The sequence below is a fragment of the Neopsephotus bourkii genome, unplaced genomic scaffold (assembly GCF_033783945.1).
Source record: "Neopsephotus bourkii isolate Nb327-2 ecotype Australia unplaced genomic scaffold, CSIRO-AGI_Nbou_v1 NB_1767, whole genome shotgun sequence".
NCBI lineage: Eukaryota > Metazoa > Chordata > Aves > Psittaciformes > Psittacidae > Neopsephotus > Neopsephotus bourkii.
Window position 1 is genome coordinate 10,831,161 of NW_026902241.1, and position 65,586 is coordinate 10,896,746.

The window sequence follows — 65,586 nt, forward strand, 5'->3', positions numbered from 1 at the left end:
TACTACTCTCTTACTAGTACCCCTTTATTGTGTGTCTTGTGCCAAAGAATATTAATTATTGTAAGCTACAGTGAAGCCCATCCCTACCTCCGCTTGAGCCTACTAAAATGAACAGTGAAGTTGAACTTTGCCAGCAACTATTAGGAAAAGGGCCAAGAACAGCCTAACAGGAAAGATACTGAGGATTTTTTGTTTGTTTTTCTGCTAAACCATGTTTTCGTAATTATGAATACTTTGTTGAAATTGCTTACAAAAGGAAGTGCACATAAAACGGTCCATACAATTAAACTAACTACATATTACAGTTGAAAGTATATAAGGCTGGTCTCACTCTGTTGCACTCACACAGGGAAAAACCTCTTCTTCAAAAGGAACTTGGCTTGAGAAGGCATATCTGGAGACAAATCGTAGTTAGCTTCAGGCCCATGTGCCATATTGTCTGGTTTATGACTGCCCCAAATGGCCTAAAAACAAAGGACATTCACACTGAACAAAAGCAATAGCTGAAAGAAAGAGGAATTTGAAAACTGTCATTTCCAAATCCCTTCTACTCAAAAGCTGGTTGAACTCCGATCAAGAACCCTGAACAATGCAGCAATTACTTTATGCTCCTAAAACTATATTCTAGTAGGCTGGGGAGAAATAGGACTACTTTATTTTGCTCAGAATCACATGAACACTGCTTTAATCATCCCCCACTTGCTCCTGCTGCCTCTCCCCAAGCTTAGGTTTGTAAAATCCTGAATCACTAAACTGAGGTCACTTGCCAGGGCAGCTTTCTCTTGCTTTCCAGGATGAATGATTCTGAGGTATCAAGAACATTTTTCCAGTGTGGGAAAATACAACTTCGTCCTCTAAGTAAGTTGCAGCAGGACCACTTCAAACTGCTGCACTTCAAATAATGTTTTATGATTTCCATTTAAATGGTTTTCTCTTGGAAATGGCAATTAAACAGAAGCAAACTGCTCCTGAATCCCATCACAATGAGGCATACGGAGTGTTACATGCATACCTCGCTGTGAAAGGAAAATGTCATCCTAGAGCGAGCAGGCTCAGTATTGGGTTTATAAAGCAACCATTTTATGATTCAGGGTTAAGAAACTTGGGGTTAACTGAAGGAAAATTAAACTTGTCCTTGACTGATACAGCTAACTAAACTTTTAGAAGCACATATGCAATATTTATGTCCTATCAAGCACTTTCACTTTCCATAGTAACAAGCCCTCTCTCCTGTACACAAAATGGATTCGATGCATAAACAATAGGGCTGAAAACATGCAAAATCAAACCTAGGTCTACTTTAATACAAACCTAGTTTTTAAGGCTGATTCTGACCTTGTACAGTCCCTTATATAAGCAACAGTGTGCTGCCATTTGGCTGAGATCAAAATAAAGCCTCCCATCTCCGCAATAAACAGTACTGCAAAGCACATTATAGTGGGAAACTGGTAAAGTATGTATGACTGGTTTTACCCACACTGTGTAATTGCTTTGAAGCCTGTAACAGCAACTAACTATTGCCATCTTAAGGTGGTCCTTACTATTGCTGCAGATGAAGCTAAGCTAGCTGATGCTGCTACTGCACACGCTTCTCATTACCCACACTGTCACTTGCAAGTTCTTGAATAAGACAGTTAGAAGTGCTTGCTCCAAGATTACTCAAGTCCTGCAGCACAGTTCTCCTTTGAAAACACACATCATTATATTTAATATTAAGAAAAGATACTGCAAGATACACATTTTCTCCCTTCTTCCTCTCTTACATGAAATTGTATTAGAGACATCTGATCCCTGGCCAAGTATATCTGCCAAACCCAGATCTCTGCTTCTAGTGATGCCGCCTAAGTGGTACTGTTGCATTTGTTCTGCCTAGCTCTACCTCTACAGCCTACCTGCCTAGACAGTTTTGTAACCAGACAGTGCTCAAAGTGATTCATAAACTATTAATTTATAGTTTATAATAATTTATAGATACATAAACTATTAATTTAAACTATAAATTTATTAATTAACATCTCATGGTGTGAGATGACTACTGGCCTGATTTATACATAGGAAGTACAGGTACAGCACTGAGTTGCAGACAGTCAGGGGATTCCTACCTTCCACCCCTTGGCAATGACAGTCATGAAGTAACTTGGTGGATTTAAAAAAACCCTCCTTTTTCTGCCTTTTATTGTAAGACACATTTGACATCTGTAATTTAAAAATGTGTTTTAACACTATTGAACAAGCCAACTAACTTCTAGCCGAGCAGCCCCTGAACTTTTTGGTACTCACACATCTTCTGCCAATTCAAGCAATTCCCAACTGAGTATGAACTGTGATGATGCTACAAGGGCAGGCCATAACTGGGAAGTTAAAAAACAAATTGATGACCAAACCTTCCTATATCACTGGTTCCAAACCCATTCACAGAGTGAACGAATGCAGTGCTACCTGCTTCTGTAGAAGAAATCTGCTACTTTCAGTCCAATGGGCCTGTGAAAAACCTTCCATCCCCTGCTGGTCCTTCCGCCAGATGGACTCTGCAGGGAAATGGGAAACTGAAAAGGGTACAAAGTGGCCATCTCATCCACTGCAAGTGCCCCAACAGGACAGCAGCACTGACACACAGCAGCAGGAAAACTTGCATTCCCCATACCTGCTGCTGTATCTCTTCTGAGAGTGAAAATGAGACCTAACACTTTAATCACCTTGTATTTCTCCCAAAACATCTTACAGCAGAAAGCCTAGATGCCTCAAACTGGAACGAGTAACTCCTAAAATCTGTTGGACATGCATTTGTTTTGGATGTAAATGTTACCCTTAAATATAAAGGCATCCGAAATTCTTTTTTGTGTATGTTTTTTTTTAACTGAATCACTGCAACTCTCCTACACATTTGGCATCCTGTAAGAACATCAAGTTAATTCAAGTACAAATTAGATAGTTCCCTTTGTTTGTTGCCATTCTCTTCGCAGTTTAGATCTTGCATACTGCAAAGAGATAGAGCCCAAAGGCAGGCATGTCAATTTGTTACATTCAAGTGCTTTTCTTTACCACTTAAACAGTATTTAGTTTCAGTAGACTTCACCAACTTTGCAAGAGGTTGTAACAAGCTGTTATGAAACACTTGAGTAATTCAACATAAATATGGAATCAAACAAGCTGAGATCAAAGTGCTTTAACTGAATTTTATAGAAGTGAAAGAACACACATTTCATTTGTACTTTAGGTAGACCATAGCTTTCTGTTCTTACAATTATTGCAATGTGCAGTTTGCTCAGTACAGAAGTGCACATAGCTGCATAGTCATTTATACAACTAAACTTGTCTATTTAAGATGACTTTTACAATTACCTGAACACGTCTGGAAGTTCTGACTTGTGTGACCAAGTGAATTCAGCCCCACTACTCACTGTCCCAATACCCAGAGATGAGGTGTTCCCTCTTTACTCTGCCCAACAGTGGCACCCAGTGGTCAAGTGTTTTTATGAACATTTTGGGAAACGGCTGCTTTTCCAAGTTCCCACTCACTGGATTTCCTAAACACAGCTAGAATCAGTTTAAATGCACTAGCTGTTTTATTACTAAGGTTCAAACTACTACCGACTATTTAAACTGTGCAGAAAACCTAGCACTGCCGGTGAAGAGCAGCCAGAGCTAGGAAAAATGCACAGCACCTGAAACAATGCGCAGAAGGCAGCCAGCCATGCCTCAAACCAAAGCCAAGGTTACTATAGTCAAACGTAACAGCAGAATTGTTCTTTTAAAAACCAAATATACCACCTCAAACAATAAGATATTTTATACATCCTGATACAGCTCTGCTTTTCTAAAGGTCCCAGTACTCAAGAGAATTTCCAGAGCACATCAGACAAAATCCACACTTCATACAATTTCCCAAGAATTAAAAGCAGTAGTAACGCTAACAAACCCCCAGATATTAGAGGCATTCAGAAGTCCCTATACTAAATTATTTTCCATCAGTAGCCAGAAAAATGCAATGCTCCAGATTTTTGGGCATTAACCAACAGAAATATGTAGAGGTGAGCCAGGACTAAATTCTGGAAGACTCCATTTAACGTTCTTCCCTCTTGCACAGAGAACTTGGTTTCAGGCAATCATAGTCTCTGCAAGTACAGGGAGGTCAAATGTCAGGATAGCATGTCAGGAAGGTAAAGGAGAAGATAAGAAAAGCAAGTTACAAAGCGCAAAGAAGGCAGCACAAATAGAACAATGCTTTTCTCACTAAACCAAGGCTGAACCAAAAGCATTATCAGGAAAGTCTGTGAACCTAAATTTCAGTAAATTAAACTCTACCATATTGTAGCATAAGGGATTGTGAGAAGGGGATTAAACTGAGACTGGGATTAGATCTATCAACAGATGAAGATGAGATGAACAAAACTGACTTGTAACTCTTAGGCACTTCCTTATCACGAACTCCTCTGGTTTCTAAAACCACTATCCCTTCTAACAAAGAAAATATTCACCATTACAGCAGTCAAGCTTCTTGAAAAAATTTATTAAGACAGATGTCTCCATAATACAGGTAAATAGTACATCATAGATTACATGCTTATAAGCAAGATGAATTAGTCTTTTCGTAATTGGACAATTTCCTCTTTAATTCCATCTTTTGTGACAATGCAGATCTTAAGCGCATCCCCAGTGTACACATCTCTCTCAGCAGCAGAAATAAAGACATCTTTAACCAGCTGCAAAGCCTTTTCCAGGGTCAGGGGTAGATGTTCCACATTTTGCATGTTCTTGAAGCCAATCTAAGAAAAGATGAAAATGTGTTTTAAGGGAAGTATCTAGCATGAAAGCTGCTTCACTCTCCACTAGACTGAGCAGATTTAGACAACTTCAAAAGTAGAAATGGTTGATCTGTTTTAGAAACCCAAAGTTGGTAAAAGTATTCCTCAACACAGTTCACAGCTGCATGATCAGCATCAGAACTTTGCCACTCCTGATACTCTTACAAAAGTAACTAGAGGCAGATTCAGTACACAGCCAGTATTGCTCCTCCCGCCCATTCAGCATCTACAAGATCACAATGAACATTCAGAACTCAACCCATCTAATTCTTCAGACACTGCTCACTGGGTTAGCAGTATCAGAACTGCACCCAAGCCTTTTATCTGGTCATTGACAGCTGGGAACATTTCTTAAAAGCAAATATTCATCAACATACCTAAGTTCAAAAATAACAGACTGGGTGATAACCAGTCCTATTAAACTGCATATTCTAGCTGACAAACTCAAGTGTCCAGCTTAAGCACCAGAACAGGAAAAGAAGGGTAAGAGTCACTTACTTTGCCTCAAACTTGTTAAGTAAGAAAAAGTCACTATGACAACTTTAATTCCACAGAAGATACCTTATTTTTCTCAGTCAATAAAATTCAAAACTAATTCAAAGCTCAGAATCTGGAGTTCTTTAAATAGTAACAATAAATAATAATAATCATCATCATCATCATCCTTTCTCAGCTAATAAGAACTATAAGAACACTAAAGTTGTGTTGGTATCAGGCTCAACTGACCAAGTACCAACACCAATGTCAGCAAGTAAAATTAGTAAAACAAGCTTTGGTATTTCTCTCACTTAACAATTACCAGCTGCAATTAACTATTAAAATATTCTTCAAGTATTTTAGACAAAACTTTCTATCATCAGTTTTATGTAAGAACATTCTTAGATAACAGTGTCCAAGTTGTACAAAACTTAAGACTTCTAAATAAGTGTATGTTAAGTGGCAAAAATCTGTTCTATACACCTATGAATTCTATCTTCATAATTTAGTATTATTTCATGCTAAGTAACAGGCCTACTGACGCTGTCAGATAGGAAAAAAACAAAACAACTAAATCAAACACCACCACCCCCCCAAAATACCAACAAACAACAAAAACCCAAACAAACAAAAACCAAACAAACAAAAAAAAAACCCCAACAAACAAAAAAAACAACAAACAAAAAAACCCCACACAAACAGAAAAAAAACTGAACAGCTTATATGGGAAGCATAAATCCCCAATTAAAATATTTATCCCCAATTAAAATATTTACCTGTATGTTAAACACGCAGCCCACTGTTTGCAACCTATTAGAAACCTGAACAGATTCTAAAGCAGAACTTTGATTTCTGCTGAGAAGGTGAAGCCCCAAAATTTATAAATGTATTGAGATTAACAGGTCCTACCTGCAATACGTTTAAAGCTTTTCCCAAAAGTAGTATTCCCCAGAATTAAAGCTATATTTGAGTGTCACAACTGTTTACTGAAATAATGAAAGGGGTGGGTGAAAGAGAACTGTTTTACCTGGTTATCAAGCAAGGGTTGCAGCATTGCACTTGCTGATCCAGCTGCTTTGAAAGAATCTCTCTCATATGAGCCCACTGGATCAAAGCTATATACTGCTCCCTTCCCTGGAAAAAAAAATTTAATCACAATCCAGACATGTTATCCATAAGCAGTTTCTGGAGTACCGCAGATCTCATCAACCTTTAACCAAACAACACTACAGTATATGTCCAGACTGCTTTCTATAGCAGGCTCACTATGGTTTTGGCCTGGTACTATATGCAAGGTTATTTTCAATATTTAAATCACAGCCATGCTCTAACAGATGTTTTCTACAGTACTTACCACAGAAAACGTGCTGAATAATCAAAGCAGGTGAATATGCTAGAGCACAGTGCTGCACAAAGGGCTCTGCTGGTTCTAAACCGAACACAGAGGCAGTTTAGCCATCTATACTATTTAGCCATTTAACTATACACGTCTTGAATTACCTTCAGAGAGCACGCTCGGATGGCTCTGCACTGCCTTCCCAGAACCCGGGATGATGCTTTGGTCTCTTATACACTCACCTCTGGAGTCAGGCCAAGTTGTGCAACGTTTATTAGCTTGTGCTGACATGAGAGATGCAGACGCACTGCAGCTCTGAAGCATCAGGGTTTGACGAGGACATGCTAGTCAAAATACAGCACCTGGCCAAGCTCAGCTTTTCTATTCAGATGAGCTGCACCCTATTTAATAAACTGGCCGGTGCACTTGGCAGCACAGCACAGGTGGCTGAACAGCCCTGAGAAAGCTAGCAGAGATCCAGGACGTAACACTAAATCAAAACAGTTCTTCTAGACCCAAATTAAGCTCATGCATGCAAATCTGCACTCTGATTCTTATCAATTGCTACAACACCCTCATGATCTGAAATTTACCATTATGCAGTACAGACTAATCCCTTTCCAGACTCTACGTATCATAGACATGTCTTAGCAAGACTGGGAAAGCAGTGCAACTTAGCAGTAACAACAAACTGTGGGGAATGGCAGAAATTGTGCAAACAAGACCACCTCTGAGCTCCTGCTCAAATACAGAGACCAGAGTATTTTAGCAATTCAACCAAATCATTGGCCAAGAGCCCAGTAAGTCCCACGAGATTTGTATGTTAAACTATAGCTTCCAGGTAAAAGTCATGATTTCATTAAAGGTTAGTTAACATTTAAAGATATCTTCATAGAAACACATCTCTGGAGTAACTCTTCGTATTTAGTAGCTTCTACCACACTCAGAGGCATTAGTAAGATATATACAATTTTACCACTAGCATCTCCTTTGAAGACATAAATAAGAAATCCAGAAGCTGCTATACTGTTCCAGTCTACAGTAAAGTATGAGAGATTAACAAACTTCAATTGTTATCAAATAGTAACGGTTCTTAGACTTTCAGACCTTCAGAAAGGGAAGATCCAGTTAGTAGCAGAAAATAGGTAACAAGTCACATGCATAACTTGGATTTGACCCAACAGGCACACAAACTTTGTTATTCCATCAGTACACCACCCAAGATGTAAAAGGGCAGCTATTCACCCACAGGAATTTAGCCCCTCTTTCTTGTTTTGTAATTAAAGTCCTACCTTCTTCATCAAGTCCACCAATTATGTTGTAAACATAGTAAGGGAAGAAACGCCGAGAATACAGAATTGTAGACAGCATTGCTGCAATAGCTCCAGTAGTCATGGTCTTGTTATTGGAATGCTTGTACATCTGCAAGTGGGATGGCATGTTCAAGAAGAAAGTCAAACACGAAATCAAAATCACATTTCTGCAACCTCACTACAGAAAAGCCTTATGCTAAGCAAGATTATTAACTAGCATGACTGAAAACACACCGGCCTTCTTACAAGCCCCAGCTTAACATTAACCTTTCTCCAAAGTTTTGCAAAGAATATATGTTGCCTCATTAACACTTTCCTCTCCATGTCTCCCAGTCTTTCAATTTGTGATGTTACAGTTGGGAAGAACAGAGCATCTACTTCCCCTGCTTGACCTTTCACCAGCAACACAGTTGTTGATACAGACACTTGAAGAAAACCAGCAAAACCTGTATTTTAAAACATACCACACTACTGGTCTCAAATGTGTTAACAATGTAAATTCTAAAAGCAGTAAGACAGATAGCTACCTTTAATCTTGCTTCAATGATCTTAGTGAGGGTAAGGCAGTCGCCATGGAAACCAGTGCATCCAATGACCGTTTTGTCTGTTCTGTAAAAGGTAAAATTTTGTTGTGATTTTAGATTTAGTGTGAACCACGCCACTTACTTACACAGCAGATTGCTATGAATACACCAAACGTACTTTCAGGTTCTCTAATACTATCAAAAGCAGTTGTCTAAAATGTAGTAGTAACAAATATTTTGTTTATGAAAGGTAACTGCAACCTACATCTCAGACAGGTGTCATTAAGTGCAGGACTTCACTGATGTCTGTGGATGCTCTAGGTGTTTTTTTGTGACACCAAACAGAAGTTACCTGATTGCGGCTGCATTACCGGTCAACTCACTGATCAGTTTCCAAATGTTTCATTAATGCTATCTACACAAGTGCATGTTTGAAATTTAATTTCCAGTAAATTGGGGAGAGTCTACAAACACTCACACACACTTACAGTTTAAACTGAAATGTTCTCTCAGCCTGTCACTAGAATTACACAAGGCCAACATGTGCAGTATACAGACTGTACTGCGCTAAAGTCCATCCGGACAGAATCAGAGGCAAACATATAGTAAGGAATTAGCCAGGAGAAACATAAGTTCACATGATCTTGTATCATCAATAAAAACCAAAGCACAACCATAATCAAAAAATATTTACACAGCTGATGGCAGCCTAGGTAAGCACCTGCTACAGTCAAAAGAATGTAAACAATATTATTTTTAACTATGCAGATGCTATCTAGGTGGGTTGAGATAAACACAGAATGAACATAAGAAGTTCAACAATGGAACTACCGACAGGTTTACCTCTCCTAAAACAAACACCTCTTCAAAGTGCCAGATGGTTGACTAGAGACACAGCACAGCTGGCAGCAGTGGGCACATTTGTGTACCAACACCAGCTGCCCTGATGAAGCAGAATAAGTTACCACAGGATGAAGTTTTGCTATAGTTAAGACAAAGGTACTTCTGTTTAACCAGAGCAGATAGATAAATAGATAAATAAATACCAAACAAACAAGAAACCTAATAAGCTTATGTGCTTAGCATCATGTTAAATACCCTGTATCATGCTAAAAATACAGTCTTATCAACTAACTTCAACAGCATGAAACAAGAAATCTGGCTGTATTTACAACATCACATCACATCTTGCATTACATCAAGAGTCCCCATAACTCCAAAATCAATTTTCTACCATTTTTTCCCTGAAAATTCTGCTTAAAGAAAGCAACAGATCATTCCAGGCAGGTGACATGCTCAACACTACAGCTCTTTCTCCATGTTTCAATTCTTACAAGATGTGGACTTACAGCCTGTAGCATTTTGGACTGTCCCGGCAGTGAATTGAATAACCTTCACTCAATCGTGTGTCAGAAGCAACTATAGAAAAGTCTTCTCCAGCAATCGCCAGCACAGTCCTTGAAGAAGAATATTCATATAATCATGACTTTCAGCACAAGCATTTTCTTAGGCACCAGAGGAATACACTATATAGTAGTTCCATACAGACTCACATTTTGTCATACATCTTATATTCCTTGCTATGTTTCCCACTAAGCACATCCCCACACATGACTCAAGACTGGAGAAAAAAGATACTAGACACTGAAGAAAATACATGTATGTGATTCTCTACTTGAACTAAATACTGTATGGAAACTTAATAAAAGTTTTCTATACAATGCAAGAAACAGACTGTATGGACTAGTAATTTTAGATGCTTGCTAGTGAAAGATTCACCCTTCTAAAACAGTTTGCCTCTCCAAGCAAAAACACTCCAATCAAGTAGTGAACATTAATATCATTACACTTATCATCACTTTTTAAATCTGATGTTATTTATTTCCAAATAATTCGTTTTGTTATTTCCACATGCGTGCCACCATTAAGTAACAAACAGATGCCCTAAAGAACAATTAGGTATTAAAAAAAAGAAATTAAAAAAATCTAAGTAACACTATCCTGGCCAGATCCTGTCACCAACTCACTGCAAGTGCCTGTAAAACATCACCTACCTCTAACAGTTACAAGGTAGCTTTCAACCCAGTTGCAGGTTTAAAGGCTGGTAATACCACCAGTGCATGTGCTTCCTGAGCCACTTACAACCTACCCTATGGGGAACGCAAGGTGCTTATTTTAGCCCACAGAAGTTCAGGAAGCCATAGGGCCAAGCAAAAACGTGCCAAAGAGCTTCAAGAACTCGCGGGACGCTCCGCCCTGGGCAAGAGCGAGACCAGCTCTCCTAGGCACTACCTCTCCTTCTCTACCAAGAGGCACTCGTAAGGGTGAGACAAAAGGCGCAGGAGAGAAGCAAGAGCAAAACAAGGAAGACCAGGTCTACTGCCACCCTCCTCAGGGCCCCTTCCCCCGGGAAAAAGGTGCCCCAGCCCGCCTCGCCCCCCGCCTGCGGCTCCTCACCCTCCGTTAAAGGTGTAGGGCGAAAAGCGATGCTGCACGGGCGCGCCGAGCTCGTAAGCCCTCTCAGGTCTGAAGTCCTCATAACCAGCAGTAGACAACATCCCGGCGACGCCTCTCGCTGCTGTCTCACGGCAAAATGGCGGCACCGGAAGCGGAAGTGGTGACAGACCGCTCTAGGTTGGCAGTGGCGGCCACCTCTCGTCTGCTCTGGAGGACAAGCAGAGGGGGCAAGGGGCTCCCTGCTGGCGGGCGGGTTAAGGGTGCTGCCTGGCCGGCTCCCACACAGCCTCTCCCGGATGGGGTTACCGCCTGGTCCAGTGTCAGCCCTCTTCTTTCGAGTGCCTGGTCACGCAGGTGACAACAGTTGTGGTGAGGTGTTCAAGGAGCCTCGTGTGTTTGGGCAGATGAGGAGCAGTGTGGCTCCTGCGCTGGAATAGGGGAGCGCCTTGAGAAACACTGTGGAGAGCAAGGGTCAGAAACCACAGGAGGTCCGTGAGGAGGCCTAGGGCGCGGTGCCAGGCACCATGACACCGATGGAAACAAGCAGGATGGGGTTAGAAGCTCCAAATGGTGCCAAGGGAGCAGAGAGAGATGCGTGCGGTCCTCCTCTGGAGGAGAAGCGTGTCTCCCTGCCCGGGAGGAAGAGTTGCTGCTGCTGAAGTCTCCATGGGAGCAGTGCACAGCGAGCAGTGGCGCCGCAAGGTGCGCGACTGCGGTAGACAGCAAGGGGCAGCGATATGTACAGCTAGAAAACAGGGCATACCCTTCCAGCGCAGGAACCCGTGGCCAGGCCTGACACTGGGGAAGCGAGTGGGTACGACAGCCCAGCCCTGTCCTGCCCTGCCCTGCCAGGCCAAGGAAAGGCGCTAGCCAACCCCGCTTCCCCATCCCTAGCACATGCCCCCCCTCGCCCTCACTGAAGATGGCGGCGGGGAAGGCGGTGGTGGCGCGCGGAGGAAGTGACGCGCTCGAGGCGCGCCGACGGCAGTTTGTGTCCCGCGGGCGCTGTGCGGTGGCGGCAGGGTGGCGCCGGGAGCGGCAGGTACTAGACCGCACCGCGCCCGCCTCTCCCGGGGCCGCTGCTCGTCCCGCTGGCCGCGATAGAAGGCGACGGGTGCCAGGGCCACTGGGCTGGGCCTGGAGGGTGGGGGCCGCTGCGCCGGGCCGGGCTTGCTCTGCATCTCCCCGCCGGCCTGCGCCTCGGCCCTCCCCGCCGGCCTGCGGCGCGAGGGGCGGCGCGGGAAGCGGTGAGGGAGCTGCTCCCGCTCGCGGGACTCCGGCGCGTCTCGGGGTCAGCGGCGGCCGTTGGTAACGGGGGCTGGGTGGCCGCGGGCGGCTGCGCAACTGCAACGGTCACCGGTGCCCCGTGTGAGGGTGGGCGGGCAGGCCGGGGGGTCGTGGCGGTGTCGCGGCTCTGCTGGCGGGGGTCTGCACGCTGCTGGGGCCGGTGTGAGGGCGGGCGGGGACCTGGACGGCGCAGAGAGGCGGGAGGGGTGACCTCACCCCGAAACTGGCTCTTGCCGAGCGCTGCTGGGTGTTAAGGGAGGGCTCCTGGAAGCGGGCTCGGAGGTAGGGCCGGGCCTTCTCCGGGGTCTCTTGCCCCTGGACTCCGTTCCCTTGACAAACACGTTCCCCAGATCTTGTAGTGGATCTGTGAGCAAGCCGCGGTTAGATGGTTACAAGATGGACCTTTTTGTAGGTAGTGTCCTGGCTGCAGGTTCTGGCATGCCTGGTATCTAGACTTATTACTAAACAGCCGGGTTGTCGAGGAGTTTATTTTAACAGGGTGATGTTCAGGCTTCTATTTGCTCCTGCTCTAGGTTATAAAAGCTGGATGCTCTGTTTGGTACCTTTGGTGAGGGTAAAGATGATAATATTATGATGGGGTAGAAAGCATGGTTTTCAGCTGCAGTATATTAATGTAGTTCTGAGCTCTCATACCTCACCAGAAAAGGAGAAAGTATAAATAGGCTTTCTTCAAATTTTGAGGTAGTCTGTCTCTGGCCTAATAATGACCTTGACTATTTCTGGGCAATAGGTCTAGTTAAGAAAACTGTAAATTGATGGAAAAATATTTGATTTCAAGGTGTAGCGTTTAAATTGTCCACTTGTGTTGTTTATTTCCGTAACACAGCAACAGAGGTACAGTTAAAAAGTGATAAAAAATCATGTGTGCATTTCACTTGCCTGAAATTGGCTTTCACATGTTTTTTTCTTCATAAAGTGCATGTCATTATTGTTTGAAAGCTGTTAGTGCTTTATTTTATGGAAGTGGATGGAAGAGGGTTTCCTGGTTTGGATTTGATCAGTGATGCTTTTCCTATGGAAGAAAACGTATTTTTGTTTTGTAAGCCTGAGCCTTAAAATTCCTAGGAAGAGACTTCCAAGCAATGTGTCAGCTTGTTGGTTCATAGTCAGGGGAATTAAAGTCTAAAAAAAATCAGTGCTTTTCTGGCTAAAGCAAATCTTGGACAAGAACGGGCATTAACAGCTTGAGTTGTTTGTGGAGGAGGGTTCAGTTAGACAGAGGCCTGCTCATGTGTCAGGGATTTCAGCAGAAGCACACTGCAAAGGTGCTATAGAATGTGCCCAAAAAATGTTATATTTATGGATCGTGCTTGTGTGTGTGCATGTGTAAATGTTTTTATATGTATTTGTACGTGGGTGTCTCTTTTGTAACTCAGCAGCTGATAGTTTCTTTGTGTTTAGTCATTATTCTCAAAATACTACTTTTTCTCTTTTCAGGCTTTAATTGGTATCCTAGACTCATAACACACGTTTCTCTGGAGCTGATGTCTTCCTAACATTTTCGGCTTGGCCTAAAAAGCTACTTTGCTGGAATGTTTTAAAAAGCTAAAAACCCTCTAGGATTTGAAGTTAATTTAAACTAATTGAAGAAGATACTTCTGGCCATACCAAAGAATAACTGGAATAATGGATCAGAACAACAGCTTACCACCCTATGCTCAAGGCTTAGCCTCCCCTCAGGTAAAAACAAATGATTTAATACATAACTATCTGAATTTCTTTGTGAAAGCGTTTTCTGTTTCTTGCATGTAATTTCACATTTTTTGCTTGCACATCTGAAAAGTTGTACCAGGTATTGAATAATAGTAGTATAAAGCAGAATTTTGAACCCATCAATTTGTATGTCCAGAGGTGTAAGTAACATGAGATATATAGGGTTCTTTTAAGTTGAAACATGACTGCCAAGTTGGAAAGAATAATTTAATTTTGGTGGTTGTCCTTTAAATTAACATACGTAATGGAGTGACACTGTGGTATGAATGCATTTGGTAGGATGGGCACAGTCTTTGTTGAAACAACCCTGAGTTAAATTGTGGGTCAGAGTTGAGGCATGCTTGCAAGGTAGTGTGAGAAGCATGTTGCATCACTAGCTTGAGATAAACAGTGCTAGAACTGACAGATCCCTAGAAATAATATGTTATTCTATAAAAGAACTGCATTTCAAGAACTTTCTGGTTTTAACTAGTTACTACTACATGCCTCAGGTTTGATGTGAGTAACTTGTGTTGGTTTATTTTTAGATTCCTCCTGAAAACTTTTTTTTTCTTAAAACCAACATGATGTCAACAGGATCTGTTGTTTTCTTTTTTGTGCTTTCTTCTGTAGGGTGCAATGACTCCAGGACTTCCAATTTTTAGCCCGATGATGCCATATGGCACAGGACTGACACCACAGCCTGTCCAGAGCACCAATAGTCTGTCTATTCTAGAGGAACAGCAGCGGCAGCAGCAGCAACAGCAACAGGCAGCACAGCAATCTACATCACAGCAAGCAACACAGGGAGCATCTGGTCAAACTCCTCAGCTCTTCCACTCACAGACTCTTACCACAGCCCCTTTGCCAGGAACCACACCTCTGTACCCTTCTCCAATGACTCCAATGACTCCAATAACTCCTGCAACACCAGCATCTGAGAGCTCTGGAATAGTGCCACAACTACAGTGAGTGCCCTGTGTGTTAGTGCAGCATGTTCTTTCTCAGATAGCCCTTTAAAGGCTTGAGACCAAAGCCATGTCAGGAATTGGGTGCTGCATCTCGGTGGGAAGAGATGTCCTGAGAATTTATGTGGCTCCTCTAGCAATATGAGTAATTTTTTGCTTTTCTTTTAGCTTAGCTTTATTACTAAACCACTTAGTAATATAAACCGTTTCTTAGAGATTTGTCAACATGCATCTTTTAAGCATACCAGTGGAGGATGTTGCCTGTGTCTTCATTTAGCACAATTGTAGCTTTCAACTCCTCTATGCACTTTAGGAGTTCATTATGCTTTAGCTATGAAGTAGTCTGGGTTGATAATCTGGTATGTCAAAATATGCGTATTTGGAAACATTCTCATTTGTACTTTACTGGATACTCGCAACATGTTCACAAAAAAGCAAATAGCTCCACTTCACTGTGCATAGAACTTTGTTAGTGAGATACTAAAGCAGAAGACAGGAACTGTCACAGCTGAAAGTAATTGGAAGGGTAGAGGGGAAGAAATTAGTTGCTAGTCTAGGAGCTAGAGCTGAATTGTACTTAATAGTCTATGTCCCCTTTTCTAGTCCATGGCTATAGCTGAATTTGTAATGAGAGGGGAAAAAGCTAGAACTAATTCTGGGTTTAAGTATGAAAGTACTTCCACTGGACTTCAGTTTAAAGAGACTTTTACAGCCATTTATGCAAGGCCCATAGAGAAGTGGTTGATAACATGAATTTGTCACTGAAAGAATAGTTCGTCATGTTTATTTTTTCCCCGTTAAGGACCTTTATATCTTAGGGTTTTCACAGAAAAGAAGTTTCCAGTTAAAGTTTGCATCTAGGAGATTCTGTTAAACTTTCTAGAGACCTCCTACCCTATTGCGTAGCAATGGGCGTACTTCCCAGGTTGTTACCACTTAGTCATACAACTCTTCTTCCCATACCAAGGAAAGTTCCAGACTGTACTATTGCTACCTTACCTTCTCCTGTCTCCAGCCACTTCCCTGATTGTGATAGGGGCCCTTAACATCAAAAATTCTTCCTGCTAAACTCAAACAGAGATTTTTCTCATGAGACTTTTTTCATAATAGCTGGCAGATCAGGAGGAATCAGCAGTCATGCTTTAGGAGCTACTGCCCTACAAAAGAAGGTTCCTGAGCCAAAACACTGTTCAGTGCTGCTGTCAGTAGGAAGGATGTCTTTCAGACTCACTTGGAGAAACAAATAAAAAATATATATCTATCTGTAAGAATCAAGCTTGGTTAAAAATGAAGAAGACACATTGATTCTTTACTGTATTTTTAATGTATTTCTCTGAACTGTCTTCAGGAATATTGTGTCCACAGTGAATCTTGGTTGCAAACTTGACCTAAAAACTATTGCTCTTCGTGCCCGAAATGCTGAATATAATCCCAAGGTAAGAGAAAGGTATTTGAGTTTATCTTATAAAACCAATGTCAAAGGTACAGGTTGTGGGTGTACTTTGCGGTAATAGACGGAAGAACCTTCCTGCTGTAGGTGCATTTTTGTACTATAGTAAAAAAGAAATCTTTCATAGACTTACAATATTCTGTCAAATTGTAAAAAGCATTTTAATACTGGTGTGGCTGTGTGTTACACCACGTTGTAATTTGGTAGATTTAGACAGAACACAGCACACATTTAGGAAGAACCTAACCAACAGTGTCATACACTGGCCAAATTGCTTGTTGAGCTGGCCTCTGCTGCTGTTCATACGGACATGTTTGTTTTGTGATGCTCAGAAGATTCCTTTTTCGTATTACTGTGAAATGTCTGATGATGAAGTCTTTTTTCCTATCTCCCAGCAAGGAGAAAGGAAGGAAGAATTCAGCTCCTGGGCTCCTGTCAGGGCCACGGTTGTGACTTCTTCCACTGGGCTGCTCCCCTGGAATTCCTGTGGTCCCAGCACGCTCACTCATTTTTTACAGTCTCGCTTCCCCTCTGAGTTCTGTGCCTTTGTGTTTTCCCCCATACTCATGGCACCTCCTTACTTCTGATGGCTAGGTTTGGTGGAACAGCAAAATTCAGTTGTTGGGGTTCTTTTGTTTGTTTGCTGACTACTAAGTTGCCTGCTGATTCTAAAAAGGAGTTTGTTAAACAGAGGGCTTCTTCTGTCTTGGAAAACTGAGCAACAGTAGAGGACCTGGAGTGTTGATTCGTGAAAATTAAGTCAGTTTTTATTTTGGGTGGCTCCTCTTTGCAACCACCACTATTTCTAATAAAAGTTTAGATGTTGTGTATGGAATTGAATTGACTTCTTGGGAAGGCTTCGGTTTTCCTCAGCTGTGGGTGGATGGCTTTGTTTCAGTATTTTGGATTTTTCTGCAGTTTATCTAAACTGCTCTGGAAGATTAAAGTATACGAGCAGGCATATATGATAAATAACGGTTACTGTAAGTTTGTGTCAGCAGTGCTGTTGGATAATTTCATGTAAGATATTAGCACAGCAAAAAATCTGAACATGCCACGGTAATTTAAGGTAGGGGTAGGTGGCTATAAAACTTGTAGGCTAGAATAACCAATACAAAATGCTGTTTTCCACAGCAGAGAGACAGAAGGGTTATGTAACATGCTCTTGACATTCAGTCAGTACATTAATCTATCAGAGAAGATACAGCTTAGCTATATTATTTCAGCCATATTTTGACAAATGTGCTGGTGGGTAACCCACACTACCGCCTTGGTTGTGTCAGCAGAACAGCTTATGGGGCTGCATGGTGAGCTGGTCCAAGTTAAATATAACAGACAAACAGGGGTGTGTCCACATCAGTTTCCAGTATCTCTTGCTTCAAAGAGTTTAAGAATGTTTGGAAATGCAGGCAGAGATGTTACAGCACTTGGAATAAACAGCTAGAGCTGCTGTGTTCTACTGTGGTGTCTGAGGTGGCTTCTGTTTACACAGAACTTTGATCTCCAGCTGTTCTGTTTGCTGGTATTTCACACTGTCTGTTTTTTTAAGACACAGAAACAAAATAGATCATAAAATATTTGCAGATAGTCTTCCATTCTGCTTATAACAGATCTGGTTTCAGGAGATGTGAAGGAAGTTTTGGTTTAAGATTATCTCTATTGGTCTGTTGCAAATGTTAACATTATTTATATACCTTAATGAGAGATGAGCTTAGTAAAATAGGAATGCAATAGTAAATATTCTTCGTGTCTGACTCTACCTCTCATGTGTTTGAAGCTACTTATGATTTAAGCATTTCAAGTAAATTTTGAGTGATACATAAGTATGTTTGAACTTAGTATTTCTTGGCAATGCAGTGTAACATGCTGCTTAGATTATGCAAATTTAGTTTTAATGTAATGATCACATCAGTGTATCACTAATAGTCTCAACACTCGCATTTCAGCGTTTTGCTGCTGTTATTATGAGAATAAGAGAGCCACGTACTACTGCACTTATATTCAGCTCTGGAAAAATGGTTTGCACAGGAGCAAAAAGGTATGTTTAGGTATTACAAGTAAACTAATTTAGGCCGTCTTTTCTCTTGTACCATGGTGCTTTAGAAATACTATCATTTGTATAAGTACTTGTATATATACAACAAAGTTGTGCAGGTATGACTGAGCTTGCTTCCTAGCTATTTCAAATAGACTCATACACATTGCCACACAAAATGTCCTTTCATGGCTGAAAGGGCTTCATGAAGGGGGAAATGGTAGTTCCATATCTGAAGCTCTTTCATACAGTCTGATGAACTGGTTTGTGGAGGTTGTTGCATTCACTTCTTTGGTTTTGTAGTTATCAATTTTTTTTCTAATTTAAAAACTGCAGTGATTCTGCAGTGGAACTGCATCAGCTGTAGGGCTGGTGGCAGAAGAGTGATTTTTGTATTTGAATTGTTTAATTCATCACAGACCAACAGCTCCCAAGTCTCTGCTCTATGTAGTCTGATCTCTTAACATTATCATTGAAGCGTAAGAATTGAAAACTAAACATAAGCTTAACTCCAGTGGGTGGAACAGAAATACTGCTCTGAAGAAATCCGTTAGGAATCCAGAAGCAATAAGCTAATGAGCAGAGATGAATGAATAGAGCTGTACAGGAAACACTTTCTCTGCTTGGTGATACTTGAAATTCAAGTTGTCTTATTCTGTGTTAGAAACGACTATATCCCAAGCTGTTTACAAAACTGAAGCAAACTGAGTTCTGCAATAACTCGCTGTGTTAAACCCATATTTGAAAGCCTGGGCCAAATGAAGAGGAGTGTTTTGGCAGTTCACAGATATTTCTGGAAACGCACATTTTCTCGCAGTAGTGGTTCAAAGTTGTTCTACTTTGAATATTTAAGTAACAGTTTTCACATCCCATTATAAGACTGGATCAATATTTTAAGAGTGTGAAATGTGTGGATTTATAATGCTGTTTTCTGCCTCAATGAACATTGACTGTCTGGACCCTAATATGAAAATCAGCATGCAAACCAGTGCCAGTTGTTAATTTTGGATGTAAAAATTTTGCATGTGACGCTCCCCTCCCCCTCAACACAGATTGTTTTTTTTCCCAGTTACATATGTGTGGTTTAATGGTATTTGCTTTGAGTAATACTTAACTGAGGAAATAATATGGTTATCCTTTTCTCACTTCAGTGAGGAGCAATCCAGATTGGCAGCAAGGAAGTATGCAAGAGTTGTTCAGAAACTGGGTTTTCCTGCAAAATTTTTGGATTTTAAGATTCAGAACATGGTGGGTAGCTGTGATGTGAAATTCCCCATCAGATTAGAAGGACTGGTACTCACACACCAGCAGTTCAGCAGGTAAAAAAACAAAGGCTTATGTTTCATTCTTGTTGCATATTGACTGTCTTAGAGAGTGGCACCTGCTCAGATTATTCCTTTGCACCAGAGGGAAACCTGCATCTTTGTTCCTGTCACTGCTCTGCCTCAGGTTTAACTGAGGTTGCCCAGTAGGAACTCATCAGCATGATCCCTGCTGTGTTCTCCCAGGTTTCAGTGAAGTCCGCATCTGCTCTGCCCATTCCTGCAGATGAAAGACTGGAACATGTGTGTGCAAGCATGTTTGAACACTGTCACTCTTTTCTCTTACAGCTACGAGCCAGAATTGTTTCCTGGCTTAATCTACAGGATGATCAAGCCAAGAATTGTTCTGCTTATTTTTGTTTCTGGAAAAGTGGTTTTAACTGGTAAGTGAAGACATTATCTTACTCCAGTAGATGAGACTGTATTACAGAGAACACACAATGATACCAAGAGATATACAGGTTATTTCCTTTTGAGGTGACAGTACTGAGAAAGAACAGGTAGTACAGCACTCTGTGGATGAGAACGCACAAACCAGAAGACACATTTGGCTAAATTCATATAAGCAGCGATCATAAATCCTAATTAAGCATTCAAGTGCCCAAAAAACTGTAAGAGTGCAGGTAGTGTTTCTGGCAAATCTGAAAGTCCATTTCTCTGGGTTGGATGTTAATGACTGCACTCAGTGTTCTTTGACAGCTTGGCTGGAGGCTGCTGCCATTCTCCTTTGATATGGCAGCCAAAGAAGGAAAGATAGCCATGCTGTAGGACCACCTCAACCACTCCACCTACACCCTTCCTTTCCCCCTCATACTGAATCTCATGATGGAGGAAGAAAACCCACAAGACTCTCAGGAAAAAGCATCTCCCTGCAGTGTGGCCAGTGGCAGGCCTCTGCAGTGGTCTTCACGGCCAGATCTTGCTTCCCCAGGTTTCACACTCTCAAAAAAAAGTTCCACCAGTGGAGTCTTTTTGCAGCAATGTCCTGTGGGCTGCACTTTGTAGTTGGGTCTCTTGTGGAAGTTGTGCATGGAAGAATCCCATCTGCAAGTGTAGGATGCCCACAAAGATGCTAATGAAAGTTTTGCCATTTATCAGCATAAACAGTGAGGAGGATGGTATAACATGCTCTATATGAAATGTGTGTTAAAAACAAAGATCTAGTAAAAACAGGGATTTATGGATATGCATCAGTTTTATATAGTTGTGTACAAATAAACATTCTAAAAGCTAAAATTATTTGGTGAAAGGTACAGCCTAACTTGGTTCCCCCTCTCTTTCTAGGTGCTAAAGTACGAGCAGAAATCTATGAAGCATTTGAAAACATCTATCCTATTTTAAAGGGATTCAGAAAGACAACGTAACAGTTTCTGCATCTTTCGGAGAAATCAGGGGTATATTTTACAAGGTATTGTGTATGGCACAGCAGTAACAAGAGATGGACTTCCACTGAAGCTGCAACACCAGGACTTGGACTATTTCCCAGTTAGTGCCTACTTTCCCTGATGCTCAAGGGGAACTGTATTCTTGATTATGTCTACTGAGTTACTGTGAGTTGCTTTACTGGGCTGTTCCTGGAGCAGTCCCTCCAAGTTTATTTATATTCTAGCTTTTAAATAGTTTTAATGCCAGTTCTATTAATAGGAAATCCATAAGTTGGTTTAAAGACAAATACGACTGTGTCACTCAGCGTGTAAACCACTTAAATTGCCATGTATATATGTTCTAACTTCCTTCCATAAACCATGGTTTTTATAATTTTAAGAACTTAAGCTTTTAAATTTCTTCCAATTTTAAATTTCTTTGGTGCCAGACACATTCCCTTTTTCCAGTATTAAGCAAGACAGAATAAATTTATTGATGAAAATGGCTCACTGTACATATTATATAATATATACCTTCCTTCTCTTTCCTCCTTCAGCTCCACGTGTACAATAAACCCTGTTTATATAACTATGGGAACTGTCTTAATGAGTTTAAAAATTACCCAGCTGGTAGAATGAAATACATGGAAAACTCTTTTTGGGGATTTTTTTATTTAATTTAACCTGGATCTTTCACTAGCACATACGCTACTCCAAGTGACCTGTCATTTTGAGAGACTTCACAATGCTCTGGCTTGCTTACCAGCAGTCACATCCTTGGCAAGGTCTAGCTTGAATATTTCTCGTATGCTAAAGCAAGAGATGACTGGTTGAAGAAGTGTGTCTTCTAGTATGTGTTGCCTTATCTTCAACACATGGGATTTATGCAAGTCTTAAACAGCTACGCTTGACTGAATTGAACAAAAATCTCTGCTTGGCTTCCAGAATTTCTTTAAAATACTACTTTTATATTTTACCAACTATGACAGTCTCACAATATAGTGTTCGTGTACAATATCAAAGACTAGTCAGAATGTACATGATCTTCCCTCTGAACTGTGCTTGAAGCTTATAGGCGGAAAACTAAAAATAAACTTTTTCTCCAGTAAATTTCCAGTAATAGTAACCTCCTTTCTATGACTTGCACATTCTTTCAAACAGCTTTTATCTAAAACTAACCCAAATGTAACCATGGTCTCTTTGTTTACTAAGTTGATGGTATATTCCAGACAAAATTAAGTTTTGGTTGGCTTTGCTGCTGCTGCTTGCAAATCCCAACTGACCTTAATTCATAGTCTTCTAGAACTACTCCCCCCATAGCAGTGTACACCAGGTGTTTTAATAATTGGTTTCACAGATCTTACCAGAAAGGTGCTGTTTAATAATGTAGCTTTGCCAGGATAAGTTCAAAATAGCCAAACCCTGCATCACCTCTAGTGCCACACTGCTGTGAGCTAGTGAATGTTACTAAGTGCTCTTGAACATAGCTGTGTGACTGTCCATGCTTTTGCAGGAATGATTTGGGCAGGACAAGGGAATACCTAAATGAAGTAAATTCTATAGAAAAACCACCCCACCCCCCCCACTCTGCCCTCTCCCCCTGCCCATCTGTCCTGCAACTATAGCTATAGCCAAAGGCATAAAGCTGCTGCCACAGCAATTTCAGCATTATGATTTCATTTTTTATTGCCTCAGCTGTATTGCAGTCAAGGAGCAAATGAATCCCTGCAGAGGGCACTTACTTTTAATCTTCACCAAAGATGGCAGACTTAAGGTACCATTCAGCTTGAAAATCTGCTGCTACAGGCAATAACAACACAGACACATTCTGGTAACGCTGGCTGTGTTTAAACTGCTTCTGCATCAGATAGATAGTCCCATACAGAAATAGTTTAGCTCAGTTAATAGTTTTAAGTCTGATAAAACACTTAATTTTTGTGCATTTTACCTTGAATAAGCACTCAATCACAACGTGTAATGACTGCCAAGTTACATTCTGTGTACCTTCTTAGAAAGAGAAGCACATTTAAGTTGTGTAGTGAAAGGCTACAGATCTTTGTCTCAGTTATGACTTCCATACTCCTCCTGAGCATAAGCATGCCAGGGATCTTACAGTAGTCTGCTTCTCTCTATGAATGAATGTTAATTTTTGACTAGCACAAAGAAAATCCTGGCAGACAGCAACCTAAGTTCTTGAAATCCAGTCAGAAGAAAAGATACTTTGACCAATCCAAAAATATTTCATCTTTATTTAAATGTTCAGAACTGAGATTTGAACTTACTTAAACTCACTGAACAAATGCATCTGGCTTCATCACTAGGTTGAAGTAAAAGCTCTTGTGGAGTGCAAGAGAGAGGCTGTTAAGGTCTTACTTTTAGTTTCTATCAGTCAAAAGATCCACAGCCATCAGCGACTGTAGTTCAATCTGTCTGCAAAGCACAGATGCACTGAAACAAGGCAAGTATTCTATTTAGAAGATCTGGCTTCATAACCTGAGGGAAGGCAAACAGAACCTGCAGAGAAGTCTTGTTTCCATATGAACTCCTGCATGTATGTATGTTCCTCACCGCAGTTGTTAGCACAGGTGTACACCACCAGCGTTCCCCAGTCAATGCTCTCTCCAAGGCTGTCAACCTGAAGGTGGTTCAGGAGCTGTGGCATAATCTTTTATAAAGGAAAAACAAAGGTTTAGAGGTAGACCACAGCTCTCTAGCCTCTCCCTGCATGTCTTCTCACAGCCGGTCCTGCCTTTATTTATGTTCTCCTACACTAAAATCCCAATCAAAGCTACTTGATAACAGAAGCTCAAATACAGTAAACTTGGAATTCCCAACACAGTGTAGTAGATACACAGGGAAACAAAGGCATGGCCCTACTTACTTGAGATATAGAAGTTTTATCTAAGTGCTGCCTGACTTGCAAGCCTCCTTCCATTTGAAATTACCTTCACAATTATGTTTTGTCTTTGCACTACATTAAGTGTATTCACCAAATATAGACGTTCAACATTCAAAACTATACAGCCGAGTGTTCCCAGCCAGACGTATTTCCAAGTCACATCAGGAGAGCTTTTTTCTTTTTTAATACAGAATACCAGACTCCTGTGACTTAAGAGATGGCTCCATATTCACCAGTGCACCATTTTATAGATGGTGCAAACGATCAGATGGGAACCTACCTACTGTACGTGAAAGTCTTCGAGGAAAATGCAGTTACAGTAGTAAATGAGGGCTTTGTGCCATTTAACACAGTTAAGCTTGTAGCAACTGCAACCACCCCACTCTAACCACAAGTCAACACCTATGCAATTAGACTCTGCTAAGTCTCAACTACATTGTCTAATTATCTGTAAATGAATCCACATACCTGGAATTCAAAAATCCTTTTGGCACCACATAAGCAATTTGGGATATCTTTTTCTTCAGGTATATTTTCACCTGATACCCAGATTGGGCCTTCTCCTTCTCTGCAATATCTAATAATCTGAAATAGAGCAGAAGTTAAGTTCTTGAGACTCTTTTCATCTTGGTATAGAACTGGTACTTAATGACAAAGCTGTAAGATGGTGCAAAAAGGTCACTTCCTTTAAGTAATACCCATGGCAAAGTCCATCAGTTGTAAATGTGGTACTTTAAATAAGACAGGCCCTTTATATAAATTTTCTTAACTATCTGAATGATGGAAGTATTCATACAGCTTGTTTTCAAGGAACCAGGGATAAACTGCAATGATTTGTACTGCTCTTATGATTTTGATTAAGGGACGCAGAAGTGTGAGGTCATGTATTTTATAGTCTTGGGACAAAGGAAGAGCAGACTGATAATTAGCACACAGAAGTGTGCAGAAAAGTCAGGAATACAACCCAGCTCTTCTTGTTCACAGCTCTGCACCTAAATGAAGGGGGACTGTCCAAGGAGGAGGTACTTTCAGACACTCATATCCTTTCTTGTTCTGTTACTGTCTAAGGATTTATACAGGAAATCAGGCATTATCGAAACATCAGTCAAGATGGGGATGGTAGGATTGATGCATCTACTCCAAGTGGAGGAAGGAACAGTCTCCTACTTTCTGGGTGTACACCTTAACCCCTCAGCTAAACCCCAGGTAAAACAGAGAGATAATACCTTCTTTCTCCACCATGTTCATGGATTTAGGCCTGTTTCCTCTGAATGGAAGAGACACGTTTCTATTTGACAATGAGTCTTTTTTTCAGCTTCTTGTGTTAGCAAGCAGTAGCATGGGGAGAGATTTCTGGTTTAACCAGTTGACATTTTAGAGCCATCACTAATTTCTTCAACCTTAAATAAAATCCAAACCACCCCTCCATGCAGCTGGTGACAGTGACAGAGCTCTTCCCCGCAGTTTTGCTTCAGCTGAGAAGGGAAGCCAACAGGGTCAAAGGCTGGGGAAGGCTGCAATGGCTCACTACCTCCTTTGGTTAAACCACCTCACAGAATGGCAGGTCCCAACCCCGCCAATGCTGGCTTCACTCCCACGCCTTCTCATCCTGACCAACTTCTGTTTTAGACAGGTAAGTAGGTGCTAAACTCTTACTTCAGCATAAATCAAGTTCTACCCAGAAGGAAGATGAGGGAATGCTTCATGAGGGTTAAGGTGTGGGAAGGGTAAGGGAGCATCTCCATTGCTATATCTAACAGTAGGTACAGAAGGCAGTGAAACATTGCCCAGGTGCAGCACGATGCTGGAACAGAAACTCTTAAGCTTTACAGCTGCCCCATCTTCTGACCTGCTCTGGTTCAACAGCTATTCGTTCTTTAAACCTCTGGAAAATCTTGTCATCTTCAGTCTCATGTTTTGCCATAGCTTCCAGTGTCTCTTCATCTAAAGATCGACATGCTTCACCTAAAGAAAAAAACCCCAAAGGTTACAGGCTAATGCAAGACAGCCAGAAACTAAAAACAATACTGCACCTGTGAGTGCATTTTGCTCTCAAGAATCATTTCCAGTATTCCAAGACCAAAATCATTCCAAGACTCCCCCCCGGCCCACTTTCTGTGACAGTCACACACAGATCCATTTACTAGTGTTAGCTGCGTTTTTAAACATAAACATCCACACCAGAATGCCTGAAAGGGAAGGAGTTAATCCACTGCAGTTTGTGCCTCCTAATGGATATCACAGAGAATGCTGAACCTTCAGAACATGATGTATGGAAAGGCCACCTGTGCTGTGTGTGTGCCAGGCTTCAGTTCCTAGCACTGAAGAGCATGTCTGTTACAGTCCAGCATTCACATCAACATGGTGTACTGAGCAGTCTCGAGATGGACTGCTGGGAGCCCAGCAGCCTTCCCGGTACAATCACAAACACTCTGCCTGGGTGTGTTCAAAGCTGCATAGTGAGCTGCAAACACATCATGCATCTGGGGGGAAGAGGGGAAAGTGCCTGCATTTCAGCTGCTTAACTGAAGATCAATTAAAATAGCCTCAGAACAGCTTTCTTTAGCACAGACAAGCAGGTTTGTTACACATTTTCCATGAATTCAGACAAACTGAACTAAGTCAAGCCAATATAACTTGTCATGTCAAGCCATGTAACTCAGTCTCCTGATTCCAAGAGTGTCCAGCAGCCCACGCTCAGGGTCCCGCATTTCTCACTTTTGTTTATTATCTGCAGGAAGCACAAACGGACACAGTGTAACTCCCAGCTACCTGCAGCTTCACTGCAGCAACAGCCACTTCAACAGCTCCTGGGGTTGAGACTTAGTAAGTCTCTCCCCTAAAAACAACTTACATTATGGGATGTCTACAAAAATGTAAATTACAAATGACTGTAGATTTAGCCTTCTGGCACCACTAATTTACAACGAACACTTAAAAATTACAGTATTTTGTATTTTGAAGATGTGATGCAGGCCTCATTAGAATTGTATCTTCTTACCTGCAGTGCTTGTGACACGGAATTCCTCTTGTTCTTTCAGGTCCTTTGATGTCTCTACAGCTCCTTGTTCATAATTGGGATTTACAGTGCTGTCAGCAATCAATTCTGGTTCCTCAGGTTCTATCAAAATTTCATATTCTGGAAAAAGGAATTCATTATGCTCTGGAATTGCATCTGTTGAGCCATCTACAAAACAGAAAACAGATACCATTTGTTATCTCAGATTTCACGTCCTTCTCCCCCAAAAATACACAGCAAACTATGCAGCAAAAATGACAGTGCAAACACTGCACAAGCAAGTGTGGTTTTGTTCTGGGTTCAGCAGTAGCGGTCATTTTTCTCCTCCTTAGTAGCTGGTGCAGTGCTGTGTTGACTTTCAGCCTGGGAACAGCGCTGATAACACCGATGTTTTTAGTTGCTGCTCAGTAATGTTTACTCTGACCAAGGACTTTCTGAGTCTCATGCTCTGCCAGGGAGGAGAGGAAGCCAGGAGGAAGCAGAGACAGGACACCTGAACCAAACTAGCCAAAGAGGTATTTCATACCACAGCACATCATATAGAATCATAGAATGGTTAGGGTTGGAAAGGACCTTAAGATCAAGTTCCAACCCCCCTGCCATGGGCAGGGACACCTCACTCTAAACTATGCCCAGTATATAAACTGGGGGCAGTTACCCGGAAGGGCTAGACCACTGCTCAGGTCAGGCTGGGTACCGGTCAGCGGGTGGTGAGCGGTTGTATTCTCTTCCCTTGTTATTTCCCTTATCATCATTATTATTGGTGGTAGCAGTAGTGATTTGTGTTATACCTTAGTTACTGGACTGCTCTTATATCAGCCTGTGGGAGTTACATTCTTTCGATTCTCCTCCCCATCCCTCCGGGAGCTGGGGGAAGCGTAAGTGAGGGAGTGAGCGAGCGGCTGTGTGGTTCTGAGTTACTGGCTGGGCTTAAACCATGACAGGTTTACATCCCTGACCTGACTGAAAGACAGGAAAGATTTTACATTAAGAACAGTAGAAAACCACAACAGGTGACACATTACTCTGAATCTGTAAATCCAGGAGACAGAGAAGACAGACTAAACAGTGTTAGCAGCCACATTTTAAAAACCAAACCCTGCAGTTCAACACCTCTGTTTATCTCTCACTCTAACCAGCATATGCACACTAGTCAAGCGTGCACCACGTGCCCCCAAGCCACACTGGTTTAATGCTTTACAACTGTATACCCTAAGTAGGCAAAGCTTGCACAAACACATCAAGTGTTCCTTCTGTGACAGCAGTGTTAACTACGTGCTGGTACGTGCTTCAGGTTTCCACTGTTTTAATGAAATGTTTCAACTGTCTGCCCCATAACTTGATTTGCACAAGTCAACTTCTTATGTTCTCCTTATTTCCATTTCCTACAGTCTTCAAGACTAGCATCCTGAACAATGCAGGACAGGGGCTACATTGCACACACCAAATTTCACTGCCCCGCTATTCATATGATACTTCTGAAGACTAAAGAAACACTTTAAAGATCCTGTACTTGTCCTCTTAGCAACCAGCAATCAAACAGGTGTATGAATGGGACATGAGAGCAGCAGAGGGGATGGTGTACGAAAAGTGTCTCTAAAACAGCACACTAGTGGAAACCCCTCTTTTCACCTATTAATGGTATCCTGTGAAGGCAGCACCTTTCTACATTCCTTCACAATTTCCGAGTCTTAAGAGTAGCCTGCAAAGCAAAACCATTGGTCTACATCCTCAGCATTTTAAGGCAAACAGAAAGAGATCTTTGGAAGAGAATAAAAGTGCATCTTATATTTATCAGCCTTCCAGGAACAACACGTCCTTAAGTTAGATATTAAGTAAACATCTAAGAGAAAGAAAAGCATCTGAAAGAACTGCTGAGGGCTTCCTCGCAGCTCATCAAACAACACAGAAGACAGCCACCTTTCCTGTCCCCTTTGCAGGCTCATACCCCAGTAACAAGGTGGGGTATCGGCAGCTGCATCGGCAGCTTCTCGGCGGGCACCCTGCGGCCAGACCGCGGGCCACCACAGCCCGCTTAGGCAAGCTGTGGGCGAGCCCCCCTCTCCTCCGACCGCCGGAGACCCACCTTCGCTGGCGGCGTGCTGCTCGCAGGAGCGTCGGTGCCCCCGCCGCCAGTCCAGCGCCTGGTGCTCTGGGCCGCAGTAGGCGACGCGGCGGCAGCGCCCGCACCTGTGCGGCCCCAGGCAGCCACAGACGCGACAGAGAGCGGCGCCGCAGCGGAGCTTGCGGGGAGGGCCGGCGGCGGCAAGCTCCGGGGGCGGTTCCTCGGGGGGCGGCTCCTCGGGGTAGATGCTGTTCCGCCGCGGCAGCTGGTTCCGGAACACTGCGGGCGATAGGCGGCGGTTAGCGGCGGCCGAGGGGCCTCGCCCCGTCCTCACCCACCGCCCCCCGCCTCACCACAGAGGGGCCCCTGCGGGCCCGCGAGACGGTAGCAAGCGGCGCCACGGCAGGCGAAGACGAAGAGAGTGCGGTGGAAGGCGTCAGAGCGGTCGCGCAGCGGAGCGTACAGCTGGAGGAGGAAGGCGCAAGGCTGCTGGCAACGCCCGCAGCGCAGAGCGGCGGGGCCCGGCAGCCCTGCCTCGCCCAGCCACGCCGGCCGCCCCCCGACCTTACTGGGGAAATAGGGGCTGCGCAGTCGCCAGGCCTCGGCCGGCTCCACGGCCGCCGCAAAACCCAGCTCCACGCCGCCCGCCATGCTGCCGCCGGAAGTGCCGCCGGTCGGCTTCACCTCGCTCCGGAAGCGGTCTCCCACAGCGGCCGCTTCGTACCGGCCGCCTCATACCGCCCCAGACTGCCGCGGCGGGCGGGGCTACGGCCTTGAGCGCACTTCCCGCCGTGGGCCCGTGAGGTGTGTCAGGGAGCGAGGCGGGAGCAGAGGTGACAGTGCTGTTAACAGCACGGAGTTTGTCAGATTTTACATGTAACAGTATGAAGTAATTAAAACAATGCCCAATTGCCTACAAATAAAACAACAGAACCTCAACCAAATCCATCCCAAACAGCAAAACCCGATTAGCCTCTCTGGTTATTGCCAGAGGTTTGATCTGCACTGTTCATAAGGGCTTCACATTACATTTAGCCAGCCAGCAACATATTTTTCCAAATATTAATTTTAATAGCAAGTCTTTTAATTCCCCATTACATTTTCATATCCATTAAATACTTGAAATCAATCACACTTTTTGTTACAAGTCTAGAAAACTGTATTGAAGTACCCATTACTGTGCACATCTCTTGATAAATATAAAAAAAAAAACCAACAAAAAAAAAAAATCAAACCAGCAATGTTTAATCCATTTTAAAAACCAAAACATGGTGAGGATACAAATACAATCTAAGCCTGATGGCAACAGTTTTTAAGTGACAACAGTGCTGAAGAACACCTCCAGACCCCTGACACTTGCAGGCCACAGGGCAGGAGGCAACCTCACTTCCTTGCTCCCATGCCTGGTCCCTGGGTCCTGCTCCAGCAAGAGGTGGTCTGTGTTCTCAGCAGGCGCTCCCATCTACTCACAGCATCAGGAACCACTCAGAGTCGTGCAGTCACAGGTTTCTGTACAGGTATCCTGGCATCTAATGGAAAGAGTTAACACTCATCAGCAAAATGGTGTAAATACCACCCCATTAAACTACTTTTTTGCCTTATTTTCCTTGATCACTGGGTTGCACAGTGTTCCAAACAAAGCAGGGAGATTCAAAGCTGCAGTCAATGACACCAGAAAAAGTACTGTAAACCAATAACAAAAAAAAAAAGAAAAAAAAAGAGGATTTTTATACAGATAAATCTAAGGAACTAGTAGGGACAAAACACTACATCTAATCTATGTGTATTGGCCAAACTAATTTATAACTTGAGGAGCTCTCTTCAAATTGAACAGAGAACACTTACCAAACATATCCAGGATTTTATTAACAGCTTCTTGATTTACATTGTAAGTGAACCCATTGGACCTACAGTTAAAAGGAGAAAAAAGTTTCCTCAATTCGCATTTCTTATTCCTGTCATTTCTGACATTAAATCTGAATTGGCATTTCTTATCCTGAAGCTTCTGACATTAACCTGAATTAGACATTTGCATAATTCCATCACAATTTTTCATCCTACCAGCATACATATTAATTTTAATGACATGGCAGACTCCTAAGCAGACTGTACTTAAGGACAGTTACAGTTTTTTTTATCCTTCCTCTTGTTCACAGTGCTCATGTCTTTCTCTCAATTTTTATTAGGGACAAGTGCAGGAAGAGAACCTTTTGTTTGTTTTCAGTCATATAATTTTCAAGACTATCTATGTGAAACTGAACCAAATCTTCAGCTGATGACAAATTCTGTTGCACTTGATTTATTCCTTTTACTCGAAAGGGGAATTTAGCACAGTTAGGCAGCTGGGGACATAACAACAGCAGTTTGTGTACTTTTCAAGAGCACTACAAACCTTAACCAATTCCTTAATGGAGGCACAAGCAAATAGCTTGGGGTTATCAGCTGCCAACTACATTCTGTGAAACACTGAAGACAATGTGTGGACTTGTATCAGGAGCTTTCATGGTCATACTTTTAAATACAGTAAGAAGATCTATGTCACACATTAATTTGATAACAGGAAATTGTGTCACTGTACTTTTGTGTAATGGTTTTCAATCTTAGGCCTATAAACTATGAACTGTGTTAAACGACTTTAATGACTAAGCTTTCAAGTTGCTTTGAGATGTCAGTGCTGAACCCCCTCAAAATTAATAGTATTCCTGATTACTGCGTATATTTTCTGATGAAGCTTATTGTAACACAGAGTAACTCTTCCATTTAAAATAAGCAAGACTGTTCTCTTTGCTTATTGAAGCCTTGGGAAAAACTCTGAAAACCAAGAGAAAAGGAAGTCAGAAGAAACCTACTAGTGAGTTAGATGGGTCCCATGGGAGTCTTTTCACAATAAGGGGATGCCATTCTGTTTCTACAGCACTGACAGAAAGTAAGGACCTGGATCTTCATCATGACTCATGTGAATCCAATAAACCTTCAGCTGACTGGTGTTCAGGCAGGCAGTTCACACTAATAGCTCAGGCATCAAGAACTGCCAGTAAAACCACCCACTGACTTTTATGCACCAAAAAAAAACAATGTTACTTACATTTTCTTCTTCTTTGCTGCACCTAGTTGCACAAGAGCTGCTAAGGCATTTTTCTGCATGTCAGAAGACAATGCTTCATAACACTGTGTATTCCCTACAGAGAAAGCAGAAACATAATTAAAAGTCTTATCACTGACCATTAACAGGCTACACTTGTAATATCCTATTGCAGAACAGCTGTACACACCCTTTTCAAGAAGTTGAAAAACAAAGTTGCGGACTCCAGGTATAAACTGCTTCTCAGTAAAGGCTTCTTTTGCTTCTTTTGCGAGGTATCTGAAAATTAACTAACATTTTACAAAAGAAAATTAGCACTTCTTTCCTTTTGATTATCAGCTTGTTATGAATTACACACAGATGTGTCTTCATTGGTAAGTAAGTTACACTTTGAAAAGTGTAGGAGAGGAACTCAAAAGGTATTATTACACAGAGCATGAGAATCCTAACATTAAAATAAGGTTCCGTATTACTGTAATAGTTACCTTAGACATTAATTTACCATCCCTGTTCTCACAATCAAAACTGTGTTTTGTTTTTTTGTTTTGTTTTGTTTTTTTTTTAAGCAGTATCTGTTTTACAGATGGGAAAAAACTGGGCAAATCAGTACAGTTCAGCCCAAGTCTTATACCAGATCATTAACAGTTTCCACGAGGTTCAAACAGTCTACAGTCTCACCAATCTTACACGGACATACCTGAGGTTTTACCCTCCTGTTTTCATATGCATTGCTTATTAGAGGAATGTGTTTAGTCTTATTAAAACCTTGGAAAACCAAAACAATTAAAAGATACGGATGTAATCAATGAGTCCCCAAAAAGCTATTAGATAATGAGATGCAAACTCATTTCCGCACCCAATAGGACAGCCCACACAAAATGAATTAAGCAAGAGCTCGTCCTAAGAAAGCACAATGAACCTATTAGCAGCACACTCCCCATGAAGCTTATAAACCCACAGTGGGCCAGCACATAACAAAGCAGTTACTGTAACTGGTAAAGTTCGAGCCAAAAGCTGAAATCAGAATCCTGGGGAGAGGGTTGTGTTTAAGATATTTATCTCTGCTATTTCTCAACTCTTGCACTCCCCAGCCATGAAAACAGTCACCATTTATACTCCAGAAGTATCACAGCTCTCCTGCTTTCCCTATAAAACACAGGAGAGAAAAAAGAAAATTTCCAAAGAACAGCATACCTGATAACCTTCCACAAAAGGTCTGAACATAGTTGACAAGAAAGGTACTATAACACTTCCTTTGTTGGTAGGGTAGATTTCCTGTTGATTTGTCTGAATGGCATCACATTTTGTAAGTAGAAAACATCCTTCCTCAAAATCCTGGGGAAGAGAAGCATAACTGAAATTGTAATATCTACAGTAAGGGCAGTTGCCTTTTCCCATGAAATCAAACCACAAAAACTATACATCAGGACACCACTTTCATTTCTGAACTCAGTTCTCAAGAGATTTGAACCAAAATTTTCCTGGTAAGAAATACCCTTACAAAAAGGCAGTGGGAATGTCTTCTTAAACACAGCTCTATCTTGATGCCTAGGAGCAGAGAAGGTGCCTGTGGCTGCTATTTTAACAGCCGCACTAAGCTCCCACAGGATTTTGTCAGAATAGGGTCAGGTTCTCTGGCTTAGGGGTTTGTTCTTTTGGGTTTTTTTGTGGGTGTTTTTTATTTATTTTTCAAGTCAGGTTTGCCTTTATCTCATGTCCACTGTTTGCAATGGATGGTAACATAGTTCACTGACCTGCCTTCTACAATGGCCAAAAGTTAAAAATTACAGAAACATCAATGACAGAATCATTTTACTGCCAGTATTGGCATAAGGGGGAGGAGGCACAGGACACACATGCAGAGAACACGAGGGGTTAGAACATAGACATGGCAGAGAACACAAGGAGTTTGGATGCAGACATGACAGACACGTGGATGACTAGAGGAGTAGACTGCTTAGAGATTGCTAAGAGATCCCTTAACATAATAGCAACTCTTTCATTTGACTGCAGTAAAGTCAGTCATAGCCAGTCACCTTCCTGTTCCCTGCTTGGTTTTGGTACTTAAGAAAAGGTGCAAGAGGCAACGATTGCTAACAATGAAAGCTAATCATAACGGTGCCAATAAGTCTTTTAAAAAAGGCCCAATTCTCTTCTATATAAAACAAAAATCTACAAGATTTTAATATAGTTGCAAGTCTTGAATATTCCTGTGAAAATTATACTTATCTCTTTCTTAGTGCAGGAAAGATCACAAACCTTACCATCAGATATTTGGCCTTTGCATTGATAAAAGTCACATTTAATCAGTTTCAAATCCAAATGAAAACTGCACATGGACATACCGGTTGATATTGGGCATGACACTGAAACAGGGTTTTTACTGATAAACTTGCGCTCACCTGCAGTTCCCTCTGTCTGGACTAGAGCCAGCTCCAACCCAGCAGGATGTGTACAAACCAACATAGCAAGTTCTGCAGAGAGCAAAGTGCTTCCTGCAGTTTTCATAGCTTGCCTGTTTCCAGCTGTGTTAGGAGAGGAGACAAACCTACTGTGCCCTATAATAAGGCAGTATGCAGGAACAATACTGGCTTTGTCTGAGTAATGGTTGTATGGGGTGCGGGGTGAAAAGAGGGGAAACTCTTTTCAAGCAAATAAGATACAACTGAAGCTTCTGTAAGACTCTCATAAGGAACACAGTTATGCCATTAGGAAAGTTCTCACTTCAAAAACCTTCACAAGCTGCACCACCACAACTCTTTAGAAGATTGTGGCTGCAGAAATTTAAATCAGGCTTTACTATAAGCACTTCCCTCATAGGGCTTACAAAGTACTATATGCATCTACACAAGATAAAAGCCAGCAATAAAAAGCTACAAGGGCTCAACACCATGAACTTCCAAACCTTCAGAGTTCAAGGTATCAGAGAAATGTTAGCCACAGAGTGGGTACTGCCATGCTGAGTAGTCAAGGAGAACTGGGTACGGAGGCACCCTTTAACAGATGGGGCGCTGGGTGTTGGCAGAGTCTCTGGTATCCCTACCATCAAGACCACACACACGGGAGCTACACAAAACAACTGATCACAGCTGCGCTGGGAGGAGTATAATCAACCAGAGGACAATAGGTACTTAAATTTCAAATCGCATATTCTGTCTGTCAAAGATAACAAGGGCACACAATGGTTGATCATTAACTGGTATAATACCTACAGTTCAACTTTCTGAGAGCAGCAGTGCCCCTCTGCTACACGGTCTGCAAGAGCTTTTAGGAAAAATCCTGGTGTACACTCAATGAGAATTCCCATTTTCCCCATTTTGTTTCTACACTGACAGAACATATCCGCAGTGTGACAGAATTCAGTTAAATCTACATTAATGCTTTTTTTTTGTCACAGCCAGTTTCTTTCATAACTGCAGAGCAGGAGGACAGTATTTAAACTTCATTTAAAAGACTGCTTTTCATATATTTTAAAATTTGTGGTGGAAGACTGACAGCTTTATGGAAAAAAAAACAAACTTCTGCTACAGTTAATTTTAGTAGTTCAGAATTTGGCAATTCCAGGATTTTTAGGCTTTTAATGGAAGGGATGGGAAGATTGCATACCCAACCTTGTGGATTCAGTCAGTGTTTCACAACTCACCAAATGATCCCCCTTTAAGCTCTCCCTCCCACTTACAGATCAAGCTGATATCACTTTAGGTGTTTATCACAAAGTACTTGTTTGGCAGAGCCCTGAAATCAGATACTGTTTTAGTTGGCTGTATTACTATCACTGTTTTTGTATAAAGGATGCTTTTACCTTCAATGAAATGCCAGGAAAGAAGATGAACTCATTAGAAAAAACATCTCTCAAGAAGCTGAAGCAGTTATAGACTTCCTCTGAAAAAAAAAGATTTGTAAACTATTACTGTTTAAAAACATGATTTAAAACACACAAGTGAAAAGCCACTTGATCCTTATTTTCGTACCTATTTCAAATAAAATGGACTTGATATTAAAAGCATACATACATATACAGCAGAAACTACTACAACATAACAGAAAATCCCCTGAGCACTTGATTCAACTGTTACCAAGCAGGAAGAACTGGGGGTTGTAGCTTCTCAAAACATGCATTAAATACCACATAATCAGATGCTGCACAGAACTAAGGTATGTGTTCTGCAAGTTTCTTTAAGAGGCAAGTACTGGAAAACACTGAAATACTTCAGAAGCAGTAGTGGGAAAAGAAGACTGAGAACTAGCTGCACTATGCAAGTGTAATTTGTAACCCAGAAAGCTAGCCTGCTGAACACCAACAAAGTTAGACACTTGGGAACTGGGACCTGCTCATTTTAACCCTTCTCTCTCAGGGTACTTCCAAAAGTACCAGAGAGTAAACAAACAAAAAAGTCAAACAAAATACCTCTGTCCCTTCCCAACATATCCACCTGGTGCCGTGGGTCCTTATCCAGGGTCCCAGGTAGCTGCCACTAGCAGCTGCAGGAACCTCATCCTTCTCTGACAGCTGACAGTACACGGAGCACAGCCCACAGACTGCCAGAGCTACCTACCCAAAACGTACCTTTTCTGAAGCTGCGTGTCATCTGCAAGGCAATTGCCACCAGAGACGGACGCACAAACACATTCAGCAGCTGGTTTCTGTAGGTGGCACACATGAGGATGGCCAGGGCATGCTTGAAGACGATCTCCCCTACAGCTCCATCTTCCACTCCTTTGTCATTTAGGACCACATGGCCATCAACAAGGCGAGCAATGTTGGAATGCAGGGTGAGGCCAGACATGATTGCTTTTTTGGCACACAGGTTATCTAGCAGGAAAACGCAATACTCGGGAAGATGCAAAAGGGGACATAACTCTATTGAAGGAATCTAAAATGCACCAGTATTTCATCAAATTTTATCACGAAAGAGTAATTATTATACCAAACATGTTCAGTTAGAGAGACGTCCTAAAATAATCCACACCAGGAATTTGCAGCCTATGTGTAGTATGAGGTGGAGAGAACAAATTTCAGACATTTCTGTAATTAAATCACTTTAAATTCTTTCACTTGCTAACACAGATTTCACATAGAATCACACTGAATCTTCTTTGTTCCTTCAGCCTACTTTGTTCCAGTTTTGCTAAAGCTCCCAAGTTTCTCAATGCAATAAGAAGCAGAAATTTGAGCAAGTAATTGTGCAGTTCCTGTTTTTAATATAAAATTTCTAACAGCCAAGCAAATGTTCTGCCTGTAAACACCAAGCAGCATGACAAAAGCAGAAACAATGAGCTGTTTGGAGACAAGAATGGACAGGGTACATGTAGTTGCTGACTTGGTGGTATCGCCAAATTAGCCTTTAAAATGTATTTATTCTTTCAAGTTATTGTCAATCCAAAACAAAACAATGAACCCTGTTTCTATGCAACCAATACCTAGAGCAGGGCCAGCACACTCCAATAAAATCTGCTCAGTAGTTGTCTTTCCTCTATTTTGTTACCATGCCCATTTGCTATTCTGTGACTACAGCACAATTCTACTAAAACAAAAGCTTATTCACTGTTGCTAAGAAAATAAACACAATATATAAGCAAACCCAAATGTGGTATGTTTTTCAGCTTACTGTGCAATAAGATTCAAAATGATGTTCGAATACAGCCATTAAATTCTTCCTTTTACCAGTCTGGCAGAAGCAAACCTTGGCTGCATTTAGTGCAGTGCAAATCCCTGAAAGGAGAAGTGGTTTTCTTCCAGAAACAACAGAATTTTGTTGTAACTATAGCCTGCTCCTATTTTTTTATTGCAGTAGTGACAGAGATCCTTGATTATACCCAACTACAGAAGCAAAGATCCATCGATTAAGTCTACCTGTGCTGATAAGATAAAGGTACTTGCACTACACAGTATTTTTTCTTTGCTGTCTTTACCACTTACATCCTGAGGCTCTAAAATTAACTATCTGTGTCACCTTGGCTCACACAGGGAATTTAAAACAACTGTTAAGAAAGTTTGGAAGGAGACTCAACCTTTCAGCAGCTAATATGCATGTATACATTGTGTATATAAAAAAAGAGTGTATGTGTGTATAAATGTATAAATAAAACCACCAAAGAAGCTTACTTCCCGAAGTCACCACTTTCTGGGGATAAAGTAAAATTCAAAAATAAACAGACAACTTAACAGTTTTGATTTTCTCTCACCCATTTGTTTCTGCTAGTTCTTTGCCACAGTAACAACTTCTATCACAGTCAGTATCAAGCAATAAATATAGCGTTCCACTAAGTTAACTGCTGCAGATCATGGAATTGCCTGGGCTGACATAAGGTTCAAAAAGACAAACACTAGGCAAACCTCATACTCTAATACAAGTACCTTTTAATTTCTTCCTCATCTGTTCTCCTTCCACCAAGCTGGTTTTTAAAGTACCTTCTACAAACTAAGTCAAACCTGCCACATTTTAGCATCATTGATAGCATCTCATAAAATCCATTTACAGTTCCAAGAAAATGTTTTGTAAAGTTTTCACCATACACTGCCTCCACAGAAATAGTTTATCCTTCATGAGCAACAAAAGCAATAGAAATAACACATTCTTTGCATACCAGGCCATTCAATGAATCCTCCAAAAGTCTGTGTTAAGCCTTTAAGCCACAGGGTCTTTTCTATTAGAAGCTCAAAATCCATGGCTGGCAAATTCTGGAGGAGGACAGCAGCAACTAACACCCATGGGCTCAAAACCATGTTTTCTATTTGCAGGAGCTCCATTTTATAAGCTACGTCACTGACAAATTCTTGGATATCCTCAGATGGCTTTTGGGGAAGATGCCTGGAAAGAAAAATGCAGTTCAAGGTAAAGAGCTCCAAAAAAATTGAATATAAATCACACCCATCCTTCTTTCTCTTCTATTGCTCCCATATCCATAACTACTTCATAGCACCCAACATCTATACTATTGAGAAGCACAGAGAAAAACATCAGTAGCTTTCAGACAGTATTTGAAATAGATCTCACTACTGATACTGTACCCTTGCTATCTTAAACTAAAATTCAAAAGCTTAATGTTTTATGCAACAAATCGCAAAAAGCACCCAATCCAGTCACAGGTACAGCTCCCTGGCACAGGATCACCTAACTGTTTGCAGAAATAAAGCAATAAGGGAGAGAAAGATGGAACTTTTACGTAGCAAAACCACTGAAATCTCAGAAAATGGAGTTTTGGTTGGCTCATGCATCATCATTAAATTTAAAAATGGCATCTCCTCAACACAGTACAAAGCTATGTAAGTAACAACCTGTTTCAGAAACACTCAATCACAATCACGATAAACCTCTGCCCAGGCAAAACAGGTTCAGTGGTCTAAATAGTCCGATGGAGGGGAGGTGAGAGTACTTGAAAACAATGTACAAGAGAACACCTTAATTACTTTACATAGGTGAGGACTAAATAAATGCTTTTCATGTGCATACACTACGGAAAGATGTGGTACCTGGGAACCAAATTGTATGGGCACCGATTTATTCTCCCAGATGACAAAGTTCTAAGTGATACTGGCTGGCCAACGTAGATATGTATGGTACCAAAATTGTCACTGAGGATTCTTCTGGCTTTTAACAACCCCTGTGAAAATGGGAAGAGCAAACTTCAAATGTTGGTGCTACAGGGTGTGTATACATTCACCTATATTCTGTTCTTAAGGAATTTACATACAGATGTAGATTCTTTGGGCTTTGGGACTCCTAGGAGTTCATATGCATAGAGGGATTCTTCTAATATCCTCTCATAGCTGATGCTGATGGGAACAAGGTACGTATCAAAGACTTCACGTTTAAAAAATGGTTCCATCACAATGCTGAGAAGACCTGCAAATAGGAAAGAAGTCACTCACTTGTCTTTTTCAAGGAGGGAAAAGCAACTGTAATTTAACTTTGAAAAAGATATCTTCAAATTTTAAAACTGCTAATGGGTGTGCACTGTGCCTGTTCTCCAAGCAAACAGAAACACAAGACATTGCCCAAGCTTTAAACCAGAAGGTAAATGTAAGCCATGTATCTGGACAGCTGTTTATGCTCGTCAGCAGCACTGCTCTTCACTCTCTCAGCGTCTTCCTTCTAATGATTCCCCATTGCTTTTACAGTTACCTTCCAACATTTCTCTGCTTGTCAGGGGACACCTATTTTCCATAAAGAAAAGGGTGAACAGTTATGCAGTTAAGTACGCAAGGGAGCAAAGGGCGAGAAAGCAGTAGAGTGCAAGAGAATTGTATTGCCTTTCTTTGTATGGCCTTGGAACTCCAATCACAGCGTTTTCCACTACCCTGACAGACCTCACTGATTTCCCACTACTTTAACATCTCTTCCTGTCTGGACTTACGAAGCACATAGCCACTGATGAAAACACTAATAATCATAAAAAGCTCTGAGTTTTCAACAAACCTACCAAACTTTGGAGTCAAAGTCTTGGCAGTGCGGCTTCTAGTCCCTTCAAGGAAAAATTCAACTGGGGCATAGCCATTCTTCAAAAATAAAACAAAACAAAAGAGCTGGTCAGAAAAAAAAAACAACCATGCCTTCTTTACTTCCCTCAAATAGTTTTAGGTACTTAAAACGTAAGTAAGGGTGTTTTTTTTTTAACGGAAGCCATGCCTAACTTCAGTCACCTCAAAGCCTATATTCAGTCATTGTATTTGCCACATATAGTTAAATTAATGAAAATATTGTGTCTGTCATGATATAGGCACATGATCCAAAGCAACTGATGAGCAGCAATTTGTTTACTGCCTACTGCTGAACCATAATACCAATAGAGTGCATGCATACTCTTCATCCTCAGCACTTCTGAGGTAAAATACACTTAACCAGATCACAGTGAAGAATTTCAATCACACACCTATGCCATTGTGCATATTTCACATGAATCATTCCAACAGAGTATTTCTCAAGCATACATTTTGAGAGTTCAGTAATTTATTTACCCTTAACATCATTTTTACATATTCAGAAAACACAGCCCAGTAGAGTCTGTTTCCACTGAAGGAACGTCGCATAAAAAAGGCACCTGCCCTTCGTAGCAGCTCACCAACTATTTTCATTCCTAGGAAATCTGAAAAACAATCAAACAAAAACCAAAATCACACACACACAACTTAATTATTAATATCAACAAGCAGAATCAACCACTTTCTCTAACATACTGTTTCAATTACCAGAATAAATCTTTTTTCCTTACTCTCCTAAGCTCCCTCTCTCACCACAACATAGACTCTAGCCCCTCCCTTACTTACACCCTCTTGCTGCATACTCAACCTCCCAGCCAGGATGGAGGCTGCATGTCCAATGCTTCCCACAACCACACACTGTCACCCCACAAACAGGAACTGAAACACGTCCTATCACAGACCTCAAGCCTACACCACGTCTGTGCCTCTAATCTGATTTGCTCCTGAGACACAAACACAATCACAGCATCAACTAGATTCCTGCTAATGTACTATATAAGCATGTACTTTGGTGTAACTGACAACCGCTTACCTTCCCTTAGCTAATCCTCATAGATCTATCCATACGTTACTCGAAGCCAAGTGACAACTAACAAAGCAAAGGCGCCTACCACTGATATTAGGAGAGCATTTCTCCACTGAGCAGAAGTGCCACTTTGAGAGTGAGTTTGTAAAATGCATCTTATGAACCTGTAACACAATATGCAGCAAATGCAACTACAACAATAGAAAAGCGTGTTTTCTCCAGCAGTATAATCAAGCTGCAAGTCCCTAATTCTGAAGAACTCTGACCCCAAAACACTTCAAAAATGTTAATCACTAAAAAAAATCCCTCTAAGCTAAACTAACAGTATCTTAAGAGACGGTTTTGAGGCCCAAAACTCAAAAAGACTCTAATCCAAAATTTAGCAAAAGATTATACCAATACCTATTGGCATGTGAGCAGATCGTGAACAACATGCGACAGGTAAGCAGCTGTGACCCATTGATTGAGGAAGCTGTATGACATCAGATTCTGAATTCACCAGAATCTAACCTTCATTACACAGGAAATACACCACTTGAGTCAAAGACCGGCAGAATCTTGTCTCCCCTAGAAAGCACATTCTCCAGCTTCCACTGATTTTCTACTGGTCTTCCTAACCTCTTGATTCCTCTTCCTAACCTATCCTAACCAACCAAGAGACAGAGTAGTAGAGTAGTGGGTTCACGGATCTTTGCTAGCATGCCTGTGCACGTTACAGTGCTACACCAGACCTGAGCTTGTTATCTGCCTGCTTAAAAGACCTGGTTTGATACCCAGGACTTCCAAGATCAGGAAGTGCCCAGTTATCTCAGTTAAGTGCTGCCAGAGTCTGGATTTGCGAAAAGCACATTAACTCAGAAAATATTGACTCTTTAAGTACTCACAAATTGTTTCCCACAAATATTCTGGTTTCACCTGCTTTAGAATTAAGTACATTCAAAATTGTGACCTCTGATGTGAAATTTCATTTCCCAGCCAGCTCTGCTCTCAGCACTTCATGTAACAAGAGTTTTGCCAATGCTTCAAGGGAATCAATTGTAACAGCAACAAGCACAAGGCGCTGGCACTTCATATCTGGCTACTATGAATGCACTTAAAAGTATATAAAGGATCACAAAAGGTTTTGCATACATGATAGCTCTTGCACAAGTTTTTGCCTGCTCGCAGGCCAAAAAAGCTATGCAGACATTCTTCACAACACCTGTCTTTGCCCAAGCCTTGGGTCTACAGATAGGGTACTTCTGGGCAAACTTGCTATAAAAAAAACTCATCCTGATTGGACTTAGCACCAATGAGAAGCTTTCAGACACTGTAGGAATCTCATCCAAGGAGATCTTAAGATGACATATTTGGAACAGAAGTTAAACACAAATACCTATAGCAGCTACCAGGCCCTTTGCTACCAATTGTCTGAATCCTGAAAACATTATTGAAAGAACATACTTGCCTATTCCTGCAGCAATGACAGGCAAAGCCAAGTCATACGTATATAGCAAGTAAGACAGCATCAAAAAGTCTACATAGCTTCGATGACTGGGCAGCAGTACAACTGGATGCTCCTGAATGGCGTGTTGCAACTAAAACCACAACCAAAAAAAAACAGAACAATATTGTTTCAATATTTACTGACTGTTGAAATTTGCAAATACAGAACTTCACAGGGCTTAAGACAAACAGAAACTGACATGTTTGAGGGTAGTTTCTCTGTCCACATACCTTCTACCTGTTTCAGCACGGAATCATAGGAAGCTTGGAGCGGTAGTTTCCAGACTAGCAATCTGTGGTTCACAAACATCAAAGGACTAAAATGCCAGGGCCACCTCATTATGTGATAGTCTAATTCAAACCCCTTTTGATGGGAATGGGAAACCAAATAGGGACTGTTAAGGCTGACACTGCTGTCTTCCAGGGAATGCATTGCACCTTCCAGAACAGCAGCGTTCGGCAATGACAACAGCTCCACAGGAAACTGATGGAAACTTAAGGCACCTCCTGCCTCAGAGGCACACAGTGTTTCATCACTCTTAGCTGTGTGAAGGTTTTGCAGAACAGCCAATCCGCTCAGCCACATAGCATGAGGTTTTCACTCTCAATTCAGCAAAACACATTATTAAATGTATAATATCAGATAGAAAAGCTCTCTCAGTGTCTAAAAGAATCGCTGACACATGGTATTCATTACCATAAGAAGCATTTGGAAAACATATAAAAAGTCTTGCTGTTTGCCTTTAAAATACTCATATATCATCTGTCTTTCCCCCCACACTTATTAAGAAATGCAGTAATAAATACAAGTGCAGTCTTTTTTTCCAAACGATGCTTTTCATGTTTGTTACTTGGAGCAAAAATTAAAGTCTTTGTCCAAGTGACTGGTATGAAAATATTAGAACTAGAGTTTTATTTCCTCCCCCTTCCATGAGTACTCACTCTCTGCATTCCTTCTTCATTCACACAAACTCTCTGGAAAAGCTGTTTGAATATTTTGCTCAGAGTAAATGCAAAAAATCTGACAGCTCCTAATTGCATGTTGTGGCCCATCTCATCCAGGATTTCCATGGCTTCTTCTTGAATAATATCAGGTGATTCTCCCATCTCTTTTGCTAACTAAAGAGGAACAAACCAAACAAAACAGCAGTGAGATGTTGATCCCTTTTAATTGCCCATGCACACTGTTCTGTGTGCCACAACAATTACAGAACTACTGCAACAGTCAGCAAGATTTTATTTTATATGACAGGCATGGATAATATATTATACAGAACCTATTTAGTGTCAGCCAAGAACAGAGCACCAAGTTACAGCTATTTAAAACAGAGAATGAGCTTAGATGTCAGTGGCAGGGCAGGGGGTGGTGATGGTATGTGTGTGCAACAATTTCCCTCCCCTAAACACAACACCTGGATGTTTTAACCTCTAGCATTTTCAGAGGAGATTTAAGTTTGAAGAATGTTTCCTGCCTGAAGAAGGCTGTGTGCCATTTTCTTTGACTCATAAAATGAAAGGTGTGTTTGCAGAGGTATTCACAAGTAAATCTCTGAAGTGCACTTGGGTTTAAGTGCATTAGATTTTAAGACTTGGCTGAAAAACCTTAGCCCTACCACGCTTCAACTTTTGTGCAATGTATTACTTTGGCAATGGCTAGCTGAAGCATACAAAGCACTGTCACTACAAAGTTTGCATATCAATGATGTTTTTTCTGTTGCTATGCACATTCCCTTTCGAAGTTTCTAAAAACAGGCTTGGATAGTGGTCATCCCTCCTATTTGATACTTTGAATCTAGAAATATTTAATGGAAAAGTTAGTCTTTTACTATTATGGAATGAGGAATATGCCTTTTACTGAACACGGAGGAGGAAAGTGGAGGAATGGCAGAAGGAAAAAACCTTCCAAAAATCACAGCTCTGTTTAGAGGCCAGCAGTGCCTAGCTATTATTTCTATTTTGTGACACAGGAGAAAATCCATCTCCTCCTTTATATGCTACCCTAGTATCATATCTAGTGGTTTAATTGTGTTTTAATAAATGTGTTATCCTTCATCCTGCGGAGCTATAACTGATTTTCTAAGGCTCAGATGGACACTTTTTTTTTTTTTGCTTCTTTAAGTGGTTAAAATAACCACTCTCTCTTAGGAAGCAAAAAAACCTTATTCTCCTTGTTCAGTAGGGAGACACTGTTTTCATTCATCAGTAACAGGATTACCATGCAGTAAAAGCCTTACCACATAGTTGATCCTGCGCGAATTAAGTGCACATCCACTATAGAGCTAAGCATTTACTCCCCCAAATCAGAAATCAAAAAAACCCCAGGCCAGCCACATACAGCAAACTAGACCAAATTTACTGGATTTCCTCTACTGAACGTTAGTAACCCCAGCAATTTGTCACAAGAACAAATTCTAGTACGCCTTTTTAAACCTTGCCCAGGCAGTAGGCACACTAATTGCAGTGTTGGGCATATTGCCCAAGATAGTCTCAGTTAGGTACTTCCAGTAATCCCTAGTGCAAAGCTGGTAACTAGGTTGCAATGGCAGGTCTGCTAAACTCCCTTCACCCACTTGATGCAAGCCAGGAAAATATCCATAAAAATCATTTTTCATCAAAAAAGCAGCACTTCAGAAGAAAAAAAGTCACACAAATGTCTTTCTGTCAAAATCTCTGTAAAACATGTTCTTTCAGTTAATGTTTTAGTGTTTCTAAAGTCGAAAGATTCGGGTTTTTTGATCTCATGCAACTCGGCAATTCATGATGGCAACAGGACTACTTTGTAGAACATGGTCCATTTTGTCACATTGTAACAGGCTTTGATATAGCATAAGTAACACTGACCATTTAAAGAAAAAAAAAAGAAAAAGAAAAATGTTATGGTAGCCACTCAGGACTCCCCACAGTATGTCACATACCTCTACTGGCCTGGAATTATTTTTCATTAATATTGGGAATAATTACTCTGCTAACTCACACACACTGTTACTGCAGCCACTTCAACACAGTGTAAAATATACGCCTGTTTGACTATAAAATACTTTATTAATTACAAAGTAGTAGCTGCCTTTCATATTAAAATGAACCTATGGTTACACCTTAGTGTTTCTAATTTAAAGAATTCTCTATGAAATCTAACTCTCATTTTTTGGGGAAGGTGCATTCATGACTGATTCATAAATGCATGATTAGCCTATAAAATTCCTACAAGACATCCTCAAAGTACAAAAGCATCTACTAAGAAGGAGAGTGCTTATGTCTTTCATAATGCTGATCTGTGCAAAGCCAGTGGAGAAGGAAAAATACCAGTCAAGCACATGGGATAAATTAGATGGTGAAGTGTTGCAAAATCAAAACACTATTTCATAAATCAGCTATCTAACAGCTTTAGTGGCAACTCCATGGTAAATGAACATTTGTTTTTCCTGCCAAAAGAGCACAGCTCTCAAGTTACTGATTTATTGGACCGTCTTTCAAAGTACAGTTATCATGCTTGACAAGGTCAGCCATAATCTTTTTCCCTGCTGGCACACAAAACTTGGCTGTGTTAAATCCACCACATCTTGCAGCTCAGTGTCCAGACTCACCTGCTTGATAACATATTGAACTTGCTCTGACTGAAGAACAGCACTTTTAATAGCGTTTGGCTTGCAAGGTGAAAGCCCCTTGTAGATCACAGGAGTATAACATTTCATTGCGTATCTCAAGTCACTGGACAATCGTCTTTCCTCCAAGATATCTTCAAACTCATCTCTTTTCTTTGATGTGAGCTCCTTCTGCTGGGGACATACAAACAAATAATGAGACACTGTCTCAAGCCATTCAGTGGTCTGCTTCGCTACAGCACCAAAATAATCATAGAATAATAGCATGGTTTAGGTTGGAAAGAACCTTGAAGATCATTGAGTTCCAACCCCACTGTCACAGGCAGGGACACTTTCCACTAGACCAGGTTGCTCAAAGCCCCACTCAACCTGGCCTTCAACATTTGCAGCGATGGGGCATTCACAACTTCTCTGGGCAATCTATTCTTGTGCCTCACCATCCTCATAGTAAAGTTTTTTTCCCAATATCTAATCTAAATCTCCCCTCTTTCAGTTTAAAACCATTCCCCCTTATCCTATCCCTACATGGCCCTGTAAAAAGTCCTTCTCCAGATTCCTTGTAGGCCCCCTTTAGGTACTGGAAGACTGCTATGAGGTCTCCCCTGAGCCTTCTCCAGGCTGAACAAAACCAACTCTTTCAGCCAGTCTTCACAGGAGAGGTGCTCCAACATGCAATACTTTTGCAATGTTTGGTGGGTTGTTTTTTTTACTTTTCTATAAGTGTCTGCATTCCACACTCAGAGTGCATAACAATGGAACAATGTTGCAGACAAAAACTAAAGAACCCACAAAAAAAACCACACACACACAAAAAAAACCAAAAACACCAAAAAACAAAACAACCAGAAAACCCAAACAAACCCCCTAGCTCTTTCCAGCTGCAGATATCCGCAGCAACCTGTGCCGTGTTTCTTAATTCTGCCCAGCAGGAGGAAGTTGACAAAATACCTGGGCTTGGAGAGCTGAAGTGCCTTGCCTCCAGCCTCTCCATGATTAATAGGTATTAACTAAATCACCTTTGATTCCAGCTTTCACAGCTTCATGAATACAATGCCACAAACGACCTTATAAAAACATAATCATCAACACAAAAATATAATCCCTGCTACTTTAAGTTATATTTCGGATCTTGGCGATTTGTGCTGGCTTTCAGCAAGCCTGGACATAGGTATATAAAACACAGCCAGTCAGGAGCAAATAAACAAAAAAGCATTATCAGCCACGTGAAGATCAAAATGCAACATGGTGCACACATAGGTAAAAACAGAGCATGGCCTCTGAGTAACCAACACCACTAAGCAGGAAATTAATGGTCAAATGATCAAATGGTACATCAAGAATTAATTGTAGATCTGTCCTGCTGCAGATATCAGTCAGTATTGGTTATGATCAAGCATATTCATTAGAAGAAGACACTAAAACTAAGAATGCTCATGTCTTCCGCAGCACCACTTGAAGGGTAGTACATGCATCCCTTTCATTCATTCTGCCTGCCTCTCCTTGCTGTATACAACCTGTGCAGAACCAGTCTGACAGTGAAGGATAAACCGTGCTGTTCCATGGGCTCTGACCTTTTCTGGTGCTGAGAGGAAAGCCTGGCTTGCAAACATGAGGGAGAACACCGGGGACAGGGAAGATAAGGGCCCAGCAGTGTTTTTAACCTTGGGAGAGGAAGTTAGCTTTCACTGCCAGCTGACCACAGCCACATCAGCAAGTCAGTGCAGCAGACATTTAAAGTAGAGAGCAACATTCAGTCCCCTGTCCATTCATCGGGACAAGATAATTTGGCAAAACAAAACCCCAAAAGCAGGAGTATCTCCACTCGAGAACCACAAAAAGTCCTTCAAAGTCTCAACTGCACTGAAAGCCAATTTCATTTTATCAGAGAGCATACATCCTAACATAGTGTTTGACCTTCTCATATTATTTTCCACACACAGTGTAGTAAATTTGGATACCATCCGTATCTTCCAGTAGCATTTGGTAGATCATCTAACTTTTCTTTCCACTACTGTAGCTTAGAGAATTGCCCCAAAGTAACAACAGAACAAACTCCCCAGTGACTTTTAAAACAGTCCTATAAAAGGTACTAAGCCCAGGCTAATATTAATTCAAAACTTTAAGGTTTGGTGTTCTCCCCCCCCCCCCGTGGTTTAGTATCAGTTTTCTATCCTTCTTCTTCCAGATCTTTCAACTAGCTGGCTTTGCAAAAGCCAGGCATGCTTACCAAAGTTTAAATCCTGCAGTGTACAACTACACAAAACCCAGCACTCAATCAGCCCTCACCGCGCTGCTGTAGCTATTCCCTAACACGGCTCTGGTGAGTGGAGGTTTGCCAAGGCCATGACCAACTGAAAGGTCACCTCACTATCACTGCTCTTCACTTGACGTTTACAGATTTGATGTGCAACTGATATCTCTCCATGGCAATAGTTATTTTCACACCCTGTCCTGAAGTAGGGATGAGGGAGCCAAAACGCACACTTTACCAACCACTACGGAAGAATTAGACTTTCACACACTACAGCCAAGCTGCTGTTCCAGCTTCAGGTGCTGACTGGTAGAGAGAGCACACTGAGAAAATAGGCTGCTGGAAGCCTTAACAGCAGAAAATTCAGTTATGGGTACTGTTATTGCAACACTGGTTAAGTACAAAAGACAGCAGGAGCCTGGCACTCCTCTGGTTCTGAAGAACCTTTGGAAGCAACAGGAGTGCTCATGATGCACTTGGGATACCAGCATACAGCCAAGAGATACAAGTTTGGGAATCTTTGATTAAATGAGGAGCTGTTTCCCTCACCCGAGTCCCCTCCTCCAAATGCAGGTACCCAAATCTCCTTCTCTGAGGCTAGCACAAGAGCTGTGGTGAAACAGCAAGGTCAGTAAAGTCATTTCCATCATGTAACAAGGGAAAGCACGCTTCTGCCCCTTCATCTCTACGGCAATTTTGTAGCGCTGAACTCATGGCTTCTGGCAGGTTTGGTTCCCACAGGGCACCCCCACAGCCCCGACCGGCCCTTCCTCTTCCTCCAGGTCTGGCTGCAGTGCTGCTGGACACTGCTGCTCCCAAGAAGAGCCCCAGCTACCACCAGCCCGATCTTCTTTAAGCAGGTTGCCATTTCACAACATATATATAGGAAGAAGCAGCGCTCGGTATCGGGCTTCGACTGTCGTGACTGACACTACAGGTACTGGGGAAGCAGCCAGAGAGGAGAAGCAGGCCGCCTAGTGAAGGTGAACTTGCGAGGGGAAATGTCCGGTTCCTGTCTAGCCACGACCTGCCTCGGCTGGGGCCCGGCAGAAGCCTCGTCCCCCCAAATCCCGAAGAGCCGAGTCCCCGCACCGAGGTCCCGCCGCCGCTTGCCCCTTCCCCGCACCGGGGGTAAGGCCGGGGAAGTCGTGCGCGACACACCCGCAAGCCTCCCTCCGGACCGCGGCCCCCAAGCCAGGGGTAAGAAGGGTTGCGCCAAGAGCCGTTACTCCGCTCCAGAGTGAGCAGAACCGGCACGGGGGGGAGCAGGCAGCCCCTTCCCCGACGGCACCGCACCCCGCTCGTCGACGCTGCCTACCAAGTACATGGGCGCCCCTCGTCGCCCCCGCCCGGGCGCCGCTGCCGCCGTCGCCGCTGCCATGGTCCTGCGCGCTCCTCCGCGCCGCCCCGCGCCCCGCTCAGCCGCCCTACCCCGTCTCGGTGGCCTCCCAGCCGCGGCCACCTCCCGCGGTACCCATTGCCTCGCACCGCCCCGACTCGGCTGCCCGGAGCGCTGCGGCAGGCGCGGAGGAGGGCGGGCGCACCGCGCGATGGGCGGCGCCATCTTGGGGGCGACGGGAGCCGCTTGGGATCAAACGCGCTTCCGCCTGCCATGGGGTCGCGGGAGCCATGCCGTCGGTTGGAGGCGGTGCTCGGTGCCCTCTACGATTTGGGTGGGTGAGCGGGCTGACGGGCGGGCGGACGGGGTGCCTTCCCCGGAGGCGGGGAAGGGGGGTGAAGCGGGGTCGCGCGTTCTCCCTCTGGAGCGGGGTGACGGCGGCCGCGCACAGCTGACCCGGGGCATGTGTTCCGCCCGCAGGTGAGGAGGCCGGTGCCCGGCGCGCCGCGGAGGACAGCGGGGTGAGCGCAGGGGGGGCGGCTGCGGAGGAGAGCCGGGGACAGCAGCCGGTGGCGGGCGGGCGGCGCGGGGCCCGCGACTTCTTCGGGGAGCTGCGGGCAGAGCTGGGCGATGCCGCCGCCGCCGTCCCGCCGCCCTCTGCCGCGCCGCCGGCTGTGGAGGTCGTGGTGTTTCGGGGCAGGAAGAGGAAAGGGCCCCCGGCGGCCCCCATCGGCGGTGCCCAGGTAGGGCCGGGCAGGGGGCGGGCGGGGTATTTCTTTTTAAGGCAGACGGGAGCCTTGCCCCTGCGCAGGGGCTGGACTAGGATGCCCTTTCCTCGTGACAATTAAAAGCAGACAAGCGTTTCTGTATGTTTGTGATTTAGTTTTTCTGTCTCCCCGGTCTGACACTGCAAGTTGTGGGATACTTTCCATAATTCCCACTCCCATGCCTAGTTTCCTCCCTCTTGCTAGTACAGCTACCTGGAAGTCCAGACCCTTCGGCAATCTGTGTGCAAAGCTTGACAGCATCCGACCCTGAGATTTCCAGTAGTGCTGCTGATAGGGGCCATCTGAAGAAGGGGCAGGACTTGAACGCTTTTTTTTCTTCCAATTTTAGAGAATCTCTGGGTAAGTATCCTATATTTGAAATAGATTTATCCCAACGAAATAAATTGATCTGCAGATAGACTCTTGAAAAGAGTCCTGTCTACAGCAAGAAGTCAATGCACAGGAGCAAAGCCTCTTGGCTACTTGTGTGCCTGAGCACTTTGTGTGCTGCTCTCTTCTTGTCAGTAGGTGTGGATGTGATCTGCCAAAGTGTTCACTAGTATCACGCCACCACTTAGCTGTTCACAAGGAACATGCATCTTGGAGGCTCAAGTACAAGGTCCTACACCTGGGTCGGAGCAATCCCAGGCACAGCTACAGGCTGGGCAGAGAATAGATTCAGAGCAGCCCTGCGGAGAAGGACTTGGGGGTGTTGGTCGATGAGAAAATGAACATGAGCCGGCTTCAGTGTGTGCTTGCAGCCCAGAAAGCCATCCGTATCCTGGGCTGCATCAAAAGGATTGTGACCAGCAGGTCAAAGGAGGTGATCCTGCCCCTTTATTCTGCTCTCGTGAGACCTCACTTGGAGTATTGTGTGCAGTTCTGGTGTCCTCAACATAAAAAGGACATGGAACTGTTGGAACAAGTCCAGAGGAGGGCCACAGGGATGATCAGGGGACTGGAGACCTCCTGTATGAACACAGGCTGAGAAAGTTGGGGCTGTTCAGTCTGGAGAAGACTGCATGGAGACCTCATAGCAGCCTTCCAGTATCTGAAGAATGCTGGGGATGGACTCTTCATTAGGGACTGTAGAGATAGGACAAAGGGTAACGGGTTAAAACTTTAACAGGAGAAGTTTAGGTTAGATTTAAGGAAGTTTTTTACCTTTAGGGTGGTGAGGCACTGGAATGGGTTGCCCAGGGAGGTTGTGAATGTTCCATCCCTGGCAGTGTTCAAGGCCAGGTTGGACAGAGCCTTGAGTGCCGTGGTTTAGTGTGAGGTGTCCCTGCCATTGGCAGGGAGGTTGGAACTTGATGATCTTAAGGTCCTTTCCAACCCTAACTCTTCTATGATTCTGTGATCCCATTTGGCTGGTCAATGGAGGAAGGCATTAGATCTCACTCCTCTGGTTTGGTTAGGTGATGCTAAATTCCCATTGTGCTACCAAAACCTGTGGCTGAGTTTCTTCAACAGCAGAAGGCCTGGAGAGGCTTTGCTGGAAGCTGAGCTGCCTTTCATGCAGAGCAGAGGGTACTTTGCTGGTTGATTGGCCACCAGATTTTATAGCTTATGACCATAACATCAGAAGCCTACTTCTAAAATAAGCTCTGAAGGGCCAACTCAGCTATTTTGAATTCAGGGAGACTTCCTGATATCTGGGGTTTGACCCTTGGAATTGGGAAGTTTGAGAGACTGACCAAGCAGTTGGCTGAATCCATACACTTTTATGATTTTTTTGGTGTTTTTTTTTTTTTTTTCTGGTACATTTTCTTCTCAAATTTGGCCTAAGTTGTTATTTTTCTTACACTTCTTACAACTTAAATTTTTCTCCCTCAGAAGACTGGTGTTAGGCTTGTTAATAAAATGTTTTGAAAATAGCTGTGGGTTTTTTTGTGTGTGTGTGTGATTGAAATGGGCAACTTTATATATAAACTTTTGCAGAGTGGAGAGAAGTCTGGGTTTGGCTCTGTTGGATGCAGAAGGAAGACCTGATATAAGCCTGGGATCTGAATATGTGACTCAGTGTCCTGGAGAGTGAAAAGGAAATGCATTAAAAGCCTTTAGGTTCAGTTTTAACACATATTTAATACTCCTGCTTCCTTAGAGAGGGTAGTGCCCTTGAGAGCAATTAGGGAAAGACAAGCGCATGCTACTTTTGAACAGACCACTGTTTCCCCACCTGGATCAGCATGCTTGGGAGCAGGCAGAGCATCTGTTCAGAGAGGTGGTTCAGCACATCCTCCTTGAAATCAGGAGCTGGCACAATCCAAAATAACCCTGGGATATTTGCTACTGCTCTGAAGTGTCGCATGTGGGCCATTCTCATACCAAGCAGGTATGGAGCTATCTCTGGGGATTTTGCACTTTTTTTTTCTTCCTAGGATAAGGTCTGTCCTCCCTGGAGAGTTCCTCTCCAAACCGAGTACTGCTGATGGAAGGTCTCTTTTTACATCAGGGAGCAGAAAAGGTGTAGTTTTCACTGATCTCATTTTGAGCAAGTAGTTCCTTTAAACAGCATTAAGTGGAGTTTACCATTTGCTGACAGTGCATCATTTGGAGCTGTTTCTCTTGCATTAATTTAGCTGGATATATCTGGGTATCTGTCCTTGCAGTTACAAACTAAGCTTGTTCTGCCTGTCACCACCAGCTATCAGTACATGTGCTATTACCCCTGTGTTCTCCTTCTCAAACAGAATGACTTAAAATTCATGCCCTGGCTTGCATTAGCAGTTTGGTATGGATTCGGAAATGGAAATATGCATGATGCTTACCTCATATGTGTCAGTTTTTCTCTCAGAAAATGTAATTTGTAACTGAAAGTATAAAAGTTAATTATAGCCGTTAGTATCTTTCTGGATTAGGAAATACTTTGTGTTAGCACATCATCCAGGCAAGAAAATGCAGGACAAAGCTATACACGCTGTGCTGTAGTAACACCCTATAAATTGTGCAAGGTGGTTTCAGTAAGACCCTATAATATCTATATATTAAAAATGCCATTGAGACTGTGTCTTTTGATAATTCCAGGTAATAAACCTAGAAGAAGATACTGCTGGAAAGCTGCATCTCTTCCCTACAAATCATTTAACATTTCACTGCTTTCCAGAAGACTATTACAATCAGCATTGAAACTGGTGTTGTTATATTAATTCAAAATTATTTATTTTGTTTATAGACCAAAGCAGTGGATGAAGAGAAAAATGCAGAGAAACAAGAATTTAACTTTGAAAAAGTAAGTCAGCAGGGCCTATCTAATCTCTCTATTTTAGTGTGCAGGTATATGTATTTGTATCCTTGGAGAAGCTATGGTGGTACTGATGGGAAATGCTTCCAGAAAAGATTATGTCTTGTAGGTGAGGATTTCCTTACAGGTGGTTTTGGCTGCATGCCATGACAAAGGGTGCATGCTGGCTATTGTCAACAGTTCTGTTTGAAAAGAGGTGTGTTACAACTTTGTGTCCTTTCTTTCTTATCTTTCTATGAGAATTTGAGGAGGATCATTGTATGTTAGATGTGAAAAGCTGTGCAAGTACCCATAATGTTTAGCAGAGCTCTTTCAGGCCAAGGTGTTTATCTTGGATTTCTGCTCTCATGTGAGAGGGCCAAAAGTGTATTTGCATCTCTTTGTGAAACAGCAGATGAGTTTTTTTCCATTTGTCTTTTTAGTCTCATCTGTTCTTATAGGAATATAACTAGCATTGTCCTTCTTAGTGATTTGTTTGCAGATCTGTGCAAGTTGTTTTATATGCCTGATCTCTGCAGGGATGTGCTGTGATCCAGTGAAATCTCTCACTGGAAATTTTATATGGAGCTCTGTACTGCTAAGAACAGCCTGGATTTAACCATTGACTTTAAAAAGATGATGAACTCAGCACTGGTTTTGCAAGGGTATTCTTGTGCAGTGTCAGGTATATGTATGTGTGTAGTTAAGCCACTTCACCCTCTGCCCATCTATGTTTCTCACTGGTTAAGTGCTCTGCAGCCAAGGAATGAGGACATTGTGTAAATGTTGGGTGCTGTGGGTAGAGCATTTCATTGTTCTTTGTGCAGCACAATATAATTTATTTTTATATGGAGGCAATCCATTCCATGTTATTTTATGTGAAATGAGAATGGAAAATTGTCCTCCTGACAGTCCTCACCACCCAGAGATTGGATAGACGGTGGTTAACTGTTCTGCAGGACAGCTTTAAATTTAAATTCAGTGGTATTTTATAGCACGTTGATTTCAGGTATTAGCCAGAGTTTCTTTGGGAGTATGACCTTGTTGTGGTCTGGTAAGAGTTATTTTACAACAAGTTGGACAGATTATGAAGTGCTTGCAATTTCCTGTAATGTTTTAGGCTCGTCTGGAAGTGCACAAGTTTGGAATAACTGGCTACAAGAAGCAGGAACAACGCATATGGGAACAGGAGCGTGCTATCATGCTGGGAGCCAAGGTAATTGTCACTTGGTTTGTGCTGTCACCCAGCTGTTACAGTGCAGGAAAGCAGTAAAAGCACTGGATAGGTTTGCCACTATTTGTTTGAAACAGAAGATTTCCTGCCCCTGTCTCTTCTTCCTCTCCATCCTTACTTTTGTATTTTCTATTCTGTTTTGTCTATTTTATGTAGATGTTTGGGAAATGAGTGTGGTTGTGTTATCAGAGATGTTGTATAGATGAAATATGACTGATGGGGCAGAAACCAACACTTACTGATTTTATTTTTTATTCAGATCAATCGGAACTAAATTGTTGGAGGGAGGGGACTGTGCTTTAAAGCTTCACTCTTCTGTTGAGTTAAAGATGGGAGAACTTTCCAATTTTATTTATTATCAGTGGTGTAAAAGGAAAAAGTAAAATTGTAGGTTTTTGGGGGGTTGGCAGGTGTGGGTTTTCTTTCTAGTTCAGTGTGTTATGTGGAAGCCTTGTAGGACTGATATAAAGCATAAACATCCCTCTTTATGTGTTTAGCTTGCATCCCTTAGTCCCTTCTTCTCACTCAAAAGGAAATAAACCATTTCTAATGTTCTGCCACCACCACGTGAAGAATATTGTCCGTGAAAGTGTGTGAATACTTCTTGAACCTATTTGAAAATTTCACCAGTGGTATCCCTCCCACTCTTTATTGCAGCCCCCCAAAAAGGAATTTTGGAACAACAAGACTTACCAAAAGAAAATGAAAGAGGAAAAACCAGCAAAGGCTGATGATAAGGGAAAGGTTTGTGTTACGTTTTCTGTGTAAAAAGGCAGCATGTAAGAGCTAGTCCAAGACCCTGACAGATAATGCCTCAGGCGCAGGAGGAGTGCCCTAGCTTGACACTGGCTGCTCCCCATGGAGTGGGTTCCTGGCTCCAGGAAGACTAATCTCATTAGTAAAAGCTGCCTGTGTGCAGTGTGAAGGCCATGGAGTTAGGCTTGTGTTGTGATGGGTTTCACTGCTTAATCCTTTGAGGCTGATAGACTGATGACACAAAATCACCAGTTGTTGATTTGTTGTTGTTTTTTTCTCTTGCCTCTTAAGGGGGAAAGAGTGCCCTTCAATGAAAGTTTGTTGCCTGTTGTCTGATCACAGAGAGACAGATCTTCAGCTGCTTTTATGTCAGCACAATTCCATCTATGATCTTGCTCATTGTTTAAAGCAAGGGTGAGGTTTCTGTTGCATCTGTCCTCTAATATGACCCATCTGGCTCTGAGCCTACTCCCTGCCTCTCCACGGAGCCTTCTCATGTAGGTGGGAGCAGAATGTGGGGCGGGTAATTGCTCGACCAGCCTGTTCCATGCCACCAAGGGGACCTGCTTCTCCTTTGTCATGTGGCTCAAAGTGCATCCAGTTCATGACCAGACATGGCTGAACCCTATTATTTGACAGGTATGCTCAGTCAGGTGACAAGACACACCTGCCAGGGAACAAGTCCATCTTTTGACCCAATGATCTGTCACATGCCCAAGAAGCAAGCCTCTTTCCTCACATAGCAGTGGCAGCATGTTTGTCATGAGAGGGTGTACTTTCCATAAGGTGACAGGAAGGCCTCTGGGCACTCCTAGCAGTGTCTTTGTAACGTGATGCATCACTTGGCCTATCAGAAGGTCTCCCAACCTGCTTTAAATGTCTGCTGCTTCATGATGCAAAGGCTACCAACTGTATGTGTTCTGTACAGGTGGTTGTTTAGCCAATATGCTCTGTTCCTTTTCCATTAAAATATGTATCTTTAAAAGCAGGAACATAAAGGTGATTCTCTTAAGAAGAAGAAAGAAAAGAAGGAGAGGTGAGCTATTTTTAACATGGTTAAAAAAAACTTGCTTTTGTATAGCCTCCCCAGTGTATTTTCCTAACGTAAGTATGCACAGTCTTATACCAGAAGTCATGCAGATCACAGTGGAAGGAACTTCTCCAACTGCAGAAGGACTCAGTCACAAAATGGTGATGTTACTCTGTGTCTTCACAGTTTCAAAGGCTTTAGTTATGCAGCTTAACTGAAAATACATCAGTTCTGTGCCAACATGTCTAAGACTGCAGCCAGAGGTGAGATGGGTGGAAATCCTTAAGTGCAGACCCAGCGTGTACCACTTACACAGAGCATTCGCTCTGAGAATTAATTTGTGCAAAACAAGCTACAGTATACAGAGGCTTGAAAGGTGAAGTGACATTCTTAATCATAGTGTAGCAGGTTCACTGAAATGCACTTTCCTTGCTCTTTCCAAAAGTCTTTGTGTTTCTAAACTCTTTAAAATATAAATCACTTGGTAATGTGCTGCAAATTTTGAATGTCTCCACAGGCAGTAAATGTTCTGGGGTCATTACTTGCTATGATGTGATATTCCATAATACCAAACACTAATTGCTCGGATATTTTTCACCATACTAAGAGTTTTCATGAGTTTCTCTTGTTTCTCTTACTACTTTTTTGTTGTTCTTCTATTTCAGGAAGGCCAAAAGGAAGAAATCAGTGCCTAGCATTTGGCCTGCAGGACAAGTCGGAAAATTCAGAGATGGGACCTTGATTTTGCAAAGCCGTGATATAAAGAAGATTAAATCATCCAAAGTTATCAAATGAACTTACAATACAGAGTAAAATGGACAATATGCATAAGAGAGAATTCACGTTGCTACCAACACAGACTTATTAAGCCTCTCACCTTCCCACTATTTTTTACCTTATTTGTTGTTGCAGGGGTTTCTGTATTCCATTCTGCCTTGGGAAGAATAAGAGAATGTACCATTTTATAAATAAAAATAAGACTTTTTATAAAGAATGTATAGCTCAGACTTTTTATTAGTCAGTACATGCTAAAGAAATCATTTTACTTTCTAGAATCACTATTGACTGTAAGTAAAATATTCATCTAATCCATTAATTAATGGATTGAAATATATAGCTCTTTGCTTTCTTCTGGAAAAAGTATGGAAAAATCAACACCTTACTTGCTTTGAACCTCAAGTGGGTATTGTCAAGCATTTATCAGGCATATATCTGTGTCTGTATCTTTAGAGACTGTTAGTGAATAGTGGAACTGCTCAACATTCTTCTTGCCCAGCAAAACTTCTTATGGTTTTCAAATTTTCTGCTTTAGAATGAAAATGAGATTTTTTTCTGAAGTTCTGTCCCAGGTAGAGTTCCAGACTTAACTTGCACATCTCTGCAGAGAGCTCTAAATAAGCACTGTTTCAAATGGTGGTGTGGTGCCTTGGTTGGTTTGGTTTTCAAAACGAGATCATGCAAGACTGAACCAAATGAGACATAGACACTCAATAGTTTCTGGTTGTTCATGCTTAGCTCATGTTTTGATCAGTGTTCCCGTGCCTCATAAAGCTTTTACATGAAATATTTGTCAAAACTGAAGTTTGGATTTCAGATGTGGTATTTCTGAAAGAACTGTTTTGTCCTCAGTAGCTATTCTTTGTTTCTTTGTTTTCAAGGTCATGTTTCCATTAGAAATGGCAGTGGTTAGTAGCCTTCCAAAATGTCCTCTTAACCACCCTCATAGTAAAGAATTTCTTTCTAGTACCTAATGTAAATCTACCCTCTTCCAGTTTAAAGCCATTATCCCTTGCTCTATCACTCCATGCCCTTGTAAAACGTCCCTCTCCAGATTTCTTGTAGACCCCCTCTAGGTACTGTAAGGCTGCTGTAAGGTCTACCTTGAGCCTTCTCCATGCTGAACCAACCCAACCCTCAGCCTGTCTCATAGGAGAGGTGCTCCAGCACTCTGAAGCAGGTGTATATGAGAAGGAAAACAGCCCTTATTGGAGAAACATCTAGGTACATTGATGAACTTTGGTGTACCCTGCAGTCTGGGGAAGCAAGGCATGCTTCCTCACTGCCACCTGGGAGCCCGAGTAAGATGGACTCTAACCCTGTGTGAGCAGCAAGGTCTGTGCTAGCTTGCAGCAAGAAGAACAGCAGCATGGTCCTCTTCCCAATAGCAGTATTGGAGGCTGTGCCCTTCACAGGATAGGGATGTAATCTGGGGTAGGGAGAGCCGCACCACAGAAAAGGACATTTTCTGGTACACTCCTACCTTACTTTTAGGTCCTGAGAAGTGCTTTGCCAGCACAGAGAGGATTAAGAGGAGGGAGACAGCCCAGGGAGAATAACAGCTGGGTAAAAAATGGAAGGGAGTGTTTCTGGAGCCATATGAGAAGAGGGCTGTGCAGTTTGGTTGCTAAATACTGTTATCACGTTTCATAATTGCATAATTTGATTTATTACTGGTTGCAGATTCACACCAGAATTAACAGTCTTATCCGGTTACCAGCTTAGAGAAATACTAAATCATAATTGCGTGTGAAGGTGTCATCAATCACTAAGCAGAATTGAGTACAATCAAGACCTGTTGAGGCAACAGATGGGCTTTGGATGTTGTGGGATAACCTGTATTTTTTAATTCCTGGTTAATCCTTGAGCTTGTGTTTTCACTGCTTGCTTCTAGATAAAGTTTTGTTCAGCTGGCTTCGGACATAACATGCTGTGGGAGTTATGTCCTCAATCAGCTTTGGTAACTTAAAGGATTCACTTTCCACCTCCACAGCTCCCAGAAGCTATTTAAGTGTGAAACTTGGTCAGAATGAAGTGTCCCATTTTTGCAGTCTCAAGCTTTTAAGCTGTGTTAAAGAAGAGTTGAAAAAAAATCAGTTCTTACAATAACAGGTTATAAACTGCAATGTGGAGCTGACAGTGGGACATGGAGGCTTGGGGGAGAGGGGGAAATAAAAGCTTATTAGAACTTTGTATTTTCTCACTCATTTAACATACGAAAGGTTTCTCTTACAGGGTGATAGGTTGGGGGGTTTTATATCAAATCCCCAGAGTGCTCGGGTAAACTTGGTACCAGCAGACCTGTTTTGTTACTAGATGGATTAACAAAAATAAGGACATTAGACATTTGGCAAACAAACTGCTGAGAACCTGTTGTACACCTACTCCTTCTTTGGACTGGTGTGTGTTATTAATTAACAGGGTATGAAATGCATGTTCAGGCAGCAGGCTGTCTTGCTTTTGGAGCATGTACTGATAGATTAAAGCCAGTGTTGACTGAATAACTGATTACGGGTGAGAAAGAGCAGGGATTGTCTTATTTTGCCCTCTTATCTGCAGCTGAATAGAGGAATGGGGGATAAAGCAAGAATATCTGGTGTCTTTCACATGCCTTTTCCTGTGACAATTTTATTCCTGTTTCCCCATATGCTAAAATCATTCTGGTTACGTTTCTTCACAAACCCTTTGCCATGAAGGAGTTGACACCAAATTATTGTCTCTTGTAGGAAGACAGAAAAAAAAAAGGCCATGATGGATGGTGTCTCCTCATTCTTGTCTGTACTTACTCCTGATTGTTTTGGCCTGGTTTCTGTTTCTTACCTGGTGCTGCTGTTAGTGTGCTGGCATGTTTTATTCTGCTTTATTAACAGACATTTATGAAGGTTGCAAAGCTCTGATGAGTGCCATTTGCAGAGGTGAGTGTGCTGCCTCTAGCATTGCTCAGTACCTCACAAGGCATTTGCTCGATAGAGGCGTGCAGCTCCAAGATGGTATGTCATGTTAAATTATCTCACAAAGTTTTGTCTTTCCTGCCCTGAGAAGCTTCCTGTCCTCTCTGACTCTTACATTCATCTGAAGGCATTTCCAATCGGTCACAGTTATTTCCAGTCTCTGCTTACTCCAGCGTCAGAGATTTATGGAGACTGGGAAATCACCTGAAGTGCCTAAGGCGGGTTGGAGCTAAGTAACACATCCTCAGGTACACTATAACCAACACGAGCCAGAGTTAATGGAGTGGTCCTGAGGAAGAGAGGAGTTCCATACGTCTGAAGCTGAGGCGCAGATGGTTGCTCAGAGGGAGGACTCTTGGCTTTCTGCAGGTACCAGGTTATTTTATGTTATGTGGTAACAAAGCAGGTATCATCAAGAGTTATGCATGCAGCCTCGTCGTGGTTTAAGCCCTGTCGGCAACTCAGCCATGCAGTTTCTACTCCCCTCCCCCTTCCTTGCCTTCCCTTCCCTTCCCCCTCTCCCCCCACCCCACTCCCAGAGGGATGGGGAGGAGAATCAAAAGAATACAACTCCCATGGGGTGAGATAAGAGCAGTCCAGTAACTAAGGTATAACACAAACTGATACCACCAATAATAATAATGATAAGGGAAGTAACAAGGGAAGAGAATACGATACCACCTGCCGAAACGAGCCCGACCGAGCAGAGAGCACCCTTCCAGGTAACTCCCAGTTACCTCCCTGGCCATGACGTGCTGTGGTATGGAATACCTCTTTGGTCAGTTTGGGTCAGGTGTCCTGTCCCTGCTTCCTCCCAGCCTCCCTTCCTCCCTGGCAGAGCATGAGGCTCACAAAGTCCTTGGCCAGACCAAACATTTGAGCAGTAACTAAAAACATCGGTGTTATCAGCACCGTTCCCAGGCTGAAAGTCAAAAACACAGCACTGCACCAGCTACTAAGAAGGAGAAAAAATGACTGATACGGCTGAACCCAGGACAATCCTACAGAAGTGCCTCATCCACATTATGACATAATATACTTTTATAGTAATTTTGTAATAATAAAGAGGGTATTGATGCTGAATTTGTTGGCAATGTTATAAGAATTTATTTAGAAACTGTAAAACAGCATAAACTCATAGGTCAGGTTTTCCAAAAGGGTAATAATAATAATAACAGTACACAAAGTTTTAGTTGGACCAAAAGACAAAAAAGCAGTTTGTTTCCAATTCAAAAAATACAAACGTTCGCTGCAGGTACAAAATTATAAAAGGTTTGTATTTTCCTCTTGATCTGGTGACAGACACATACAGCAGAGATGTATATTTCACCAGCTCCAAATTCATATAAGCAATGGGAAATGATGGTAAAGAAAGAAATGCCGTGGTTAAAACACAGGAACAACTTCTCATCTTTCGTTTAACGAGAAGTAAACACCGTTATCTTTTTCCTTCGCACATTTTTGGTTGCCAACATTTAAATTAGTGTTACTCATGCTTCATGTAACAATCAGAAATAACAGCAGGTTTACCTCATGCATTTATTATTAATATTCATCACATAATTCTTCTCACCATGCTACCTAGAAAAGTTAGTGTTTTTATTGACAACATTTAAGGGAGTTGAAGGACGAAGGAATGCAGTCAGGATCCAGGAATATTTCTATCTCCTGTTTCATAGGAAAATGTGAGAAATCTCCAATCAGCATTAAAAATAATTCTCTAATGAATTCTGCTTGGATCTGTCTGCAATAACAAATGTCACAAAAAGGTCACTTTCAACAGAAGGGGAAGACACTGCTGAGTGCCTCTGTCAGTAAAACACACACTTATCCCCTCTATTGTGCAAAGATGCGGAAGCCCCACACATCTAGTCTCTGTGGCTTGCATATGGGCTTCCGCATGTAAGAAGACCAAGTGTGTCCTAGTTATGATGGATTTGTGCTTCAGGCTGTTACTCCAGCCAGTTGCGTGTGTATGTGCAGTGTTCAGTAGTGCTGGGCAGAGGAACCACCAGAAATGTTGTCAGTAAAAACCAGAAGCAGCTCAATTTTTCATTAGGGAAAATAAAAAAAGAAAGACTCTCCATCTTTGCTTGGTAATTCTGAGTGACAAGTGCCCTTTACACCTGCAGTGTGGTTGACTTGTTACCATAACCTGTCAGACTTGAAACTGGAATCTCCCTTCCAAAGCTGATCTAGCCAAGATGCTTGGGGTTTTCATATTACCTTGCCTGGTTCAAAGTTGAATCCCTGACTTTGCTGTTTAAGCAGAATGCTGCAAAGCTGGTCTAATGACTCTCTTTCCTCCTCTTTCTGTTTGTGAGCAAAGGATGTACTAGATGGCACCAGAAAGCTACCAGATCGTTGGTACTTTGCATCCCTTCTCACAGAAGTAATTGGAATTGTGGTCCAGAAATGCACTGCCTCTTGCTGGCAGTTGCAATCACAGTGGTTTTCATATGGTAGTAGTGGCAGCTTAGCCTTGATCTCATCTCTCTCTTACCTCATTTCAGAAATATTATTATGTAAGAAGGAAACAAAAAGCTGCATCTCACATTTCTCCTTGCTCTAGAACAACTCGGAAACCAGAGTATCAGGAGCTCTCTGGCATCTTTACTAACTAGACTTGGGGGGGGGAAAGAAAATATATATATAAAACACAGCACTATGACAGAACTCTATCACCAGCCAAGAACAAACTACGGCAACACACTATCGTAGCATTATTTACAACATGATGGAACATTATGCATATAATAAGTTACATTTAATACTTTTCCCCTTAAACTGATCTACATAAGCTTATGTTTTTGTTTGGGGGTTTGGGTTTGTTTTTATTTTAGTCCTATGTATTTTCCCTTACATATCTTAACTGAATAGGCAAGTATAAGAGGTGACAATGCTGTTTGCCTACCTGTTCTGTGTTTTTAGAGCCAAATTGCTTTCCAAATTCATGATACATCACAGTGTGGTACTCTCCTCACTGACATCTGTTTTACAGTGCATACCTTTCCACAGCAGTAGTAAGGGGTTGTCAGCTAGGCTTGTGCTCATATTTATATCAAGTCTTAGTAAGAGATCATCTTGCGAGCTCTTTCTGAGTGGATGAGGGAAAAGAAGGGAGTTGAAGTAGTGTAGGACTGCACACCTTGGGAAATGTGACAGTGCTCCTGTGGCACACATCTTCTGATTGTTCCCACTAAAATTAGCAGCAGAAAGAGCCAGGAAGAAGGTTCACAAAGGCTAAGATTGGAGATCAGGGGGTTGATAAAAACTAAGAGTCCTTTGTTGCTTTGCTGAACAGAAAGTTTGCCTGCTGTATTTATTTAGCAGCTCTGCAGGGGTTCCAGATTGGTGTATGCAGAAGTCAAATGTTATGTTTATTAGAAAAGGACTCTTTTGTTTCTGGTTTGGGTTTTTTGTTTTTAAACATTAAGTCAATTTCCCAACCTTATGTGGGCTTTGTACCATAGTTGATGGGAATCACTGCAGTGCAAAAGGCTCTGCTCTCTGGCTTCTCAGGAACAGCCTGGCCCTTAGGAGCAAAAGTCCCATGAAAGGCAGCTCTGTGCAGGACAAGGTGACAGAAGATCTTGGAGTCCCGAAGAGCTGCACAAATACCCCAAGGAATCAAAAGCAAGCAAGAACATCCAAAGTGCTCCCCCTGGGGATCTATGCCACTTTTCAGGCCCCTGGGTTCTCCCTGGACAGTCAGCAACACAGTTCCTGCAAGGACCATAGTGTGAAAGGCTGAGTACCTCCTAAAGAAGGGATTTGGAGGAAACAAAAACTGGCACAAGAGACGCTGTAGATGAAGAGCATGCAAACTGCTGGGTTTATAAGGAGAGACACCTCTGGGAAGTTACCTGCAGAGAAGCAAACTACCTCCAACCTGAGCACAGGTGGGAGTGCACCAGTTCTTCCACTAGATGCTGTTCCGCAAAAGGCAATTCTGCTCTGCTTATGTTCAGATGGCCAACACCATGTGGATGTTCTGCATAAATATTTATGTGTGGAGTCATTAGTTTCCTAGCGCAATTCTAACTACTCAAACATTATTTCTGTTAATCAAGCTGTCAAAATGTATCCAGCTGAAGTCACGAGACTACACTCTATTGGGGTAATTAGCTGATTGCTATGAGCCACGTCAAACCCAAGTCCTTGAACGTGTACACAACTAACACATGCAACCACTTTGTTTAGTTTTTGACTTGGGCTAAATTATTCTTACTAATGCAGGTTACCTATCTTCTAAACGTACTCCTTTTATTTTAAGGGCATTTCTCCTAGGTTCAAAGAAGACTCGTGATAGCTAGTCTGGACCTTACTTTTATAAACATGTACAGGATAACAAATGAGCTTCTCCACAGCTCTGAAACATGTCTCTACCTACTGTCCATACTTCCACTAGGAATTAGTAACCTGTATCACTCACTGTGTTCTCCCCAAAGTATAACACATTAGGAACCGACACCAAAGCAACTATGAAAACCAAAACAGAGTACTGCAAATATTTCTGAAACCCATTTAGAATTAAACATCTGGC

General features: G+C 42.2%; 5 protein-coding genes across 10 annotated transcripts; 2 read left to right on the forward strand and 3 right to left on the reverse strand.

Annotated features, from left to right (window-relative positions):
- Positions 1 to 4,489: 4,489 nt before the first annotated feature.
- PSMB1 (proteasome 20S subunit beta 1) lies at positions 4,490 to 11,094 on the reverse strand. Its single transcript, XM_061378802.1, has 6 exons — positions 10,913 to 11,094; positions 9,805 to 9,912; positions 8,459 to 8,540; positions 7,911 to 8,040; positions 6,310 to 6,416; positions 4,490 to 4,766 (listed from the first exon to the last, which is right to left on the reverse strand). Exons 1-6 carry the CDS (start codon positions 11,011 to 11,013, stop codon positions 4,581 to 4,583), a joined length of 714 nt encoding a protein of 237 aa, XP_061234786.1. The 5' UTR covers positions 11,014 to 11,094; the 3' UTR covers positions 4,490 to 4,580.
- Positions 11,095 to 11,846: 752 nt separating this feature from the next.
- Positions 11,847 to 22,161, forward strand: TBP (TATA-box binding protein). Of its 4 annotated transcripts, none has more exons than XM_061378698.1 (8): positions 11,847 to 11,954; positions 13,658 to 13,900; positions 14,546 to 14,880; positions 16,229 to 16,316; positions 18,277 to 18,368; positions 19,517 to 19,684; positions 19,976 to 20,070; positions 20,972 to 22,161. In XM_061378698.1, exons 2-8 carry the CDS (start codon positions 13,847 to 13,849, stop codon positions 21,049 to 21,051), a joined length of 912 nt encoding a protein of 303 aa, XP_061234682.1. In that variant the 5' UTR covers positions 11,847 to 11,954; positions 13,658 to 13,846; the 3' UTR covers positions 21,052 to 22,161. The 4 variants fall into 4 exon arrangements, with proteins under 4 accessions (XP_061234682.1, XP_061234683.1, XP_061234684.1 ...); XM_061378699.1 differs by lacking the exon at positions 11,847 to 11,954 and adding an exon at positions 12,343 to 12,611; XM_061378700.1 differs by lacking the exon at positions 11,847 to 11,954 and adding an exon at positions 12,343 to 12,607.
- Positions 22,162 to 23,278: 1,117 nt separating this feature from the next.
- PDCD2 (programmed cell death 2) lies at positions 23,279 to 29,700 on the reverse strand. The gene is made up of 6 exons (XM_061378697.1): positions 29,388 to 29,700; positions 29,056 to 29,313; positions 26,952 to 27,137; positions 25,800 to 25,915; positions 24,419 to 24,535; positions 23,279 to 23,716 (listed from the first exon to the last, which is right to left on the reverse strand). The coding sequence occupies exons 1-6, from the start codon at positions 29,683 to 29,685 to the stop codon at positions 23,519 to 23,521; spliced, it is 1,173 nt and encodes a 390-aa protein (XP_061234681.1). The 5' UTR covers positions 29,686 to 29,700; the 3' UTR covers positions 23,279 to 23,518.
- Positions 29,701 to 30,082: 382 nt separating this feature from the next.
- On the reverse strand, positions 30,083 to 50,542 carry GNPAT (glyceronephosphate O-acyltransferase). Of its 2 annotated transcripts, none has more exons than XM_061378707.1 (16): positions 50,282 to 50,542; positions 46,695 to 46,883; positions 44,053 to 44,229; positions 43,073 to 43,202; positions 41,076 to 41,203; positions 40,541 to 40,616; positions 39,812 to 39,963; positions 39,591 to 39,721; positions 38,705 to 38,928; positions 36,684 to 36,929; positions 35,919 to 35,998; positions 33,311 to 33,451; positions 32,307 to 32,406; positions 32,120 to 32,213; positions 30,880 to 30,941; positions 30,083 to 30,563 (listed from the first exon to the last, which is right to left on the reverse strand). In XM_061378707.1, exons 1-16 carry the CDS (start codon positions 50,525 to 50,527, stop codon positions 30,520 to 30,522), a joined length of 2,220 nt encoding a protein of 739 aa, XP_061234691.1. In that variant the 5' UTR covers positions 50,528 to 50,542; the 3' UTR covers positions 30,083 to 30,519. The 2 variants fall into 2 exon arrangements, with proteins under 2 accessions (XP_061234691.1, XP_061234690.1); XM_061378706.1 differs by having other exon boundaries at positions 46,695 to 46,886.
- On the forward strand, positions 50,528 to 58,306 carry CUNH1orf131 (chromosome unknown C1orf131 homolog). 2 transcript variants are annotated; one of them, XM_061378709.1, is made up of 7 exons: positions 50,528 to 50,636; positions 50,783 to 51,045; positions 54,245 to 54,301; positions 55,413 to 55,508; positions 56,184 to 56,270; positions 57,269 to 57,318; positions 57,978 to 58,306. In XM_061378709.1, exons 1-7 carry the CDS (start codon positions 50,576 to 50,578, stop codon positions 58,105 to 58,107), a joined length of 744 nt encoding a protein of 247 aa, XP_061234693.1. In that variant the 5' UTR covers positions 50,528 to 50,575; the 3' UTR covers positions 58,108 to 58,306. The 2 variants fall into 2 exon arrangements, with proteins under 2 accessions (XP_061234693.1, XP_061234692.1); XM_061378708.1 differs by having other exon boundaries at positions 50,529 to 50,636; positions 57,272 to 57,318.
- Positions 58,307 to 65,586: the final 7,280 nt, after the last annotated feature.

Excerpts from the sequence above, each read along its gene's own strand:
- PSMB1 (XM_061378802.1), bottom strand. The coding sequence starts at position 11,013 with ATGTTGTCTACTGCTGGTTATGAGGACTTCAGACCTGAGAGGGCTTAC. Across the intron at positions 9,913-10,912 it reads CCCTACACCTTTAACGGAGG|GACTGTGCTGGCGATTGCTG; the intron begins GTGAGGAGCCGC and ends TTCTTCTTCAAG. Across the intron at positions 4,767-6,309 it reads AACCCTTGCTTGATAACCAG|ATTGGCTTCAAGAACATGCA; the intron begins GTAAAACAGTTC and ends ATCTTTTCTTAG.
- TBP (XM_061378698.1), top strand. The coding sequence starts at position 13,847 with ATGGATCAGAACAACAGCTTACCACCCTATGCTCAAGGCTTAGCCTCC. Across the intron at positions 14,881-16,228 it reads GGAATAGTGCCACAACTACA|GAATATTGTGTCCACAGTGA; the intron begins GTGAGTGCCCTG and ends AACTGTCTTCAG. Across the intron at positions 19,685-19,975 it reads ACACACCAGCAGTTCAGCAG|CTACGAGCCAGAATTGTTTC; the intron begins GTAAAAAAACAA and ends TTTCTCTTACAG.
- PDCD2 (XM_061378697.1), bottom strand. The coding sequence starts at position 29,685 with ATGGCGGGCGGCGTGGAGCTGGGTTTTGCGGCGGCCGTGGAGCCGGCC. Across the intron at positions 29,314-29,387 it reads CCCGCAGGGGCCCCTCTGTG|TGTTCCGGAACCAGCTGCCG; the intron begins GTGAGGCGGGGG and ends TATCGCCCGCAG. Across the intron at positions 24,536-25,799 it reads TAGCTGTTGAACCAGAGCAG|ATTATTAGATATTGCAGAGA; the intron begins GTCAGAAGATGG and ends GCTCTATTTCAG.
- GNPAT (XM_061378706.1), bottom strand. The coding sequence starts at position 50,527 with ATGGCGCCGCCCATCGCGCGGTGCGCCCGCCCTCCTCCGCGCCTGCCG. Across the intron at positions 46,887-50,281 it reads GAGGGGCGCCCATGTACTTG|CAGAAGGAGCTCACATCAAA; the intron begins GTAGGCAGCGTC and ends GTATGTCCCCAG. Across the intron at positions 36,930-38,704 it reads AGGATTCATTGAATGGCCTG|ATAACCTGTGTGCCAAAAAA; the intron begins GTATGCAAAGAA and ends TTTTCCTGCTAG.
- CUNH1orf131 (XM_061378709.1), top strand. The coding sequence starts at position 50,576 with ATGGGGTCGCGGGAGCCATGCCGTCGGTTGGAGGCGGTGCTCGGTGCC. Across the intron at positions 51,046-54,244 it reads CCCCCATCGGCGGTGCCCAG|ACCAAAGCAGTGGATGAAGA; the intron begins GTAGGGCCGGGC and ends TTTTGTTTATAG. Across the intron at positions 55,509-56,183 it reads CTATCATGCTGGGAGCCAAG|CCCCCCAAAAAGGAATTTTG; the intron begins GTAATTGTCACT and ends TCTTTATTGCAG.